The 72089-nt window shown below is 37.1% G+C and overlaps 3 protein-coding genes across 5 annotated transcripts in view; 1 reads left to right on the plus strand and 2 right to left on the minus strand.

The window, feature by feature from the left end:
* The window catches only part of LOC107077447 (tripartite motif-containing protein 54-like), a 3613-nt gene extending 2328 nt beyond the window's left edge, over nt 1-1285 (minus strand). The window contains exon 1 of the mRNA XM_015348109.2: nt 1045-1285. Within this exon, the coding sequence (XP_015203595.2) occupies nt 1045-1218 (174 nt within the window). The 5' untranslated portion in view covers nt 1219-1285. The remainder of the gene's footprint in view (nt 1-1044) is intronic.
* A 1477-nt stretch (nt 1286-2762) lies between these two features.
* Nucleotides 2763-21763, minus strand: ptpdc1a (protein tyrosine phosphatase domain containing 1a). 3 transcript variants are annotated; one of them, XM_015348359.2, is made up of 10 exons: nt 21534-21763; nt 11312-11407; nt 9340-9511; nt 8970-9050; nt 8264-8382; nt 7444-7581; nt 5928-7198; nt 4361-4546; nt 3974-4084; nt 2763-3474 (listed from the first exon to the last, which is right to left on the minus strand). In XM_015348359.2, exons 2-10 carry the CDS (start codon nt 11397-11399, stop codon nt 3340-3342), a joined length of 2301 nt encoding a protein of 766 aa, XP_015203845.2. In that variant the 5' UTR covers nt 11400-11407; nt 21534-21763; the 3' UTR covers nt 2763-3339. The 3 variants fall into 3 exon arrangements, with proteins under 3 accessions (XP_015203845.2, XP_015203844.2, XP_015203843.2); XM_015348358.2 differs by lacking the exon at nt 21534-21763 and adding an exon at nt 13762-14327; XM_015348357.2 differs by lacking the exons at nt 11312-11407; nt 21534-21763 and adding an exon at nt 10208-11187.
* A 7814-nt stretch (nt 21764-29577) lies between these two features.
* Nucleotides 29578-33861, plus strand: barx1 (BARX homeobox 1). The gene is made up of 4 exons (XM_006631043.3): nt 29578-30199; nt 31990-32281; nt 32831-32915; nt 33247-33861. The coding sequence occupies exons 1-4, from the start codon at nt 29998-30000 to the stop codon at nt 33412-33414; spliced, it is 747 nt and encodes a 248-aa protein (XP_006631106.1). The 5' UTR covers nt 29578-29997; the 3' UTR covers nt 33415-33861.
* Nucleotides 33862-72089: the final 38228 nt, after the last annotated feature.

The following is a 72089-nucleotide window of genomic DNA, read 5'->3' on the forward strand; positions in this document are numbered from 1 at the left end:
AATAGGCTTGCTCAAGTGAAGAAAACACATGTCAAAATTTGTGGTGTACGTGAAAGTTTCTAGTTTCAAAAATGTAAACATTTCTGATTTTAAGGGTACAATGATTCTGAAGACGTTTCTTTTTTTTTCTGCATGACTGCCAGACACAGGATGAAAGTAAATACATCTCCATCTGTACGTAGCACTATCATCCAGGTACCAGTTGGAGAAAACAAAAGTGTGTATCCCCGCGGAGGAGACGGTTTGGGGATTAAAATAGGTGAGATTATTATGCATTTGCTACTAGAAGAGTTTTGGATTGAGAACTACACATCCATTTCTGAGTATATAATAGTTAATACTTAATTACTTTATAAACCCCAGAATGCATCTGTGTGTGTGTCTGCACCCAGCCATAGACTGGAGAGCCAGTGGTGACAGACTGGTGTAGTACTGCCTTGTACCCTGTGCCTCTCCAGAGAGAGTGGTTACTGAAAACCAATGAGTGATGGTAATGGAGACAGACAACATCTGCTGGCTCTCTGTAGGAGTGTGACAAATATATTTTGACATTTCAAACATCGACAGTGTTTTAGTTCCAGGGGTGCACAATAAAGGTTCCAAAATTCTGATTCAGATAAAACAAATTGATATTTACCTGTGAAGACCTACATGCTCTTTGAAACTCCTTTGGTTACTCCTCTTTGAACTTTTTCCAAAGCATCAGCATTTGTTTTGTATTATTGTGCCCAATACTGGATCCATTATTGAAAATAATTTATGTCAACTTAGTAATTAACTGGTGTACTTAGTTACACCAATAACTAATAGGTAGTGGTAATAACATATTAGTAAGCAACACATTGTTAGTAATAACCCTAATTACTAACAAGTTTTCAAGTACTGTTGGTGTGAGTAAATGAGTAAGTTCTCAAGTAGGTGTGAACCACAGTTTACTGGGCTCTGTGCTTCTTCACACCACAATGCGTCCAATTACAGTTGAAACAACAGGTGATCATATTGACACTCGTCTACATTCAAAAGACATTTAAAGAGACCTCTCACCTTACGACACATCGGGCAGAAGAACTGACCGTTGACGTGTGTGCAGTTCTGAGAGATGAGAGTCTTTGTGATGCACTGTTTGCAGTAGTTGTGAGAACAAGGCAACTCCAGCACTGGAGGGGTGAACAGCTCCAGGCACACAGGGCAGGAAAGCTCCTTGTAGAGACCTTCCATGGCTACTGTAGTTGCTCTCAACAGCTGATGTCCTGAAACACCAGAAGGAGATGTTGAAGGAGCAGCTCAGTAGTTCTAGAACATCCCAAAGTGTTCCAGAACCTCTTTGTTGTGTTGGAATACACATGGTGGCTGTATGATGATTTTTTTTGGTGGTTCCCTAGCAACTACTGTTTGTTGACACCCTTTTTAGAAAAACAACTCTTGCAGCTAATTACTGTCCCTGGTGGTATAGTTAACGTCTTAAGGGAGGGGAATACGTGAGTGGTGAAACCATGTGCCAGGATAAAAAAAAAGTTGTCAAGTTGTTATGATGCCAAGGTTTAACAGACCACATGGTCTGTTAAAGACCCAGGAACAAGGCAGTTCAATGCACAAAACAGTTTGAAGACATCCATGCACTGAAGCAGGGCTGTTGATGAAACGCAAGAGAACTACCTAGTTTAACCTTTCATTTTTCATCTTATTTCATGATCAAGCGTCTGGGAGGAAAGGCGCTGAAATGCAGGGTCCCAGCCGCAGGTCCCTCGCCGTAGAGTTTGTGAACAGTTTCTGGAAGAAGCTGAGGCACTCACCCTCAGATGTCCTCCTCAGAGCTGTTCAGAGGCGACGCAGCTCGGCTGTCGAAATGCTCTCTTCTTCCCCGCGTCGGGTTATGTTGGCTGTGAGCATGACCGAGGCACAGGCAGACCCGAATGGAAGGAAACGTTAATGCCATGGGATGAAAGAGTGGGAGTTAATGGGAGGAAAGACCTGCAGCAGTATGTGGGCTACAAAGGAACATGCAAAGGGTTAATTCCGATCTGAAAAAAATGCTGAGCTGTTGTGTCTTCTTCAACACCTGAAGATGAAGATGGTTAAACAAGTAGCAACTTCTACTTTTCAGTGTGCGTTTAACCCTGGCTTGTTATTTAAGTTTCCATTTAAACGGCAGGACTCAGAGAAGACTTTTGATCATTTTGCAGTAGAATCTAAAGCTCATTTTACATAAATAAACTGTAAAGATTCACTACAGCTAAGGGCTGAAGACAGAAGGATTAACCTTCTACCTTTTATCTAGTGTCGCCATGAGATAGCAGATCACCCATCAACCCGTTAATTAAGTGAAGAATCAGAGTGATAAGATGTATATACAAAATAGGCGTGTGGAAATCAGTTAATTGTGTCCATTAGGAATACTAGTCAATACTGAGAGCATTTGACTTTCAATTATTTTTAGCAGTGTTCATTTTTCTTCTGCAAGTCATATGTGTCACAACAGGTCTTCAGACTCTCACATCGGAAATTGATCTTTAGAAACGGCCACACCCAGCTGTTTTCTGTTTAACTTCTGAATGTGTCAGAGTTCCAATGGTCTATTGCTGTCTGTTCTAGCAGTGCAATGGCCCTGTTTTCAATTCAAAATCTCCTGAATTTCTCACAATCTGCAGGGCAGATCCTTATACTGCATCACTTTTAAGTTTAAAATAAAAATCTGTTACTATCTGTTACTGTGTCTCGCCAACATACCCCTAGGTACGACTGGAAAAAAAAAACTTTACAACTTTCTACTTTTTAAATTAGTTTATTAAAACAACCATTATCTACTTTGTCTGAGATGCTGTAGCAAATGGTTTATTCATTTTTAACAAAAGTAATTCTAAATGTAACAAGCACTGTAATACAGAATTTAACTAAAGTTTGACACCCCAGAATTTCTAACAATCAGAAATTGCAGAAACCGAACAGTCGACATTGATGGTACACTTGGATACTGTAAATATAAGTTCACAATATTGATAAAAGACACATTTACACACTATTCACATACAGTGCATTCAAAATAACCTCTCAACATAGCATTGTGGCACTTAAATATTATGGCAGTACGGGGAGTTGAATACGAAACAAAATAAATAGTTGCAAACACAATCACATCTTGATGCTGAAAAACATTGCGTCTTTTTGAACCACATTTAAAAACTACAACAACAAAAAGATAAATAGCAGCAGACAACGTTTCTGCAGTGGACTCATTTTCAGCATCTGGGATTATTCACTTTTTAAGGTCCTGCCCCTTTCGGCACTGTTCTGCACTCCCTCCAGGGGGAGCCCAGCATGCTGATCGCCACCAGTGCAAGTTTAAGGAACATGAACACAGTAACAGGCATTCTCTGCCTCTTCCATTGCTTGTCTTCTCATCTCGTGCAAAACCGGTGTTAAGATTCTTCTCATGGTATTATAAATCACAGGCCCGTCATCAGAATCCAATCCAATCTGCAGAGAACAAAAGAACCTGTCATGCTCTATAGTAAATTTATAGTATTGCGATTACCTGCTGAGCACCTGTAGAACACCCCTGTTTGACATAAAGACCGCAAGGGAGATGAACGCAAACAATTAAATGGTTCTGAAAGCCTTGGGCACATAAATACAGTAGTGTGCTGTACTGAAGCTTCATTAGGATTGGGCAATGTGTGTCCCTTACACCCAACTGTAGTTCATCCCGTTTCATTGCATAAAAAACTACTTTTCTTTTATGTCACATCAGGTATATATTATCAGTGAATGGTTAATTAAATAAAATGCAAGTGCTACTTTAAATATTTTAACATTTGACTTTAATGTAATATGCCTGTCTTGGTATATCTACTGTAACTCTTTACTAAGTTCACATACATTTAAAATCTTTGTCAAATTTGGAGCTTTTTAAATTATATTTCAGTGAATAAAAAGGGGGAATTACCAAGCACATCACCACCTTGCCTTAACCTACCCTGGTAAAAGCTCTTATGGTACGCTGAAGAAAAGCCTGTTCCACTTCCTCTGGTATTGTCTGTACATGTGCTAAACAGTCTAGAATACAAATCAAGGTCTGATGAGGCCCCTAAGCAAGAAAAAAAAAAGTACATTCGTCAGGAAAGGAAGTTAAATAAATGGCACAAAAATCCAGCTCTGTCAAAATACAGAACAATTTGGTATTTTGATTATTTAAACTGCGGTTCTATAGCTTTAGGTCTTTGTTGTGCTTTCCAGTTCAAGGATTTACACTTCCACCCAGTCAGTTCCTAATCACAATTAAATACATACAAAAAGATCTTGGCAATGTATGAACTATGTACATGAGCTTGCAATCTGTGACAAAAACGTGGATGTCTCTGACCTTGTCCAGTGAGTACAGAGCACTATGGGGATCTATACTTTTATTTTCCAGTGCTTGCACATCTTCTTTGGTTATAACAGGCTCCTTCAGCTGCTCGAGCCAAGACCACATCAGACCAGAGAGTACAAAGGGGTCTCTCTCAGTGCATATCCTCTCCCAAGCACCCTCCTTGGAATTGAGCTCCTTCTGCAAAGCAAAGACAATCCTACATCACACCACTGTCTTGCAGAATACAATCCCTTATTCAGTACTTTAGTTGTGCAAAATAGAGCAACTACTGTATACTCTTCTGAGCCAGACTTTAAAAAAGTATTATTATTGACAACAGTGTATTGCTTCAGTCACTGTGGATTACGGATTATTCTTCTGGGATTCACATTCATTCACATTCACAAGTCCTGTAGAGCTGTAAGGCAGGTTTTAGAAATGCAGGTTTACAGCAACTGGAATATTAAATGTATGCAAAATGGATTGCTGTTTCCATCAAACTGCCCTAAATAGGACAACATGCTCTTGCAATTCCTAATCATCTTTATTACCCAGCCCTAGAGCAGATCCTCATCCCAAAGTAATGGATCGAACACTCTAACCCCTGTTGCTCTGAACAAAGTCTGCCAGAGGCAGCATGAGGAGACTTATTGAGGATAAAAAGAGTCAGGACAGCAAAGGCTTGTGAGATGGAGCTGGAATCGCGATGCTTTACAAACAATTCAACCCATTCCAGTGCACCTTCACCCTTCTCAAAAGGAAAAGAACCCTTCCATTGGCTTTTCTGGTTCGGTTGCATTATCAAACTAAGTGATCACGGCATCCGTCTCCAACTTTCCAGATTCTGGGATCTGAACCCAATTCTCTTGGAGTCATATAGGTAATACAAAATGTTGTAGTCATACAAAATAGCACAATACCTTAATGTCCTATGCCAAACTGAGGCCAGAGTTCAAATTTACTGGCTCACGCATAATCCTTGAACACAGAAAATGAGCAAGTTAACGCATCATATCTGTCCTGCATATACAAGTCTCAAAGCTGTGGGGACTTTGACTCCAGACGTTCCTAAAGGATACTGCTGCCAACAGCACGTTTCAGATCACTAAGGGAGCCTGGCGGGAACAGTTTCAGCTCCAGTTCTAAACCCCACAGGCTCTGCTACACCTGGGGGTCAGCGTCTCCTGAGCAGCAGCGGGATCAAGAGGCAACTGGTTGGGGAAACTGGAGCGTACTCCCGGGCTACGTACTTCTAGAACAAGTTATTGACACTCTCGCTCTGCAGCTTCTCCCGATGGGGCTTTAATTGGGGATTTATCATTATTTATCACATTTTCCAGCAGGTTTTGAGAAATACTCGAATGTCCTTGACCTCTGTTTTGGTCTGATAGAGTAGTACTGCCTGAACTCGTATTGTGAAACCACACAATAGCACCAGGGAGTGTTAAAACTACTCAAAACAATTTGACAATATTGTATGTCAAAGTGGCAAATTTCAAATCTTGGGGGCAAACGTTATATTACATATGAGGAAAGGACGGCATCATTTACATTATTCAAGAAGCACAAACTGGTGTACCTGCCAGTTCAGAACTTTATCTTTATAGTCTTCCTCCCCATCCATGTCCATGTCAGTTGCAAGCGCTCGAGCTACCAGCACTCTCCTGGATTCAAGAGTCAGCTCAGACTGCAGTGTAATGCACGGTATCTCTTCTGACCTGTCTGTGTCTTCATCCCAACACTGAAACACTGCGTCCGAGACTGCTGTTGATGCCTTGGAGCTGTCTTTTATCTGGAAGAGACAGGCATTTTTACCATCTGCGCTGCCGTCTTTCTGCTGGGTTTCTGCATCGAACTCCACACTGTGGACAGAAGCCAATGGGTTTCTATCAGCCAGTGACCGACCGGATTCCTGTTGCCTGCTCTTTTCACTGGACCCCAACGAGAAGGTTCTGCTGCGCTGTATTTCTTTGGGTTGCCTTCGCCTTTGGTAGAGGGGAGAACCTTTCTTTCGTTCAACGGAGCTGATGAGCTTCTTCTGGTCCCAAACGCTCGACGAGCAGAATAAAGGATCCAGCTTGCTGCTGCCGTTCTCTGACCTTGGCAAGGGCGCAAAGGGGGTCTCGGTAGAATCACAAGCTTGCGCTAGGTTGTTCTGAGACAGGTAGTGTTTACTCAGGGAGCTGAAGAAGGTCATGCTGGCAGGCAGGTGCAGAGGGCTCCCTCCTTGGTTAATGAAGGGTCCCAACCTCCTCAGGTCAGAGTCACTGTAGCAAAGGCGCTTCCGAAGGTAAGAGAGTGGCTGGAGGCGTTCATCGTTCTGGTGCTTCCAAAGGGGGTCGAATTCGTGCTCGCTACAAAGCACAGAATCATTGGGCATCTCTGGAGGCCCCTTCGACAGCCGTTTTGACGCCACAGTGATGCCTTTCCCAAGTAATTCTTTGTCGAGCTGTTGGATTGCCTGCTGAGAGACCGTTTTCTCGATCTCTGCAGAGAGGTCGGGAATCTCTAAAATCTCTTCTTCGATGACCTGGCGGTTTTCAGCCACGTCTAGCAGTAGCTTGCAGATCAGCTGAATAATTTTTGGCACGTTTTTGAGCTGGCGCGCCTCGTAGCCGTGTAACAGGTGACGCTGGCGTGTCAAGTACTGGGACAGGGTGACGGGATTTGCTCTTGGCTCTGCACAGGCAAAAATGTTTCTTAAGGGGATCAGGAACTGGGCAAACTCCCTGACACACAATAACTGTCCTCGGGTCTGAATTGAATTCGGTCTTTTAGCCCGCACAAACAGAATTGCTTGGTCCGCGCTCATTCTTGTCGTAAAAACTAAATAACAGGCTAACAGAACACCTGCAGGAAAAGAAATGCAGATCTGATTAGGAGATCTGATTTGCTTTTGCATGACAGTATGACAACAGGCAGTGCTCTTTTTAAAGTTTACCGTATATGGCTGTTTCTTAATTACCTTATGGTGGTGATGCAAGTGGACCTCACTTAAGACAGCTAAGCTTGATTACTTGGAATAAAGTGTCTTGGTTTTCTAAAAGAAAGGCTCTTTGATCTATACATCTGACATAGTTATTTAAAAATCTTACCTGTTCTCCCAAGCCCCGCATGACAGTGAATAGCCATTTTCCCTTCTTGGATTGCGAAAGACATGACTTTGACCATGTCCAGAATAGTGGTAAAAGAAGCCACACCATAATCTTTCCATCCAAAATTATAGAAATAAACTAAAAGAAAGAAAATGCATGTGTTGATTTAAATATACATACTATTTGCTTTAACAGTTTCTCAATACTAAAGAGAATTTTAATTACAGTACTTTTGCATTTTGCAGGTATGCATTATATATTATATTAACTTGTTTCACTGAAAGGCCCCATACCATTCGTGAAATGAACACGGATAGCTGAAGTTGTAATCTCATTGATGTATTAATTCTCTTCTGTACGAGAGTTAATGAACATCCATTCTGCTCCATTCCACAATTTTGATACAGCCAGCTCCTCAACTGCTTTATTGATTCTGCTATCAGCTGAATTTCAGGGAATTGGTTGTAATTAAATTCTGGAATTGATCTGATTGGTAGAACTATACATTTTAGTAGCGCTGTTATATACTTAACCACATACTTAAGTAGATCTAAAGGACAAAAACTATTCCAAATCTCCATTTGAGCCTTATTTTATTTGAGCATTGGTATTGTTTTAGGACAATACCCTTTTATCTTTTTATATCATACATATATGATATGATCATATTCATCTTTTTTAATGTAACTGAATATGCTTAGTGTGCTCTTTTAATTAATACCTTGCAAGCAGTAGATCATTAGGCTCGATCCTCAGTAGGCAGAAATCCATTAGTGACTGTGCTAGTGAACATTAGAAACAAGAGGACAAAGTGACTCACTTCCAGCTTCCATGAATGTCTCTGGCCGGTAAGTGAAACCACTATCTTGCTCTACTGGATTCCCACAGCTTGCGTGTTCTCCAGGGCGTTGCAGATTAATTATGGTCTTTACACCATATCTGAATCAGCAAAGGACCACAACAAGACAGTAATTACAATACTGACTTACACCACTGCTGGAAGGCCAGTACAGGCTTTTCCCATGTTACAGGTAACAACTACAGTACATCACATATCTCTGAAAGACTGTTAAAGAGTATATCACAGTCTGACAGAGAACTTTCTTACTTTTATTAGTTTATTAAAGGCTTCGCTTATCTGTGCCGGTCCACACTGTAAAGTGTATCTATTTTTAATAGAAATGACATATTCTATGACGGTCTGACGATGTTGGCAGAATTTATTTGGAGCTGCTTTTCCGTTTATGTAACATTTCTCCTTCATCTTGATGAGTTGACAAGTGTGTGCAATTACTCTTTAATTTGTTTACAATTTATCCAAATTAATGTTTTTAACAGTGGATAGGAAAACTTGTTTCCTCCATCTATCACTGCTGGACAATTTCATAAGCACATACCTCTAATTATTTGTCTTTATATTTTAATAGCAAGCTATAGACAAAAGCAGAAAATATGACCACATACAGTAATAAAATGGAAATAAAATGAACACTTCAAAATATTGCTAAAATTATCAAAAGCTGTACCTTTGAAACTGTTCAATAATGTTGTATTTTTCAATGATTTCTGTCGAAGGCCTAGCCATTGCCAGCAAGTTGTCCGTTATCCTGAAACCATGAGGGAAATACAATATTTACTTTTCACACTCACAGAGTGGACCAACAGTTGTGCTCGGAAGTGATTGTGATACCTCGTCCTAACAAAAATGACATTACTCCATCCTGGTGGGAAACATTAAAACCTCTAGCACTAGAAATGTTTCTCAGCAGCAAATGCCTTGTGCCCAAGTTAATCTCCACTTTAATAACCCATTGACGTTTGGGTATGTCATGATGTCTTCTCCTTTCTAAAGCTGTAGTGTATCGACAACGCGTGAGAATTAGAAATGTTGGTTACCATGAGGAATACAGGCCTTTGACTGCTTGTTCCTGGTCACTCCAGCGTGATGGGTTTTCATACTTGCAGGCACGGCCCCCACAGGTCATCGAACACTGCATGTGACCTGGGATGACATGTCGCAGCGTCTCTCCAACTTTGGTATATTTTGCAGTTGGGATTCTCGTGCTGGCTAAATAAAAAGGAAAAAGGTAAATCCGTTATTCTTTTCTGCGCACGTTTGTTTTGTACTGATTTCACATGGTTAAATATGTGAAGCAATACAGTTACTGTATTGTGTTTTTCTGCATGCTGTAGGCCTAGATATGTTCAGATCTCCTTTGCTCACATTACAGTCTGAGGAGTTGCAGTGCCCTCCGAGACTCATAGAGGAATGTTTTTGGAAACAGATGAATGAAAAGAGGTAAATTCCATGCTGAAAAATATTTAGCTCCCTTCAGGTGTGGAAGAAGACTCTGCACCTGAAACCTTTTTTCTTTCCACTTTTCAGTGTGGAACTAACCTTTACCTTTCCTCTGCAGCCCACACACTGACGCAGCTCTCCACTTGAGCTTACAAGCACAGCATTTAAGAGCACAAGGCTCAATGTGGTACACATTAACTCTACCGAAACGCTTGCTTTAAAAGAACAAAATCAATATGTCGATGATGACTCATCACTTCCATTATGCACCTTGCATGTACACTCAGTGATTCCACAGCGAACAAAACATTCAGGATTCATTTCCCATGAATTACAGTTTTACAGTGTGTATTTACGATACACAGTAGAAAAGCTAGTCATTGAAAAAACAACACGAAAAAACACAAAGCACAGTTATCTGCCTTTTTCCAAATAAGTCAAGCAAACCCATCCCATGGCATTTACTTTTCCTTCCATTCGGGTCTGCCTGTGCCTCGGTCATGCTCACAGCCAACATAACCCGACGCGAGGAAGAAGAGAGCATTTCGACAGCCGAGCTGCGTCGCCTCTGAACAGCTCTGAGGAGGACATCTGAGGCTGAGTGCCTCCGCTTCTTCCAGAAACTGTTCACAAACTCTACGGCGAGGGACTTGCGGCTGGGACCCTGCATTTCAGCGCCTTTCCTCCTCCACAGTCTGTATTCAAACTGACACCAAGAGTCAGAATGACTCTCCGCACACAGTGAATCATCTAAGTACAATAGCCCGTTGGTACAAAAGTGTTATGAAGGCCCAATACAATCTATCAGCTCATCACCAGTGCTTGAAACGTTTCCATGACGACCAACTCCTAAGCCACCAGTTAGAGGCAGTTTTGAGTCAAATTCTGCACACTTACACAGCTGGATAAAAAGTCTCTACTAGGTGAATCTGACAGTTTACTTGGAGTTTCTGCTATAATGCTCTCTGCTTAGTCTCTTAAAAATCAGCATTTTTTAGGCACGGTTAGAAAATAATTGATCTTCACTCCTGTAACAATAATTGTTAACTTCACCCTTGAATTTTTATCTTCTTTTGCTTTCATTCATGTCTGAACTTATTCAATTTTCCTTGCATTTTTCAAGATAAACTAAGAGTAATAGTTAAACATTGTGTGTAAGAAGCTTGTAATATAACTGAAGCTTATATGATCAGCACACATGAGAAAGACCAAAACAAAGGAGGCTAATTTCTATTTCTAAATGTTCACCTCAGTGCATATTGTTTACTAATTTTTCTAATAACGATTCAATTACAAAAAAAACAGTGCAGTCTTGCACTCTATGATAATAGCTGGCAAGGAAATAACGGTTGATAGATAAATTAAAATCCAAACGTTTCTGATATGTTTTAGGTTAAGAAGCATTATGTAACCAGCAGAATCAAAAACCCTGCAGAATTAAACATGGTGCAGTTAGGCCAACAATGGGAGTTCTATGCTGGACATGTAATTTGTATGTGACTTTCTTTTTCAGTGTTTTGACCTGTTAGATTCCAGTCCTCTACTACACCTTGTAAGCATTAAGCCCACCTGGTTCCATCTCTTGAAAATGATTTGCGCTTTTAACTTCAGCCATTGAGTTGGGCAGGTCATTCATCAGGGTGACACCTGCAGCCATTGCAGTTCCTGTGAAGGTGAGGAAACATCAGAAGAGTGATGAATGACAAGACAGGTAAAAAGCCATAGCCTTTGTAAATCAATTGTAATCAATGGCAGTCGATCAACAGTAAGAAGATTATATGACAGGAAAACGGTGAGCTTCTTCACATAAGCTTAAGACTAGCATTGTATGTTAAAACTTTTACCAATACTGCTGCAATTAGATCACAGTATTCATAATGTACAGTAGTGTGCCTCCTGTAAACAGTACTAGCATTAATCATTTATCAGGTATCCCTATCCCTCTGTGTTAAACAGCATATTAAAACTCTTATTCTTTAAACAACAGTCCTTAACCAACACCTTTGGTTTATACATGTCAAGGCAGAACCGGAGGATGGTGCATCTCAATGAACTGTACGGAGACCTGCTTAATAATAACCCCGTGTGTGGCTGTCCTTAATATCGCATTGCTGATGCTTTGAGTGTTAGTTACACTGCAGTAGGAGCACTGGCAGGATAGAAATGATCAAATACACACACCGTGTACACAGTGTGCACAGATTTTACTTTCCCTTATTATATGCAAGAGCAAAAAATACAAAATATCACCATTGCTGTTCAAACTCAAATACTGTGTGTTCCCCTTGGTCAGGTTTATTTTATTGATCAATTATCTCAGGTATTTTGCAATACCTCATGCTTGAAACAGATATCTGTAAAATCCATTTTAAAATAAAAAACACCTTAGCTATTTTTTAACACATTGACGTGTTATTTGTAATATGCAAAGCAGTATATAGTGCCTTCAGACTCCTAACAGGCTATAGGGATATTCAGAGTAATATCTGAGTTCCTGGAAAACAGTTTGATTGTGCTCTTCTTGATAAGATGCTGTTTAGCAGATCGCATTTGAGTTTATACTGTAAGCCCAAAATGTTATGCCTCAAACTCTCATATATATCTCATATTCTTATATGACAATGTTCAGGCAATTTTCCATTGTAAGGTGCAATTAATATAAACTAAAATTATCTACTAGTAACCAAACTCGCAAAACACTACCTAACCAAATTAGATGAGTCTCCACTCCTTGTGCAAAGTTTGTTTCTTATGACATGTTTATATGGTAATTCCATGTGGGATTCAAACTACATACATGTATGTCTGTAGTCGCCTTAAATATGCTAAAAATGATGTTAACGCCTGAGAGATATTTTTGTAATGTCTTGGTAGAAAATTACAGTAGATTGAAATATTGATGATGTCCTGCTGATAGGCTCATTTTCAAAACAATTCTGCTCTGAAAACCTGAGCTTTAAACTAAAGAAATTGCAGGAAAAAGCCAAATTTGAGAATTATCTTTGTTGCCCATCTCTGCATATTTAAGGGATCAGCTCATTCATAAAGCTGTAGAACTTCCAAACACTATCGGTGTGACATTAGGGTGCATATGTTCAGCAATAATGAACATATGCATTATTTGTATTTGTATTACATAAAAACACATTCAGTAAGGACATCAGAAGTGTATTCATTATTAATTAAAGTTCAGTACTGAAACAGGTTTTTAAGGAAAATCTCCAGTGTGGCAGACCAGTCACTAGCGGGCTATGAGAAACAATATGGGTCAAACAGAATTCAAAGTAGGTCGAAGATTTAGTAAATACCAGTGTGTGTGTGGAAGGATTAAATCAAGCATGTGTTATGCTGGCTGCCCACAACAGTTAACATTTCCAAACGGTATATATTTTTTGAACTAAAAGCTAGCTATTGCATCTGCTAATTCAGATTCTTCAGGCATCATGTGAAATTCTTTGCAAACAAAAAATAAAACTGCATCCACAAAAAAAACAGCTTCTAGTTTTGTTCTTGAAATTTGAATGTTTAGATGAAGTGAATCAGATGAAGCCATCTGAAGCCCATCGGTGACACAAAATAAACTTTATATATAATAGGGAGCATACTTGCAATGGCTTTTTATTTTTTCTCATAAAATTTGAAATTTACAGTTGATTTAAAGGTAAAATGTTGATCCTCAGTATATTATTATAGGATTAGTATTGCAAGTAGACTGTTGGTTCATATGCTGAAAATGAATGTAACGTTTCTAGTAAGTAAACAGCCTAGTACTGTACATCAAGGACCACCACAAAGAATCATTATGTGATTGCGATATTACTTTATATACTCATAAAATATTATAATAAAACTTAAATCTGGTCATTATTAAGCATCATACTTAATACAATTTAAAATCTTGATCTGTCAGAGAATTGCAACCACCACGCAGAAGATACTTGTCCAGCACCCAACTACCAGAGTAAACATTTTGTTTTTAAATTGTCTTTGAAGTCTTAAAATCACAAAATGTTCTTTACCTGTGACCCAAACAAAGGAATGACTTATAGTCATTGGCATCATCAGTGAGTACAATGTTAACCGCAGAAGACAATCCAAGCACAGAGAGGAAAATGTCCTTCAGAAGCCTGTTTTTTTCCCCCACAGCCTATATTCCCAGTCCACAGTCCAACCACTAGTTTTCCTGCTAGTCCACTTTTATTCCAAATTATCCCCGAAGAAGTCTTGTAAAAATGCATTGGAGATTCTAACAAACATCATCAATGGGTTTTATTACTTCTTTAAGCAACTCACATCTAATTTAGCTGATCATCTTCTGGTCACTGTGAGACATGAGAATTCTTACTTGCACATTAAAACAAAATACAAAAGGTTATCCTGTCTAAGAAACTAGGAAGTGATCTGGATACGTGACTGTACTGCTTAGCAAGTATACCACTTAAAGCATTACACGTGTGGCCTGGGAAAAAAGTAGATTACTATTTCTGACTCCTCCTAGATTAGTGACTAATCCAATTAGTACCCAAATAACTACAAAATCTAATTGGTTCAATAAGAAGTTAGCAAAAAGCATTTTTAAAATCAAGCTTATTTAAAAATCTTAACTTCTATAAATCCTGTGAAAGCAGTGAATAGGTAAATATTAAATCTACACTATCATACTGATATTAAGGGAAAATATACTTACCTCCATTTATTATTTTATTCCAAGCAAAATCAAAATTTAAATTTAAATTTTAAAAGGCTCAATTATGTGTTGTAAAATCTACATGGCAGTGCATAAGACCACACCATTAGACTAATATGAGCTGAAATAGTCCCTGTAATTTTTAAGAGGTAACATCTGCAGCCTACCTCTATTGTAACTATACTAGTTAAATGGAATTACATCTATACAATCATTTTAAAAGGGCGTGAATGTTAAAAACTATGAGTCTTAAATAAATGTTATGTTTCCATATTATCAGTAATGCCATGGAAACAGCAATCACTCTAAAAAAAAGAAAATGTTTAACTTCCCATTGTAATACAAAACCAAATATGGGTCTTAGGCTGCTACTGAGGAACAAATGATAGTGTAATCTTTACATAAAGCCAGCTGCTTATAAAGCGGTATTGATCTATTACTTCATGAAAGATTATTGGAAATGGGTGTTTGGGCTTGACTTTCATCTGTACAGAATGTTCTTTATTACTGACTCACATGTGATCAATAAAAGTTGAAAAATATTAGCAGCTATTTCATCAGTAATTTAACGTGCAATGAAAATTATAAAAAGTTGGGTTTTGAGTACTATATCAAAGTACAGACAAGCAAACTGAATACCAATGGCTTTAATCTTGACAGTTTAAAAAAAACTGCATTTCTTTTTTTTTTTCGTGCTTCAAATCAAACATCCAGCAGGAAGGCAGGGTAAATGTGAATAGACTGTATACTGTACACAAGACAGACACAGAATTACATCAGGGCATTTACCCAGAATAATGTGTTTTCACTGCTCAAGACGTGGGGCTGGATGCAGAGTTAGTGAGGCAGGACTGAGCTTGAGGAATACAGCTGCTTAACTTGGTGTTAATTTTTCTTTCTCCTTATAATAGCTCAAGTTAGCTTAAAGCCCACAGCAGATCTCCTTTAAGAAGGAAATAAGGTTGAATGCACATGACGCACTGCTCCACTCGGGGAAAGGCTGTGCAGTTTTTGGAAGCTGACACAGTAAGACGTCACTCCTCCAGCCTTAGCTGTTTTGAATAGGTGTCAAAGTGCAGCCTACAACTTAAAAATGACCTTTTTTACAAAAATTGTTTTGGAATTACGAGTTTCAATCAAATTAAGTTTGAAACACAAAATAGTCCTTTCAGAACTGTTTTCTAAGCAGCGTCTGATATCCTTGGAAATTTGAATCCCTCTTTGATTTTGGACCATAATATCTGATATTACATTGAACGTTTCTGCAATGTTATATTTGGTAGATTACAGAACTATAAATAATGGTAAAATAAGTTACTGTACTGTATTTCGGTTTTGTGAAGAATATATGCGGGCACCTGGAAGAGCAGGTCATCTCTGTTTATTATAAATCTGTTCGGATTTTAAAAATACTGGACACAGTTTGGACCTTTTTAATAGTTTCCTGCTCCTAAAATGCTGAACCTTTCGTGATACATATACTGTATTTATTTAGGGATACATTTAAAAGGTTTGGACCTTTTTAATAGTTTCCTGCTCCTAAAATGCTGAACCTTTCATGATACATACAGTATACTGTAAATACCTAAGAGATACATTTAAGAATGCCTATGGGTGAAAGCCCAAATATCTAATGACATTATTACTTAAATTTGGAATCTTGTGAAGTAATCAAGAGCTGGAATAAACCCAGCAGACACTGGGGTCAGGAGGACTTGGAATGGGAAGTCCTGATTTAGACACTTAAATCCCTATGGCTTCCTGAGGGGACTTAAGTATCTTAGAGTTTTGAACACGGGACCCTTGTGTAAAACCTTAATTGAGACTCAAAGAATGTGTCAAATATCAAGAATAATATAACTGGTGTGTACAGTACTGAAGGTGTACACTGCTAATGACATCATAGCTGATTCTCTCTCCTGTACAGAGAGGTCTGCTTCAGTGTCGTGATAAGAACTTAATTCTAGGCAGATAGGATCATCTGCTAACAAAGATGTTTATTTACACGTGCCAGTTTAATTGATGCAAACCATTCATTTCTTTAACATACAGTACGTATTCTAGTCTAAATACATACAAATGCAAACTGACATAACAGAGGGCATTTCTTTACCGACAGGGTTGCAAGACTATGGAACAAGATACCCAGTTATGCTGTTTGAAGACAATGCCCTGGTTTCTTTCAAGAAACAGCTGGAAAGGATCAATTAGCTCTTTTAAGTACCAAATGGGATGAATGGGCTGAATGGCTCCACTCAATTGGAACTGGTTTTATGTTCTTATAAAATTATTGGACTGACTTAAACCGATCTTGAACTGTAGCAGACCTTGCTATAACTGCTGTCTGATTTTTATTAAATCAAGGCCAAATCCTTACTGACTTCAGCAGCAGTATTCACATGACAAGCAAAATATATAAATTAATTTGGTACAGTAGTGCGACCATCATTAGTCATGGAAGTGAAATCAGATCCCTTTCTAAACTTGTGTACACTTTGATGATAAATTAGATATCTCAGGAAAACTCACAGTAATCTTTGAGGAACAGAAAATGCAGGTTGCATTTCTCTGTATTTTTGTTCTACAGGCTTGTATATAGGTTTTAAGTTGTATGTTACAGTGTACAAGAATACAGTATGTGCTTCAAGCAGGGTCTTAAGATGTTAAAAACTGTTACTTAAAATCACAGATGTGAGAACAATTTACTTCTTGTACAGAATATTTGCAGTCAGTCTGTCATCCAGTTTGTTTAATTGAAAGTATTTCACTATTATAATTCAGCTCAGTGGCTCAGTGCTGAGATTGTACATTCTCATCTACATGGCTAGATAACCCTTGAAAACAAGGCAAATTAATTATGCTCAGGATTGGCTATTATCACTTAGGCTTGTCCAGACTTGAGAAATGATGTCAACACACTGTCTGCCAATTAGCAGAATTGTAATAAGCACTAAATATCTCATCTGTGATGTTCCATTACGGATAACACGATGTTGCCAAGAAACAGTAGTGCTACAACCTTTGAAGGCCTTACAAAAATAAAGCCAGTGTCAATAAACCAAATGATCTACATAAATTATACCACTACACTTTATGTTTAAGGCATAGGCCACTCTTCCAAATTAATTAGAGAAGGAGATACAATTTTAATATGTGATTGTCACTGCCATTGCCCACCACCATGAATGAAATATGTAGACTATAAAATGGAATTACATGTTTGCTGTCCTATTTACCTTCCATTCAGACCATAGCTGGGGGGGAGATTATATTGCAATCGGCCACATAAATAAGTTTATGTTAAACTGCTTGTGCAGATGTCGTGCTTTTTGTCTGCAGCAACCTTTTAATTTGGAACTGAAAACAGTGGGCTGCAGTTGAGTAAAAAAAAAATGCCGTACTTGTGTCAGAAAGCTACAATATGAAATGATATGGAAAACAAAACGTTTGGTTACAGCTGCACTGCCAATCCAATACCTGCCTACCTCAAACCTTTTATCGTGTTTATTCTCAAAAACATTCAATTAGTCTTTGTTGCTCCTAGGACAAACCAACCCCCAAAAAAACACATTATTTTTTTGCACATGTTCATAACAGCAATGTGCCCTGACAGTAAGAGCCCTTGATTTAAAAAAAACAAATACCCAGGTAGAGTACAGTACTGGATGCTGATCTACTCAAATGTTCTACTGATATTCAAAGAATGGTCTACAGAGAGAATATTAGCCTATTCCTTGGTGCCTTAAAAACTGCAGTACCACATGCTGTATTCTCTGAGGATACAGGCCTACTCTTCAAGTTAATTGGCAACTGGCAAGCCAGGAGATTTGTGAGTTTTGAAACGTAAGCCCATAAAGCCTGAATTTCTCTGTGAAATATCAATAGGAACTGCAACGGGGAAGGTCCAGAAGAGGTAACAGAGCAGAGAAGACAAGCTGTTCAAAGCCTTGGACTGACACATTTACATTGAGGAGGACTCATTTTTACTGAAATAACAAATATAGTAAAGGTATATGTGGAGTAAGCTCTGTCTTGCTTAAGTAAAAGGAAATACGTCGGGACAAATCACAGATCCTCTTCTTTACTGAAATATGAATAATTTGATTGGTGAAAATGTTTCCTCACTCTGTCAAATAAAAATAAGCTGTCGCTGCACCAAGCTGTTGTCTAAGCTGCTCTACTATTCACAGTAACATGCTAACCCACCAAGTCATGAATGTTACACGATGGACCAGTCTTCATTGCACTGGCACTGACATACTTAATGAATTGGAAACAGTCTCTTAATAAATTATTGAATAAAAAATCAGCTCCAAGCTGAGAGGCTAATGAGATAAGACAATGAGATGATCAAAAGAATGTTTCATTATTTATAACTTGAAAATATAAACAAGTAACAAGGCAGATTCTATTGTTTGATTGTCTCGATGAGAGCTCAGGTTTAAGAGCCTTCTCAGATTAGATGTGATCAGGTTGAGTGTGATCTCGTGTTGGTACAGATATTTTACAGGCTGCTAATGTTACTCTACACGAGCACTGCAAATTAAACTGATGGAAAAGCACAGGGGGTAACTGTCTTTTACTACAGACATGTGTTATACCAGTTACACCTAGCACAATACTGCCAATGAAGGGATGATTGTTAATGAATTCAAGTGATACAATATTTTACAAGGAATTCTGCTTCATTAGACTCAGATGCACAGATCCCTCTCAAAGAGCACGTGTGTACTACATCAAGGTTAGATCTATTTAAATCTGGACTGCTGAAACAAAAAGTCAAGTTCTGAAATGACTGCTTATAGCCAAAAAGTAATTGCTTTTCAGAGGCAATAAGCACAGTACAATTTTATTTTTAGGGAAAATATTTGCATGGTTTTGAAGTACAGTGCTGCTTACCAGCTGCATTTGTTGTGTGTGTTTTACACAGCTGCGGATTGGTATTTATAAGGTTACCTGGTTTCTAATGTCTAAACAATTCAGAAAGGGAGGTGTTACATCCATCAAACACAAGACTGTCACCAGAAAATCTCTAGGAACCTGGGATCCTATTGTAATCCCATTAGTGAGTGTCGGCACTGAATAAAACAATCCTGTGCAGTGCTGCTGGAGTTCTAATGAGTCTCAGACTATAAAAGCATGCTTTGGAGAATAGGTTGTTGGCCGTAATACAGGAAGAAACTAAACAGATGCCAAGGATCGGAAAGAGCACCTGCTTATTCTGTAAAGAGGAGATTCAAGTTCAGTGCCACCCTTCTCCTGACGGGAGGCAGCAGTGTACTTGGGTTGACAAGGGTAACGTTTCTGCTTAATGGGATTGCAGCCTGTTCCCAGCTCTGTGTGAGGGTGTCCAGGGAATGTGGTTTACCGTGCCTTTCTCGAGGACGCAAGCTTAACAGAGCTGGTGTTGTCTGACTGGCCGGGCTATGGATGTTACAGGACTCTGGTTTTGTGTGGGGTGTCCCATTAGAGCCTCTGAGGGGTCACAGCTAGTACTCCACAACAAGGAACTGCAGATTGGACTGTCTCACACAATAAGATTCTCCCCAGAGACATTAGTGCCTGTATCTGCTGTTGCTCACAGTGTCAGTGCAATACAAAGACAGGGTATCACAAGCCTGCGTACAACAAGCACAATCACTTGAGTTGAACCATATTGAACAATGTCAGCTATTCTGGTTTCAGCAGCGTGAAAGTGGTAGTAGTAATAATCATAATAATACACTACTTTAAATAATAGCTTTAAGAAAGTGTCCCTCTAAACCCATTTTTCCACAGTTATAAATATTGACAGCAAGGAATAGTAATTCTGCTTTATGTAGACGTAATCAATAATGTAATGAGCACTGTAGATACAAAGCTTTCAGGAGAGCAAATATCAGCCACTAAGCCAAACTGCTGTAGGTCATATTTAGCACTGTAAGGTATCTGATGCCATAGGTCCAAAGTCTTTCAATGGGCTAGTACAGCTGTATAAACAGTCTCATGTAAACAATTAGGTGACAGGTTGACAAATGTATTGTGTTTGTATTCATACAATTAAAAAAAAACTGTTAAGCAGATTTAATTCAGTCTTAGGCAAAAACAAAATGTGTTGCGTTCTGTTTGCATCATTCACTAGGGCTTGTAGGCTGTGACTCAGAAACACATTTCTATTGCATTGTTCAATGAGCCACATTCAAAAGGAAATAACCATCTTATAGATCTCAGTTTCAAACATGGTTTTAGCTTCATAAAGATGCGCAGTGTCTTGTCTTGTCTTGCATTAATAAAGAGTGAAGGATGTGTTGTTGATATAAATGAAGAGGGAAATCCTAGATTAAAAACATCAAAGAATTCCTTTCAACCCATCTAGCAGGCACTGAAACTGCCCTATCTTCTACAGTGCACAGCTTTTATATATTTATATAGTCCTCTGAATTCTCATTAGATCTTTCAAACAGCAAATCGGATAAGCTTTTGATGTGTGAAGAAACGTTCTGAAATGAGTTCCCTCAAAAACAGTGGAGGTCACAGAGCCGTTTAAATACACCTGTTAGCACATAGCTTAACTTTGTGAGTTATAATGTGATTATTTACATAACAATCTGAATATTTACCTGATATCTAACGTGACCAGAATAAAACGCAACCAACCTTACAACACGAATGCATAAAATGTTGGAATTCCACAATAAGGATTAGTTCTCCTATTTACTTTTGAAACGTAACAGAACTTGAATTCAGAGGACTCTCTTTTTTCAAAAAAATGAATATGCAATAATTATTTCTGAAGATAGTTCCTCAGTCCTGTAATAATCCACACTAGTCCGCCGGGTGTTAAAATTACATTTATAAACACCGTATCCTGAACCATTTCTATTTCTTTACTGTAAATGCAATTAAAACAACACAGTGCTGTGCAACGTATACGCTTACAAAATCTGAGTCCACAAGATTATCGACCGTTACCTTTTCGTAACCTGTTTACGCTTTCTAAAAGAGCATTTCTAAACTGTTTGGGGGCATACAAATGATGCTGTAAAGCCACTGTACATTAGGTATTGTTGCAACCATCTCTTGTCTTGTCTCTCGCAGGACGACAGTTAAGTAATTGTACAGTACCTCGTCTTTCCTCGAATCTCTAAAAGCCTGGATCGGATTCTTTCGTTCCATAGCGACCCGAAATCTAAAAAAAAATAATAAAAAAATTAAAACAGGAACACGGCTCTAACGTGAACCCCTCTCTGAGGGCACCCAACTGATTCAATTTCAACTGAGCGTTGTGCGTTGCGGCTGGATTGTCATGTTACCGCACGCGGTGACATGTTGCCAGCTCGGGAGCTGCGCCTCCCCATTCGCTGCTCCCCTAGCACGTGACCAGGGCACTTCCCGGCGGCGCGCCCCCGGCGCAATGCGCGGCCCCGCCGAGCCCCCCCCCGGTCTTTGCGCCTGGCGCCCGTGTCGGCAGGTGCCTGCGCTGCCCGTGAGTGTCTGGGACGGCCCGGAGCTGGCTTTGTGTGCATGCCTTCGGGGGCTGTGCTCCGGCTCCAGTCAGAGCTTCATCATCAGCCCCATCGTAACCGCAGCCCATGACCTAATAGATGTTTTTTCCCCCCTCCCCGTTTTGCACATTTTTCCATTCCATTTTTTTGGGGGGAAAACGTGAGATTACACGTAGGAAGCCGTCGGGCACGAGTTTTACAGACCTTTATTATTGCTAAATATGCCATCGCTAAGCACAGCGAGGACTTCACGTTTTTAGCTTCAGCGCTGAAATTAATCGTCATTATAAACCAAAACATGACAGTGCCTGATGGCAAAAAATGTGATTGCCTTAAAAGACTGTTAAAAGATTAAACTTTATGGAGGAATTGATTATCGTTTTCTGCTTTGGGGGGTATTTATTATTATTTTAATTTATTATTCTTTCTAGAGCATTATTTTTTTGTGATTTTGTATCGCATGAATCAGTTGTACTACGGCTCTCACTTTTACCAAAAGGAAAGATGCCATCTAGCGTTTAACCCTTAGAATAGCCAAATGAGTACATGTGTAGGATTCACGCATTACGAATGTTACGTTTCCCATTTGCTGAATACTCTCCATTATTTCAGTATTTTTCTACATTAATTATCCTTTCGATTCATGGAACCACGTAAATAATTCTATAAGCGTCCAAACCTTTGAAAAACATAGGACTGTATTTTATTTACTTTAGAAAATAACAAAAAGTAGTGCGAATGAGAAGCAGAGAATCTGCTAACACAGTAATTTACTGTAACACTTAATTTTCTGCACAATTGTTATCACTAAGTGAACATATTAAACTAAATGCAAAGCATGGCTTCTTTCTTGTCAGGTAAACTTTTGGACAGATTCATGCTGCATTACCAGAATTTAACTGCTCTCCGCTTTATTTTTTGTTTAAAACTATAATTGTCTTCCATTTTAATGAGAAACGAGGCTGATTTTTTTTAATGATGTTTGCTCTTCGCAGTGGTGCTTCAGACTTCATTCAAACTCAACAAACCCAGCAAACATGGTAGCCAGTAGCTACCTCACAACTCTTGGGCCGGGGTTTGAAGTCCAGCAACAGGTGCCTTCTGCCTGGAGTCTGCTTGCTCTCTCTGACCATGTGGGTTTTGGCTGGCGGCTCTGGTGTCTTTCCACATTCCAAAGACACGGGCAGGCGGTGTCTGTTTATTAAAATTGTTCCCCCATGCATGCGTGTGGACTGCCATCCTGTCCAGAGTGTATCTGCCTTGTGCCCATTGGGTGTAAAAACACCAAACTCCATCTCGCTCCAGCCCTCTGCTGGACTACGCTGGTTATTGAAGGTGGATAATGGACTTTATTTTTACGGCTGTTCAAGTAGGTGGCTGCGTCAGCATCCGTAGGCTGCAAAGGAACAAGTCAAGGTTTATTCCATGCGGAAAAGAGAAGAAAAGAAACACGATGTTTTGGCTGTGGAGCCTTCTTCGGGTGTGGAATTCGGCTGTACGTGCTGAAAGAGTGGCATGCTTTGTCTGCGCTTTGTAAACTGCCTTTTTGAGTTTCATTTGAGTTGATATGTTGAAATGTGTGTGTTAATAGCAGGTACATAATATTTATATATAGATGTTAATACACATGCACGCTGTTTAAAACTTTTACTTGGTGAATTGGTGCTTTGAGTGCTTCAAATCCTTTTTGGTTGTTTTCTGGTGACAGCACAAAACAAAGACGGTTTGTGTTGGCTTTTGTAAGGATTATGTTGCTTTCTGTAATTAAATGTGAGATTATACAGTAGTTTGATCTACAGGTACAGATTTGATATGCTGTACAAGGCTGCAAATTAGGGTAGTGTAACTGTACCAGTAAATTTCACACACCAGGAGACATTTCTAAATAAGCTTTTTTCTTTCCTTTGAGGTCACTGGGGCATTATGATGTTTTTTGCCATTGCTTGTGAACTGCTACACTCCCCTCCTGCTTATTAGCAGCAACGTTTGTATATTAAAAGTAGAAACCTGTTTTTAAAGCAGCCTTGTTCAAAAGGGTATAAATTCAACTCTGTTACCTATTGAATCTATGCTCACTAGTTCTAAAGCCTTTGGTAACATGTTTCCATGTATTTAAAATATTATAATTTAAAGCTACTTTAATGTTTTCTTTTCTGCAAAATATACAGTCTAAACGTTTTATGTCCTATACATATGTACATGTGCACACCTTTGTATTAGTGTGTTTATACACTTAAATAATTACAGCATATATGTGTATACAGTACATTAACATTCCCAAGTGTAGCCATGAGATTCAAGTTAATAAAACTACATACATGCACAATACAAATGCAGTTCAATATCTCACCAGGTGTACATATAATGTTATTTAGAAAAAATAATGATGAGAAAATTGGCTTGTGATTGAATAGTATTCTTCCTTGAGATAACAAAATACTGGGCTCGAGTCATTTAATTTAATAAAAAAAAACACCAGGCAGTTAATTAGGTATTAGGGTTAATATAAAATTGTCAAAATTATTTATGAATCTGTATTAATTGCCATGCAGAGCGACATGAATTTAAAGAATGCAAGAACAGCAAAAGATACGACCATGACCGGCTTTAATAATGAAGATCACCGGGTTGCTGTTTTTGTGGTCGAAAGTGGCCTGTTTCTGACAGAAACTGTCCAGAAAATGAAATGTTCTTCTTCAACAGCTAGCAGACTAGTCCAGAGAAACAGGGAAATCGAGTCTCAGAGACACAGGCCACGTTCTGAAAGACCAAGAGTGACAACACCCAGGACCACCACGTCCATCTGATCCATGTTTGGAATAACTGTCCGGGGAGGCTGAGAGATGATATAGCAGTCTTCTGTGATGTGATCGCAGCAGAGAGAGTGTTAGAGTGTTTAATTCACTGATGAATGCCTGATTGCCTTTGACAGACCTGACAGAAGCAAAGAGTTCCGATGGTGTACTCAGCACTCTGCTGACTGTTGTGATTATTCAAGGCGTAGTAGTGGAGTAGTGGAATTGTGATACTGTAGGGAACACAAATCATTGATACAGACAGAGAGGAGCTTCAGTACTCAGCAATAAATTGACAAAGTCCTTGAGCCAACAGTTTTTCCATTCTTGGGAGCCAATCCAGAAGTGTCAATTTCCCATCAGGACAATGCAGAACCGCACAGTACTAGGATTACACTGGCACGATTTCAAGAAAGCGAAACTCGAGGTCTTGTTGAGGCTTGATTTTTCCTGACTTGATTACAATTGAAATTGAACATCCTTCAGTAAACTATCCAGAAGCTGATCAGATCTATATGTTAAAGTTACCAGAATTGTGTTTCTGCCAAGGGATGTAATACATGATCTGATTTTTGAATGTTTTTATTTTGACAGCATGTCATGTTTTATAGCGAACGAATCTCGTAATTCTTTGATCTTTCTTTTTATTGGCGTTTTCTCTGATTTTATTTGATATCAATGTTGAAAATATTTGTCTAAATCTCATAGACCCCAGTGAGCATTTCTTTTATGCATTTCTGTTTTGTCTTTTGAAATAGGTATGCAGAGAGAATACACGTATACAGTGTCTTGCTTTTCCATACAGTGTACATGTCAGGTTACGAGTGTTTTTTCAGAGCCGGTGAAATGATTTAAAAATGGAGAAGTATTAGTCTGAAAGGTCAACTTACATAAAGAGAATCCCTGAACTGAAACTAATTGAAAGAAAGGGGAGTTGAAAATGGTCGGATAATGTAGTCTTGTGACTTACAAAGTGCTAAACTTTCTAAGCAGTTTAACACCAAATTTTAAACAATTTGCACCACTGACTGTAGACGTTATTAACAGAAACCTTGGGGTTATGTGGAGCCGGTGACCTGCTGGAACATACCAAGAAATTGCACTGCCTGACAGCAATACTTAACGTGCTCTGTTAAATTAAAAGTGTGATGTCACGTTTTTCCTTAAATTACGGCAGTGGTTGAGTTTCCTGAATATCAAATACCATTAGAAAGTAAATTAGGGGTTATAGTGACTAATTTCCCAGTTCATATGCCCTTAAGGGTCTGGTGTTTTCTTGAGTGGCAAGAAGGTCTGAACCAATTACAACCATATGCACATGGGATAGTGAACTGCAAAGAAAAGACCTGCATGCCACCCACATACCTGCACAATGCAGCATTTAGGAACTCTAACTGCTTTCCAGGCTGCAAACAGGCTATAAATAATGACAGGTTACTATTTTTACTTGCATATGTGTTTCATTAGGCTCTACTTAATAGTTCCTGACAGATCTCTGCATACACATTAAATGATACATGGAAAAATGTATTATAGTGCGTGTAAAAATGAAGGTCTAGTTTCCTGGTAATATGTTAGAATCCAAATTAATGACAAAGAGCATCTTGGATAGTCATAAGAGAGATAATAGCACAGTGCCACACACAATCAAAGAGCTGGAGAAGGAAATTACTTTGATGTCCATGAACTTCAATAGCTTTATGGTTGCAAACACTTTAAAAAACCACAGGGTTTAACATGCAAATGTTATACATACATTTGCTTAAAACTGGTATACTAGCTGTCATTCCTACATGAAAGACTGTCAAATTGTTACTGCCAGACGTACATATTTTCCCTTATATCAGTGTTTAAATTTTTGCTCTGTTTAAAATAATGAGACAATACAAGCAGATACTGAAGCACAGCAGCAAATCCACAATATCTGTATGTATGGCACAGTTCTCATGTTTAACCTTAACTTTTCAAACTTGTGTGGTGTGGTAATTGCACAGCAGAATGAACCTATTGTTCACTTATAAATTATGCTCTTAAGGGCAGATTTTGAAAAAATTTGACATAATTTATTTTTGGGAAAGCGTTCTATCAATGGTATTGTCGCCAAAATGCTTCCTTGCCCTGATTGCAACACACGGAGCTATTCTCAAAATCCATTTACTTGTTTAAATATCATTGATTTACTTAACTTTTTCGTTAGTTTTATAACGTGTTACATTATATTCCCCTAAAATGGAATATTAAAATACAAAAAATATAAACAGCACAGTTTATATAATGCAAATATATTATATAATTGTGAATACAGATTATATATTTTTGTTACATAAGCGTTACCGCACGAAGCTCATTAGCACTCGGGAATGACTCTTTTAAAGCGGTGTTTTATAGTTTTTTGCTTCAGTTGTATATTTTAATATTATATTGCAAAATATTCCTACTATCTGAACCGCCTACCTACAATTCTGTATAAATAATTTCTTAATCTAAGGCATATGCACGTCACATTAGTTGAAATATGTGGTGCTCTTACGCTTAAGCTCCCCCTAGTGGAGGTTAACGCTATTACATGATGCTAGCAGGGTCACCACAAACACCAATGACTGTATTAATAACAATCTTTTATTTAACCAAATAAATATCTCATTTGCATTGATGGCCTGGCCAAGAATTTCCCACTATTGCTGCACGGAAGACAACGCAGTGAATGAAAGAAAATAATAATTTAAAATGAATTAACCTAACAGGACTAAATAATTAAATTCCAGCATCTTGAGTTACGGATTTCAGGTAGAACATAATACATATTCGTTTTTAATAAATCATATAAAATTACTCTTTGCTGTTTTCCCATGTTTTTGATAAACAATGATTTTCAGCGAACAAAAATACATACATTAATAAGTGCCCTTTGAAAAGTAGGTAGGCCACGGGTGTCTTTTATTATAAGCATTAGCTGTAAACTCTTATCAAGTTTTCGTTTATCTGCTGGGTCTATATATGTTGTATTATATTTACTTATATGATTGGACATCAGCAAAGTGTCGATTAAAACATAAATTGAAGCTACACAGCAAACCTTTTGGAAAACTGTAGTAGTCAGCCGGAGTACGAACGTCTTTTTCTCTCACCACCAAAAAGTATTTGAACTTGAACCGGCATCTTTGTTTTAATATTTGAAGAAGTCATTCCTCAATTGCATATAAAGGGACGACAATGTAGAATTATGGGGAGAGAAAACTGCGTCTTCAAATGCGCTTTTCCGAACGAGTACAGTATTTACTGTATATCGGTAGCCCCAGTACTAACCTTGACCTAATTAACTTACTGTACAAAATGAAATGTACTAGCTGCAAAATTAAATTGGAAAGGGTACCATACAATATTTCCATATATCCAATTAACTGATGAAACAGTTAAATAAATCGTATCGGAAATATACTAGAAAGTAAAATAATAGCTTTTCTAATACCCTTTGTTGTATTTGTAATATGTTATTATTTAACCACTAGTAGTAGTATTGTAATTACTATTCAAATAAAATCCACTCTTTGAATTTGCATTTAAAATCGCGTGAAAACATTTGTTTTACAAAAGCGCTTTGATTTTGTGTAATGGAAATATTAAATTCGAAATTAATATGCGGTTGATCATTTCAACATTTTCCAAATGTACATTATTATCATCAGCTCGGTATTGATCTAAGATAAATATATTTTTGTCAATATTAAACTGTTTGTTAATATTAGGCTATAAAACAGGTTTCAATTTTCGTTATGTTCCGTAAGTGTTTTGTGAACTTGCGCTAGTGTTTTGTGAACTTATCGGTATAGAATATTATCCGTAATTCCTTACCTCGCAGTCTGCAAGCAAAACATTTTTGCACGACCTCAGGACATTTCATACCATAGTTCGATACCTGCTTTAACCTATTTTATCAAGCTTCCAAAAACATCAGTTGCTCTCCCAAAATGAAAAAAAAAGTGTGGCTCTAAATAACTATTTCAAAAGGTTTATTTGTTGTCGCTCCTTTAAAAGTCTTCAATGTTTTTCTTTAATTTTTTGGAGGCATTTGTACTTCTGTTAGTACATCATCGTAATAATCTGTGTTTTTGAAAATTTAAAAATCAATGCAGTACACTCCTACTTTCAGTATCATTAAACTTGGGTTGCTGAGCGTGCTGTTAATGTTGTAGTACGCGGTAATACTGAAACGTTCGAGCTGCGCGTTAAACGCTATTTTCATCATGATTCTAAGACTTTCGTATTTGTTTTATTTTAACTTCATTTTTCAAAAACAAAAAAGTCGGTTATCCTACGTATTCCAAGGGGGAATTAATGTTTTGCAGCGTGTACTACGTGTTACTACACAGAACAAAAAGATATCCGATTCAGACTCGAACCCAACACCTGCTCAATAGAACCCAGCAATCGATTTGCCCTTTGTGATTTCTAATATGTGCAGGTTTGCATATAACGATTTAGTTATACAAGGCCTTTTGGCAGGCGCAAGACTCCGTTCCGAATATGCAATAAGTAGATTTTAAAAATCAAGCGTCAATGCACATTTACGGTCCGGAATATTTTTTTTATTCGTATAATCATTATATTACTGTCGGTGCGTTATGTATTTACGGATTGGTCCGATTATTTTTAAAGCACCTTATGCTGCACAGTTCTTGCCACTGTTTTGGGGGGTAACCAAACTTATTTTTTTCAAGTCTGTTGCGTTTGGAGTCTTAAAAGACTGCCGTTAGAAAAATAGGGGTGGCACCGTTCATTAAAATCAGTAAGCCTAAAGCACAAGTTCCTGTTAACGTCTTCTCTTTATTCATAGGTAAGACCGTTTCTGCTAGGAAACAGCAATAGGCTGCTTTGCTTTGGACTGGGCGGGGATAGAAACTTTCTCATATGACAAGTCTTTTGGAAGGAGTTGTAATACTTGTTAGTCCCACTTCTGCTCAGAGCAGGCTTTGCATATGCTCAATTTAGGAGAAAACAGCGAGGAAAGAGACCCAGGAACGGATATAACCCCGGTAGTCGGGCTTCCTTATAGTTTTATTTTGCTTTCCTGACTGTCTGAAGATGCCTTCGCCTGACCGCCTATAAATCCCATGTGGGAAGAGAATGACGCGTTTGCTTTGCGAACTGTAAATGGCATCTCCGAAGAAATCCGCCTGCCTATTTGAGAAGACTGGGTTTTCCCTACCAAGCCTGCGTGTTTTCGCGAACTGAAATCTTGGTCTTCGTGTGTCTATTTGGAATACTGTCTGGAGCCCATTTCACTGAAGAATGCAGCATCACTTGGAACTAGGTGCACATTACTATCCTCCTGACCTGCACCCTGACCACAGATCCCATCGATACAGGAGTTTTATGATCGAAGAGATCCTGACTGACCATCCAGACCACAAAGTTTCCGCCCCAACAGGAGAGCTGCTCAAGTTCGGAGTGCAAGCTCTGTTATCAGCAAGACCTTACCACAATCATTTAGGTAAGTCTGACTAGCGTGTAAATCCGGAATGCAAATGTACAGCTGCCTATCAGGCATGTAAATGATAACACACTATAGTCATTGTGGATCTTTAAATAGACTGCCGCGAACTGAGTACAGCGTATCCCCAGATGTGTTGCGTACAAGCAAGAATTTTAAAAAAAAGATTAAGTGAAACCTATAATTGTCTTTTTGTAATCAATTATTGCCACATAAATCTTAACATAAAAAATAATTACACACAAGGCCGTTTTAAAATGCATTCATTTAAAGCCATTTCTTTGTCTAAATATAGAGTGATTTGCTCATTAGGTTTATGAAAATACAAGCTGAGAAATTTATAAATTGAGTTATAAATTATTTCATTAACTGTACCTAGATTATTTTATATTTTGACACAGGAAGTTTCCAGTTGTTAGGACAAGTTTAAAGTGTTCACTAATCCAGGCAAATGCATCATTTGTTATTATTTACTGAATGATGTAAGTTCGGTTTAAGGGTGTATAATGGAAGTGTAGTGTTTTAAGGTATGTTGTTTTCATAAACTAAAAGGATAAATTGTAAAAAAAATATATATTTAATTGAAAACAAGATTTTGGTGATTACATAATTCCATCACCAAGAAAACGGAATTAATTACAAGCAGAAATACATCTAGTTTTCTTAAGGAAAACAAATGACAAATTACTGGAATGCAGTCCACAGCCCATGCATGCGTATTCAAAGCACGAACATTTAATAAAGATGTTAAAACAGGTTAAAACAATCCATTCCTGGCATTTGTTTCTATAATGTTAAGTGTTCAGTACTTCTAATGCCTGCGGCCTGTACTTATGTGTACTTTTGAGAACTTGATCTTATGTATTTTGGAAATTTGAAGAACTTCACTTTTAAGCCTAATATCTCAGAAATCAATTTAATCAATTTCCCTACGGGGTCAATAAAGTCTTATCTATCTCAAATATAATCACTTTTGTCAAGTAAGCGAGCGTTGCAGCTTTTGGTTTAGTGTCATCAGCTCCATAAATATAAGGAAAACATTTTGTATTAATAAAAACGTTTTAATTAATCTTGTGTGGTCGGGTAGATCATGCACTGTCCACGCATAAAAATAACATGAGAGGATTTTGTATTAAAGTGTCGTGAGTAGGAAAATTTAATTTAGAATTCGTTCATTTTCTATTTCCCAGCAAGGTAGATTTAACTTAGCACACAGACCAATTTTTCAGTCTGTGCAGTAAAAATCAAAATAGAGCAAATACATACAGTAGTTATTTTTAAATGTCAACATTTCACCCGGGTAAACGACACGCAGTGGTTTCCGTTTAACCCTCGATGTGGGTTTCTCTTAAAATATATCAGCTCGTATTATGGACCGAATACCCCCCATTAAAACTGAAATATGAGTGAAATTTAAAAGTTAGTTGTAAAATATAAATATTTAAAAAGTAATTTAGGCGCCCATATTAACAAGGTGCAACCGAGATGTAGCTAAATCTACCAGATATTATTATTATTTAATGGCTTTCATTTTATCGATTAAAATTAATGTCTCCATCTCAGCGTGTTATAATGGTTTTTTGAAATTATGTTTTATATATATATACTAGTTAGCTGTCGCGCCCCTAACTGAAACAAACATCGTTTTCAAATAGGCTTGCGCATCGTATTAGAAACAATTTGCGTCATAAATAATTTCAGACGTGTTTTCCGGAGTTGTTATTTTTGTATTGGGTCACATGTCCCGTGGATGATTTTTCTGTTATTGTCATATTTTTTTTTATCACTAGTTTTGAAGGCGGACCAGACGAGTGTTTTTAAATTCCCCATGCCTCCGCTATCCTGCTCCCTCGGCGCCCCGCTGGGGTCAGCGCTGCTGTCCGGAGGATCCGGCCTGTCAGCCGGGCAAGGTTCGCACCACCTGCCGCTGGATCTCCACCTCCGGAGTAAACTCGACCCGGTGTCGGATGCAGGGAGCAAGACGAAAAAGGGCAGACGGAGTCGGACCGTCTTTACTGAACTGCAGCTCATGGGGTTGGAAAAAAGGTTCGAGAAGCAAAAATATCTCTCCACACCAGACAGGTACGTCCTGGGATTCCTGAACTGCACATATGCCTTTTATATATACATAGTTTAACTGTCTACAAATGTCCGGCTGATCTGATGTGATGCGCGGTGGGGCGGCTGGCATCATCCAGGTGGGGGGCTGTGTTTCAGGAGGGCTGAAGCGCATCACCTTACACGTGAAACGTTTCGGGGTCTTTGAGAGTGGAAAGCCCTGCACAAATGCAAGCAGTTCAATAAGTGATTATTAGAAAGCAGACTGGACTAGTGCTGCTACAGTTAGGCCTGTTGTTTCCAGTCGTGCTATACAGATATACAGATATATATATACGTGCTATATATATAAAAATAATGATCAACATCATAGCTCACAGACAGTTCTGTACAGCCTGTGTAGACGTTTTGACTGTAAGTCAGTGGGGGGTTAAACAAATCCCACAGTCACGCTTTAAATGTGTCAGAATGAATGATTGAATTACCAGTATGAAAATACAAGTTTGTTTCTGGAGCGACACACACCTCACCGTGCGAACCGCAGGCCGAATAATCTTCTATTTAATTCCACAGAATAGACCTGGCAGAGTCACTGGGTCTTAGTCAGCTGCAAGTAAAAACGTGGTATCAAAACAGAAGAATGAAGTGGAAGAAAATTGTGAGTATCATTTTCTAATTTTTGTGCACGACGTTGACCTGAACGTGTCTATTCCCGTGACACTACTCGACCAAGCGCGCAATTCTTTCTCATGCGGGGAGACGAGGCAGATTTTTTCTGAATCATGTCCAACCTCCACCTTGACCCTCGGCACCCCCCTCGGCCTAGAAATATGAATGGACTGTAACATAAGTCTGGGGCAACAACAACAACAACAAAAAAAAAGAACTGCTATAGGTGTCAGTTAAAATGACCTACTCACTCCACACACTTCACATAGGGTGTTACCGTGTGCCGCAGCGTAACTCATAAGGACTGGCTTCATTTTCAGGTTTTGCAAGGCGGAGGCCTAGAATCACCCACCAAGCCCAAAGGGCGCCCGAAGAAGAACTCGATTCCCAGCAGTGAGCAGCTTTCGGAGCAGGAAAGGTCCCGGGACGCAGACCGCCAATCCGACGGCTCTTCCTCGGCACAGTGTGACGTCAGCCAGGAGGAGTAGAACGGGCTGGGTGTTGATGCGCATGGACTTATGGCACCGAGCACTGAGCAGCCGGGCGCTCGTTTTTTTGGGATGTACCCTCGACCGTCGCTAGCTTGGCACTAATGACTGATGTACCATATGTGGTAGTCTTTTCCATATTTTATTTTTCGTTTTCAAATAAAAAAAAAAAAGTTTAGGTTTTCAGCAAGTAAGGACTCTTCTAATTTTATTCTGTATCTTTAGCGGGGATGAACTGATGTGCCTCAGTCATCTTCTAAAAGAGGAATCGGAAGCGATATTTCAGTGGTCAGTAGGTCAGCACTGACTTTGGTATTTAAGGACAATATTGACTTGCACGTAAAATACAGGCCCTGTTCTGTTACGTTCCCTGTTCTTCTTCCAAGAATGCATTTATTTTTATAAAGAAACACAACGGATTTATCCATTAAAACCTGTTTCATACTTTGCTCTGTGAGTTCTTAGTTCCTGTGGCGATTTTCAATCACGAGAACGATTTGTTTTTTTTTTTGGAAGGTTCCTCACTTGTCGGCGTGTGCGTGTGTTGGGAAGGAGTGAAGGTCACCGGGCTGTGACCCCAATGAAGTTATTTTAAAAAAACGAGCTTCATTTTCTGAAGTTACGCAAGGACTGAATCCTAAACGTTATATTATATAAGCTGTCCCTCTTCCCCGGGGCTATCATTCCTACTGGGAACCACCTATATTTTAACACCTATGAATAAAACACCTATTAAAATAAAACTTTGCAGAATTTTAAAAAGATGATCTGACACGTTGTTTGCTTCTCTTCTGCTGGTTTGCTATATTTAAGTGCGGAACATATGTCATAATGTTCTTGTCTTCCTATAGGAATTAATTCTGGGTATAGTAAATTCGATTTCAATCATTGAAAAATAGCCACCTTTCCATTTCCGCACTTTTCACTGGTATAATATTATTATTATTATTATTATTATTATTATTATTATTATTATTATTATTATTATTATTATTCATAATGATAATGTCTGGGCCTGCCCTTTAAAACACTCAGGCCTACAGAATTGTTTATTTTATGTTTTATTAAGTTGTGTTGCACAAGTGTTAACCTTTCCCAAAATGTACAGTGTTACAGTATTACGTCGACGGACAGGAGTTTGAAACATGATTTCACTTAGATTTTCTGGCCTGGAACTCGAGCGAAACAAGAGCCAAAAAAACAATGTTCAGAAAAGGATAGAGCAATTTTCATGGTGTTTTCTTACTGTCAGGATATGTTGTTTTTACACGCGTTTGTGTCCATAAAAGCTTCCATGTCAATTTAACTCATTCTTGCGATCACGCTGTACCGCTGCCACGTTAGTCCGTTTGACAGAGGCTCCAACTAGCATAATTATAGTCGAATTTCTTACAATAGTGACATTAAGTTTATGCTGTTTAAATTCTCAGCAGTTGGCGCTTTATTTTGTCCGGAATCTATTTCAGAGCATTGCTTTAAAACGCGTTTTTGACACACAGTATAATACATTTAGGTTTTTTTAAGTGCCACACAGAAATCAGGAGAGCAGACAGACTTTGCCTCTTGCTTTTCGTTAGTAAATGGGACATTTGAAATCATTAAAACATCCCCGAAAAGCAGATTAAAGCAGTTTTTTTCTTGTAAAAACTGTCGAAGCTGCTTTGCAACAGATGGATATTGTGTTACATACTACAGCGGAAAAGAACATAATTACGTCAGTACAGCTGGATCGTTGCAATAACTTGTATTAGTGGCCGGGGGCATTAATTAGACATTAATAACAGCAGATCTGGACGAAACTGCCACGGGCTCTTCTGTTTTTAGATTCGGCAAGGTTACCTTCAAAAGGGGTGAACTCAGCACCTCATCGCGGGCGTTTGGCGCAGCTCAAAATAATTACTGTTTAAGACCTTGCTTTCGTCACACGCTTTCAGCAACACCTTAAAACTGTTTCCACTCACAAAAAAGAGATTATTGCCTTTTAGCAGTCAAAGGGTAAAGGTGTGAAGGTGCGAAAAATGAAATTCAATAGGTGAGTAAACAAGACACGAACACACCAGCCTCAATACTACTACTACTAACAATAATAATACAACTAATAAACCGTACCCAAGTGGTGTGATATACTGTATATGCAAGATGTCACCATTTTCCTCTTCACAAAGTGGTTCAAAAACGGTTAAAAATGTAAAAAATGTATTGAGCCTGTTCAAAATGCTGTTTACCCGTTTCATATTACATGAATTCGGTGCGGTGTGAAATTATACGCCTGTTGTGCATTCGTGTTCCGTTGGTCGTGCTGAGGCCAATAAAATCTGTTGCAGAAGCAGGGTTTTTCTTTTAGGCCCAATTGTTTCATTCACGGCGGTGTTGTCAGAAACAGCAACGTCTCGTTAAGAAATTGCGTTGTAATGTTGGATTGGAAAGGGTTCCCATATTGCTCCTGTAGAATGTCCTAAAGCACTAAATGCCTTTTCTGCAGAACTTCTTAATAGTGTGAGCGAACCATGGTGCGGTTTATACAGCATCCGACGTGCAGGTAACATAGAATAGGTTTACATTTCACGCCACAGTTTATGATAATTTTGATTAAAAAAATACTTTCATCGCAGTTAGGAAAGAACACCCACAGAGTGTTAGAATTAGGGAAAAAACAAAGCCTGAATATGATAGGTAGGTATACGGTACGTTGTAGGCTGCGCTTTTCATCAGATACGCCTTTTCTGAAGCTGCCACGACTGTGCCATTTAAATCGCTACATAACCTATTGGAAATGAAGTGAGATCTTTAATTTGAAAATTAAAGAAAAAAAAGGTAATTTAATTTTTTCTCAATCAGGGGAACTCTTGTCTGTTATTCCACAGTGTTATTTTATAACACTGCATGCAAGACCTGTTGACCAGAGACTGAGGAGTGAATGAATCAACTTTTGCGGTCCAATTTTCAGTTGCTTCTGCCTCTGATGTATTCTTTACAGAATGCTGTTAAACGGTGCGGGGTTGTTGTGTTTTTGTAATGTTTTTTACATCTTGAATTCCGGGCCTGGATGCATATCTTCAAAGAGGTTCGTAAGAAAAAAAAAAACAGTAGTAGTTGTGCATTTTTAGAAACTTTTAAGAATTTCGTTTTAATAAATATGAAGAAATTCAATAGAATCAGACCTATATCGTTGTTAAAATGTCAGTTATTTCACATGCAGTGGATGTTGAGCAGTAGAATTTACTTTGAAACTATTTGAGCTTGCCAAATACTGTATGCTCGACTCTGATTTCTGAAGTCTGAGGTCTGGTGGCGCAGGCAATAAATCTAGTTAGAGCTATTTTACCCCTCTGAGGTCAACTAGATACATTAAATATTATTTTACAGCTCCAGCAGAAAAGCCAAAATGGCGACATTTTCCAGGCATTTCATACAGGACATCTTTTTTCTTGATTAAAAACAATTGTAATATAAGGCTACTTATACTACTCTCCAGTATAAATGTTCATGAAAAGACTGGTTGACGATCTAGAAGATTCAGGCTCGCCAATAGACCTTTCCTGAAAAAGCTGCCGTGTTTACACAAACACAATATCTGCTTTCTGGTTATAACCTCTTCCATACAATAAGTTATTTTTGTTAGGTCTTATAGCTGCGTTTTAATTAATTTATTTAATTTGTTGATGTTAAAAACTTAATCTGAATGGTGTTTTTTTTATTGTGTCAGGTTCCTATACTGTATATTTGAAATTGTAACGTGTGAAAGAAGTGAAAAGTTTTTTCCCTCTTATTGTAACAGTACCACGACATAATGCATGGATTTAAAAATACACAACACTTCTCTTCATGTCTTCAGATTCATTTTTCATTGGCATTCTTATCTGAGGTAGGATGTGTCACAAGTTTTAATTTTTACAGAAGTTCTTGTTTATAGTCTCAGAAAATATAAGTTATATGTAACCTTTAACCACTTTACATAAATTGACTTTTAAGATCTTTAATTTGGGGCAGAAGTGTTTAGAATTAGATTTAACTACTTGGCTGAGGGAGATCTTTACAGAATGCCAATTTTCATTAAAACTTGAATTCAGGGAGAACTTGTTTACTCTGTAGTGTAAATATGTGGTATGTGCCATTGAATAACACAACATTTTCAGAACTTTGAACCGAGTTATTTATTCTAGCAGAAATATTTACAGAAATCTTTTTAATCACATAAATTGGCTTCAATGGCGTGGCTGTTGAGGATTTGCATAAAGGAGGAATACCAGGGGAAATGAGTTTACAGTAATTACCAAGTGCTTGCTGAACTCCCGCCTACATAACACCGAGCTGAATGATGACTTGTTAGACACGGTATTAAGCTGTACAGGCAGCAGGAGAGACAGTATTCAGAAATATTATTTTTTAACAGCATTTTCTATGACCAAAAAAAACAAAAGAGAAAGTCGTGCTTAACATCCTCTTGATCATGGGCAGAGGCGATGTTTTTTTATGTTTCAGATTAAATTTGACTTTTGTTCTTCTCTAAAAAAAACTGTTCAGGTACAGCGCATCTTTTGAGGTGTAAAATATCAGCATTTAATAATTCACTTTAAAAATTGTGCACACATACAGTATGTATATTCTATTCTATTTGTATATGTAAAGTATGTACAGTGAAATGCCTATATGTATTGATAGGGTTTTTGTTCTTGAGCTCATTAAAAAAATACATCTACTTTTAGAATTTATTTTTCTGAGACTATGAAGATTAATTTTACTCTGTTACTTTTTTCTTTACTCATTACAGAACTCCATCCTGCAACAAGTTAACATGGGCCTCTGAAGATGCCTAATGAGAGGCGATGGGTTACAGAAGTTATTTAAGGTATAGTTTGCATTATTTCAATAAAACACATGCCAAATAAACATCTGAATTGGTCTCCCTTTCCTTCCAAACTCTTACTCCACTTTTTTCACAGTCACTTACAAATAGCTTCATTGAAATAATTGTCCATAACTCACAGACCTCCTCAGCAATTTCAGATGCCTGCCTGTAGTGTTTCTAATTTAATGGTTGGTGTTCCAGTAATTGAACATAATTGGATTAAATATCACGTTTCACAATATGTTTCGATGTTTCACTTCAGGATACGTTAATAAACTGTCAATAGTATTTTATACTGTTGGCTCAGTTTATACTTTTTGTGACGGCGATGCACGATAATCACGTCTTTGAAGTGTTTTCAAGCAAATGACCTGTCTGAAATCTCAAATACACTACAAAATTCGCCATTCGGGATTTCACACATCGATCTTTATCATTTGTCGGCTGTTTGCGATGTATTATATTTAAGATGGTCATTTTAAGAGAGCGTTCATATCAAAATAATTTGTTTTTAAAGAATTTGAAAGTAAGTGTGTGCTTCTGTATATATGTCCATGTGTGTTAAGAGAGGATTTACCGATATGCAGTAAGCCTACTCTAAGATCCAGTTCACAAAACGCTGTGTGCCTTGCGCATTCCTTACGTTTGTATAGGAAACATTTAAGATTATTATAGTTTGTTTGATCATATATTAAAATAAATTATTCCTTTCTATGTCCTATATGAGTGTAAAATATAACAAATACCTGTGCTCATTTTAAAAAAAAATTGAGCTATATGAAAGCGAAACGAAAGTAGTTGTTCATTGGTCACTTGCGATGGTAACAATCAAATACTGATTGATCTGACCAGAGGGTTCCCTGGGATCACTTAGAAACAAATGTACGAGCGAACACGTGGCTTCATTCCTCTTGTGATCTGGTGTGATCTGTGGGGAGTGCACGTGCTGTTCATTTCAACCAGAAGTCTTCACGTTTGAAAGCAGATCTACAGATCTACACAAGCCTATATTATCATCAATAGCAAGACAAATTGTGATTTGTCACACACACTTGTCAGTTTCCTTTAAATACATGAGATATTAGCACGTGGCCTCTTTGAAACAACGTGACTTTTAATCGGAAAAAAATATAAGTAGGGTATTTATTTTAAAATCCGTAATATCTATAGGCTCCTTACCCGAGAGTCTTCTCTATAATGGATTAAAGCGTTTTTCTGGGCTTCGTAGGATTTCAGAAATCTGGTCAATCAATCAAATCGACACAAAAATTGATGTAACAGAATAAAAAGCAATGCGTGATATATGATACAGAAGTTAATTTAAATCAATATCTGCACTGAGGTATATGTTCTTCGAATAATTAAACCACGTGCCAAGATTCAGATGTTTTTATTTAAAATATGTATTACATACAATTTGCCTGCTGGTATTACTTTATGAATTACGCATTTAACTTGAAGTTTAAACGGGATTTAAAAGGTCATTTTCAGATGGTAATTTTTTCACAAGGATTAGAAATACAAATGCGTGCTGCATGCAAATTAAAGGACTTAAGGTCATTACAGTGTATTTTGATCAAACCTATCTCGCGGTGTTTAAGCCACTATAATTAGAAGTAAAGAGTATTTCATGAAGGTATTATCAGCCATTGAATCATTTACGTAATAAATGAAACCTAAATCATATTTTTTAAGAATATAGTACATTTCACGTACACATTAAGTCATTGTAGTTTATGGTTCATAAACAATAAAAGAATGTGTTAATATTTCAAAATACACGGGCGGATTAAAAAATTCTCCCACTTCTCAAAATGCAGATAACTAAAATGTTACTTTTTAATATAATGTGGGGGGTATTATATAGAGGTTTTATCCTAAGGTTCTCTTTGAACTCTTTTTTTTCGGTGACCGATTTATTGATTATTGCCGACAACACTGATGTTACTCCGAAAAGAAAACAACACCACATATTTAACAATTTCTGTGTTAAAATCATAAGATGAAAACACGATGAAGTGTTGTAGTAAACGTCCCTTTTTAAAGCTAGAAAAACCTCAGCAGTTTGTAACACGCGGTATGTTTTCCTCATCGATAATAACTGTTTCCAAGACTTTTATTTCAGTACAGGGTTGTTTTTCACGTAATTCTGTAGAATACCAAAATATCAATTTCCATCATTACTTCCAATTCGACTGCATCTAAATGATATGATTAACAGCCCACTTGAAGACCGGAATGTTTTGGCAATGTTTTTTTTATATAAATATCAGTAGAAATTTCACTGATCACAGGTTGGAAACTAGACGGGTATTAAACCATATTTCACTGATGAGGGATAGGAGAGGTTTATTATGATCACTGAATATTGCGTTTCTACCCAGGTATGGAAACTTGTTAAATGTATACTTCATACCTTTTAAACACACACAGAACTTATCTAAACAGAACTCTGCCTTGATTAAAACATACTTGTTTTAAGCCACATGCAGCATCCCAACGTTGATTTATAGTATTGAAAGGAATGCAATTTCCTGTTTACACCAGTGTAAAGAAAACGATCGCTTCATTTTTTTTAAGCGCTGAGATAAATTCCCAAATAATTTTAGGACAGGCCCTGCAGTATTCGAACAACAGGTGAAAGTCCCAAACCTATGTTTGCTTTTACTGAAAAACAACGAAAGAATTGTGGACATATAATGTACATAAATGCGTTATCTAAATTGTCTTAATTCATTCGTTCGTTAGCCAACCGTATCTAGACAGTACCGTAAATTGAACTGATGCATTTGATGTTTTCGCTGCTTCTCCGACTAGCATTTTTAAATAAAAGAAGTAATATCCTTCATCTTTTAACAACAACATTCATATGGCGCTTTAATTTAGGTTATATTTGATTGTATTCATCCATTTTCTAGCCGCTTTATCCAATATAGGGTCACAGGGTATCCTGAGTTTATCCCGGCAATTACATTGTATTTCTCTGTTAATGTGCGTCAGTTTTGCGAGACAGTGAAAGTATAACTTGGTTTTAATCCACGAGGTTGAACGCGTTGTTTTGGAATTAGTTTTAACAATGTGGGCTACATTCTGACAAGTAGAATATAGTGTATCATTCTAATTGTCATATTGGGAACGTGATACACATATCTCTTTTTTTATATATATAATGTTGGGAACTAAAGATCAAGCCATGATTATTGGAGACCTGGGCTTTAATCCCAAATGATATATATGAATCAATCTCATCCTGCTTAAAAATACAAATTAAAAGGGTGAAAAAATAAATAGGTTGCCAGTCAATAGCGGCAGTTTGAGACCATATGTGCAGATTTCTGCACATGGGGTGACTAGGTTAACCGGACAATTAACCTCTTCATTTCGGTGAACAGCACAATCTTCTGCAGTGTCGGGCAAGAATTAAACTGTTGTAACTATATGTTTTCAGTTTCAGTATACATAATTGTATTAACTATATATGCATTATTATAGATAAATACCTAACACAAAAGTACATTTTCATACAGCTAACATTTTCTTCTATGTATAATATGTGAATAGGCCTATTTATTTTTATGTTTGAACTCTACTCAACTCCTTAATGTATCATTTTAGGCTCATAGAACATTCAACCAGGACATGTTTTGAGATACCCTCCCTTTTACTGACCCATTCTAAGCAACTTTCCAAAAAGATACGACTGTTCTACATTGTGACTCGTGTTTCAGATATTTCTGCGCACGGTGCAGTGGAAGACTGCGCTACACATTACACGTCTGAAGGTTTACAACAGGTGTAACATTTAAGGATGAAAAGCCACGGAAACCGATCGTGTCTATAGCACCTTGACCGGAAATACGTGTTTGTGTGTGTGTGTGAGAGTTAACTACAACACGGTCAAACAATAATTCACTCATTCATGCTCTAGAATTCTGATTCTAATCCACGGTACATATCATTAATCGCACAAATTAATAATTTAGCCGTGTAGCGTCTGTAAACTATTAGAATTAGTACTTAATCATACATTTAGTAATTATATGATATACAGTATTGTACGTGAAAGTAAGTTTGGACCAGGAGATCCACTGAATTAAATACAACGATGGAATTGCACTAAATAGCAGTTTTTTTACGCAGGTTTTACACTTGAGAAGTATAAGAAACAAAAAAATCCAAATATTTTACCATAATAATTCCAAATTATTCTGCACTGTCCAAAATGTGGACAGTGACATTTTTAAATTAGATGTACAGTACACGGCTCAAGTTTTCCTATATTTTTCTGTCATAGGAGATATGATGGGAAATAAAAGCGACACATTTTCTCTAGTTTTCTTTATTACTCTAGTAAACCCAGATTGTATAACCAACTGAATGGAAACTTAAATAAGATTAGTTGAATTATCTGTTGTAAATATCTTATGGCCTTTACTTCTCTCGGTTTTTTTTTTTTAAATTTTGAGCTGCAGACAACGGAAAAGAAGGAACCTATTTTCCTAAAAAAAAAAGTGAAAATACAGTGTTCTTCAAGAACCTATGTTTTCCGACCTTAATCGATTATATATATATATATCACTTTATTTAAATATATTTCCGTTACTATGTCTGCTAGTGAATTACAATAGGTTTACGAAGTTGAGAAAATCAGTAAAACGGTACAGAGTTTCATATGAGGCTCACTTCTAACTTCTTTACATAATTCAGTGGGAATGATCGATTTGGAGGAATCGGATGTTATATACAGTGTAATCGGATGAATTATATAACTCAAGCTTACTTTAGAACGTGTTATGATCACAAATTGAAAGACACCGGTTCATTGTGGATTCTCAGAAAAACTAAACAGGCTGCGCTTTCGACTAACTTTGATTAAACCCTCTCCCCCCTGCAAGAACTCTGTGACCAATAATTCTAATTATTAAACTTGGTGTTAGCTGTTAATTTTTTTAAATTAACTTTGGAATAACAACATCTTCTCTGCTATTTTAGTCTTAATAATTTTAGTGCAGGCCTACACCTAGATGCACATTTTGATGAATTGTCGGAATTCCATCTTATGAAATTGAAGCAGCCAATGAGATGATGGATGTCCACGTTTTTTCCCTCCCAAACGTCTTTGAATACCGGCAATAATGTTGAACCGAGCCTTCATCCAGAACTTTTTCGCCTTTCGATTGACGAGATGGTCTCGGCTTTAACTAACCTGTGCATATGCACCTGTTGTAGCAAAGCCGCTAAAGCCTTTTCATTGCTGGATGTTCAATAAGAGCTGGGTGCAGTTTATATTGGGAGACTTTTATTCTCCTTTTCCTTGTTTTGCAACGCTGCCAAATGCAACCAATAGAAGCGACCACCAGGTCACGTGCTGGCCTGAAGTTTAATGCATTTGCACACTTGTTTAGGACTGGAATAGGGGGATTAGGTTTAAAGACAAAACATGAGTTCAAGACAAATATAGTTGACGCGTAAAAAATGAATGAAAAAAAATAATAGAAAACCGATGATAGAGAGTTAACATTTGGCGCTTGTAGGCTGTGTGTGTGTGTTTTGTGCAAGAAGAAACGACCGCGCTCTCTTTTGAACAAAATATAATTATTCCGGTTCATTCATCGCGTACCATTCACTTATGGTCTCCGGAAGCTGGCAACGCAGATACAGACAGCAACTGTGAAGATGCAGTATTTATCTGGTCCTTATTATTCACCACTGTAAGATATTTAAGAGGACTACTATTAAATTGTTTCGAATGGAATGCGATGCTTTTGACTGCAAAGTTTCGCAAATTTAACTTCCCCTGTATATTCTAATTATAAACCGAACAAATGGACAATTTACCTTTGCCACCACAATACATGAATATAAATTAATATAAGGTGAATTTAAAAAGCTTAAGATCTGATTCATATAATTTAATTTAATTAAGGCCTCTTATGATGGTAGTATATGTTTTACTATACAATGTAAACGTCTGTAAATCTACCCTTTTAAATGGACTTAAATAACTTTACTTTTCCCTAAATATTGACACTTAATTAGGGTAAATACTAAGGATTAAGAAGAGTGATTCTAAACCGTGTTATCTGGAGTTATTTAATTATAGCCGACTAGAATTCACACTTCTAATGTTTCATAGAATCCACGAAGTATTCTCTCCCGTCTCTTTATTTTAATCAAACATTGTCAAGTTCTTAACTGGCGATTTCATTTTCTGTTTGTGGGGGGATTAATTACTCGCGTGAAGGAGCTTGCTTTTGGGTAAGTAGCCCTCAATTAATTATCACTATAGTGTTAATAATTTCACAAAGCCGGCTCCTGAGTAAATTGTGGAAAAAGGTACCGATGGTGCAACACGCCTTTTCAACGTGTAACGGACGTACTGCATCTTTAATGCTGCATCTCTGCTACAGTATAAACGCTTTTCTGGTACTGTAGGTCGTGGTCTCAATTCAGTTTTAACACAGGAATCACCGAAGGGAGGTAAATAATACTTCTGGATGGTACCATAAATGAATGTGCTTGATTTTAATGGAGCTTGCCCAAGCAAGGTAAAGGAAGCCACGGCGACTTCCTGGTTATTTTGTTGTTGTTTTTGGTGGTTAAGGCCTAAGGAAACCAGTTTAAATCTGAGTTCAATAATGTTATCTCGTACGTCTCTGCACTGCATCGCTTTTTTAAGCTTTAACCCACACGCGTCTGTCTAAATCCAAGATAAAACTGTTTCTCTTGGCATTGACGTGATGGAACTGGCTAAGCACTTGGTTCCTCAGAGCCAGACCTAAAACGTAAGAATTCGATTTAATATGAATTTAGAGAAAATTATTCTAGTGATTTGGTTTAAACATTTAAAAAAATATATCTTCATTTAACAAAACAAACTTGTTAACAGTCTCATACGTACCGAAGTCTTTGTTTTGGTATTGTAAAGATCAGAATTTGAGTCTTGTAAGTCCTCGTGTGACAAATGTAACAGAACGCAGTTGAAATCCTTAGTAATCTCTTTCATTTGTGACATTGTTTTGTGATAGACAGGAATGTTACTTAATATAAAACTTTGTCTCCCGGTGTCCTTTACCATGATCCTTGTAATACATACAATGAAAACGCAGTTGGTCACTGCACTAATACTTTATAAAGAGACTAAGTATGCGAATCTAGTTAAAACGTTTAAACGGAAAAGAGCTAGCATTCTCCACAAATGCTAAGCACTAAGTAAAATCAGCTGTATGCTGATTATGCACTTATTGTTTTATTACTCTTACATAAACACACAAGAAACATACACCCATCATAAGGTTTGTTTTATGTGATATACGCTTTAATAATGGAGTCTCAGTGTAACTCAGTTTTAGTTGTTAGAGGCCAACTCAGGCCCTGTATTTCAGAGCTTTTTGAAAATGTATTTCTCTGCACTTAATCACTCTTTGTTTCTCTGAACCAGGATCTTTTCCTTTCTTTTATGTGACAGAGTATGGCACACTGCAGATATGGTTCCAAACCTGGACAGTATGCAAGTCTTTCAACTCTATATAATAAAAGCTTAATTACTTCCTCCTGTTAATTCACAATGCTGGGGTGAAAAAATATATGATGTAATCTGCTACATTAGAGTGTTAATTTCCCCAGAGAAGCAGCAGATTATATTTTGTTAATAAAACTAGGAAATTTGTTTTTAGCAATGGACGCAAATTATTTCAATGTAAACAGGAAAATGGTGATTGACAAGGAAATTGATGGCATTTAAGCAAAATTAAAACTTTTTGGTAAGTTCCATGTCAGCAAAACACAAAAGAACTTCACTTAAAAGAAGAAATGCGCTGTTTGACTTCATTAAACTACACATACATTTCACAAGAAGGAGTAGCACTAAAACTATTTTTTCAAATTAAGCGAAACGTAGGTTGGTTTTTAGTTTGGAGTTCTGCATTTGCGCAGCACTTTTTAGCTGATGATTTTTTTTAACGTGAAAGAAATAAATACCAGAAGCAAAATAAATATTATTTTATATGTTGAGCGGCATTTTTTCAAACATCTTGGTTGTGTTTACCACTTTTGTTGTCCAAGAAACTGACTGTGATACCGGCTGGGCAGAATGAAACCCATATACTGTAGAACTGGGTGAAATGGAAAATGTAGGATGACTTAGCACTATAAATATGTTCAACTTTAAAAATGTAGGATTATTGTACTACATAGGGTAATCTGTAATATAATATCAGAGCATTCCAACAACTGAAAAAAAAATCAGATACAAGATTAATCGAGATTAAGATTAATCGGCCAGTTTTGAGTTTTATCATATGTCATGGTACTTCAATTCATACGTTCAACAGACATACCCATTATTTTTTTCAAATTTGCATTTCAACTCCAGATGAAACATTTCCAATCCAGAAACATACTGTAGCACAACACTATCAGATATTTCTAGTTAGCCATCATGTTTAAAAATTAGAGTTCATAGTGAAGATAAATATTCAAGGCGACATGAAAACCTCCAAATTGTGTAGAATGTCCGATGGTTTAACTGTTGTTTTGTATGCATTCATATGTATATTATGCGGATTATTATCCCTGAATACCAATAAGATCCTTCTTTCAGTGCACGTGGGTAGTCCCTTTGTTGACAGTCAATAACATATTGTGAAACATTGAGGAACTGAGAAAAAAGAGAGAGCAGGTGAAGATCCTTTCAGTTAATGTGTTTGTATTTCAAGACACTTCATTCCATTAGGGTGCAAAAACAACATTCAAAGAAAGGGGAAACACATTAGGATGACTTAATCTACCACCTACAGAGTATGTGGGAAAGAGTTAGAAATGAGTTGTGAACAATTCAAGCCACTGTGTACAAATACGAAACCTTTTTACTTATAGATTCCAACTGACATGTTTGGTCCTTATAACATTGAGTGTTGTACTTACGGTATATCACATCTTTCCTTAACATATTTCAGAAAACAATGACATAATGTTTTTCATCATAGTAATCTTAAGACTCTGCGTGTATATATATAAATATTTATTTTACTTAATGATATGATATGAACCACAAAAGTGTGTGTAACCAGGCAGATGTAGTAAATGCGGGTTATTAGATTATTATCAGCTATTATTTGTCTCCTCAGAAGTGAGCCCCTCTTTTTAATTTAGTCATTTAAAGGGTTATGTCTCCTTGTCAGTATCTTAAAATAAACAAAATAATAATCCAGCCTATTTTCTGAATATATAACATATATTAAGATTTTTTAAATTAAAAAATAGTTTAGAAATGTTACAGCATCTGTGGAAAGGAAAATTGTGAAAGACGTTACAACATTTCCATTCTTTACTTCGCTCTCTGATAACCCTTTTTTGTTAAAAAGGGGGGATTTTGTAATCCCTCTCAGTAATCCAACCAGCATTTAGAGTCACAGGGGGCTTTCAAGTAGGTTTTAGGCACAGGTGCTGAAATTTGCACTCAGTAGACACAATGCTGTGTTTCTGCTGTAATTTGTTTAAGAAACCTGCAAAGCCTTTGGAAATAGATTCCATAGGTTTCTGGAGACACAGCCTTATACAAACCTGAAATAATATATTAGCATGCTTCAGGTTCTTGAAAGTTAATGAGCACAAGCTTATTTTTTTCAAACACACAGCTATGTAGCTCAAAGAGGACAAGGCTGCTTGTGTCTGGGCTTAAGATGAAATGTGAAAGAATCTTCAGTTGCTGTAAACTAATGACAAGAGCAATTTACAATTTGTGTAAACAGTTTAATGGATCGCTGAATGGATTAAAGGAAGTCTCACTCAGTCTGATTAAAACTGTATGGACTTTTAACATTATCTTTAAGAAAAACATCAGTTAACCATTCAATCATCTAATGGATAAGTATTCAGTCTTTCTACAACAGCTGAATTCACATTCTCTTTGAATGCTTAATAAGAGACTGATCAGGCTAATGCTTCCTAATGCTGTCACTGTGCTTTATATGTTATATAAAACCATAAGCTGAATGAAAGCACATTTTAACATTCATACAGAGGGTTGTGTAGAAAAAGCACTGGAAAAAAAGTGAAATATTTGCGATGTTAATTAAACCAAGCAGTACATTTTTATTGGTATTGAACTAGAATGTTAAATTTATACCACCGTGATATCATCCAATTATATACAATAATACTGCACAGTTCAATACAATAATACAAACCAGTTCAGTGAAAATTTAGAAAGTTGGATACCCTATAAATATTGTAAGATTTGTACGTAAGTAAATATTGTAAGTTTATACATTTATACTGTCTGCCTTTTAGAACATCATTCGAAAAAGATTTGGCTAAAAATGCATATTTTCAGGCATAAGAAGTATTTTAAAGAAACATTTGATAAACCAGTTATTTCTAAAAATCTGTATAATGAATTACGTGCAAGACATTAAAAAAACAACTGTTAGAAAGATTTGGTGCTGCCCATTTGTTGATCTGACTACTGGCTGTAAATGGTCTTGTCGTACCTACAGTATATGCTTTCTGGTAACACCTCTGCTTGTTCATTTAACTGGGTATCTTCATTAAGCTCTTAAGTGCTAATTGTCTCTGGAGCTAAAAGTGACCTGAGCATTATGCTCCCTGTTTGGAAATGGCAGTCTTCCTGTTGTCATAAGGTGACCTTTTAGTTTGTCTTGGTGTCTAAACAGACTGGAATCTAGCTGGACATGGCTAAAGTGAAACTTTGTTTGGTATGTTCACCCTAGATAAACAGCATTATATAAGAGATTTAAAGCATCACTTAATGTAAATAGCTTTGGATATTAATGGATTTCAGTGTCTATTTGATCCAGAAAAAAACTAAAGCTGATTGCTGCTTGTGCCTACTAAACTCCAGAGACTAAAATACTCTTGTTTTTCTTGTTTTCATGGTGAGGTATCAGCAATAGCTTGAAAAGGATTAACAGACTGATGTCTACCACTGTATTCTCTGCAGACCTAAATCCTTACCTGAAAACTAAATTTGGCTTTGTGCGGAAGAATTGTCTGGTGCATTTGAAAAAGTCTTCTTTGAACTCCATAATGTAGAATATTACAATCCATATGGTTTGCAAATCAAAGGTTTTTTTTCTGTGGACAATTGCATAGCTTATTTTACCACATCAAGGCAGAACGCATTAGACTTAATTGCAGATATTAGGTGCTCTGTTCTGAAAAGGTACCAGTTTTTCAATATTTCTACATCATACACAATAAGAGGATTAAAACCTGTCATGGCAAATATTTGGAAAGGCTCACACTCACTCTGTGCCCCTCAAAGTTGCAATAATGCAGCAATCCTCAAGGTGGCCATCTGTGTTGGAATTAACTCAATATTTCCAATCCTTAGAGAAGCCCTTAAGGTCATATAACTACCAGGAGTATAAAATGTTATTGCTGATTGCGGAAATCCAGCTGTTTGATCTCCAGCATAAAGATGATACTCAAACATTTTATTGAAATCTATCAAACACTGCTCAAACCACTATAATGGAAAACAAAGGAATATGCTTTGGATGAATAGTAACTGTTTTCAATCATATTCATTAGGATACCAGGAATCTGGTGGAAAAAGGCCATTCAGACAAATCTGAGAATGCATTCTTCCTGTTTCCAAAAGTTTATTTACAGCCTCAGTGGAAAACGCACAAGTCGATTTGTATGAGTTTCTCTTTGTGTGCAAAATCCACAAAGACTCTGATATGTTACATTTTTATAATACGCCTCTTTCATTTCAATCACCTAGGGGTTTCATCTTGAAACATGAAAATGTAAACTTTGATACTAGTCATGCACAAATATCGTCCCCTTGAAATATACTTGCAGCAAAACTTGGGCGTTGGTGGTCCTGTGTTCTAGTTCTAAGGTTCATGAAAAGCCTTTCCCTAGATATTTGCTGACCCTCCTCCAAGCAAATTATTTAATCATCCCTCAGTGCTCACTTAGCATGTCTAGCTCGTGCCTCGGAGTAATCAAATGCAGATTAAAGACAGGTCCACAGAAATATCTGATTCTTAGATGGTGGGTCACTCCCTCAAAACAGAGATGTATTTCCACAGCAGTGCAGTGCAATGACCACACCACCTTCAAATAGTGACATGCAACACCATTACATAATGACGATGGGTGTTTTTCCAACTAGTACTGAAAACCCATTAGTTCTTTGCAATTTTCTGGGAGGATGAGAGTGGCATCATCTACAGGTTCATTCCCTGGGGTCCTTCATACAGCAAGGATTGGACAACCATAGCTTCCGACATAAATTACAATCAGGAGGAAGAGTCAGCCTTTAGGAATCTGGTCATCTTGAACTTCCATATGAGATGCAATTTAATCATTAAGGAGCCTTTGTGGAGGCACGATACCGTGCCTTCATCGGGGGAAGGTGACCCCAATTTTCTAAGCGGGTGTTTGTGAAGTCAAAAGGTGGACACTTAAACAGAGTAAGAATCGAGGCCAACTGCGGACTCTCCTCTCAAGCACACATAGGAGAAATTATCCACGATTAAAGCATTTCTGATTAATATAACTTATGTGCCAGAACTGCACATGCAGCGTATGATCTCAATTAGAATGAAACCTAATTCTACCCAGGCTAAGCTCCAGATCCATCCTGTAATTTCTCCTTTTGTTTTACTTGGACTTTTGTTGACAACAGGATCCTTTTTTTTTTGGTTTGAACTGTTATAAATGGATCTTTTAGTGAGAATTTCTAAATGATGGCACAGCAATTAAAAGAATCAAAGAAAAAAGCTTTAGAATTCATACCATTTAATGAAATTCAGGAGGTCTAAAGGAAGAGTAACTATTTTCTGTCAAAAAAAAAGAAAATAGAAAGTCTAAGGGTAATAACTAGAAAGAGTAGGCCGTGCCAAAGAAAACTGTTTTAAAGTGCAATGGTATATAAATGTATAATCACGCCACTGTCATTACCTCTGATATTAAGAAAGTAGGAAATGTCAAAGGCTTGGAAGGAAAATAAGGCCAAGTCTAATGAATCCACTGGAGAGGAATTATCAACATTAATCACTCAGGCTGAAAAACACATGGAGGTGGCAACTTAAGCTTCCTTAAGCTTTTTACATGAAAGGCTGTGAGTATGCTGATTTTGGAAGGGCTATTCCCAAACAGGTTTTGATTAAATAAGGACGCCAAAGGGTAAAAGCATGGGGATGAAACATCATCGCACAACAATGTCTTTTTGATGAGTGGAAGTTGTGGGATATTTGTTTCCAGCTTAAGGGTTTATGGTCTTTGCTAACACAAGGCCAGTTAGCTATTTGCTTTAGACAGTCATCAGTCTCCAACAGTCAAAAACATGGACAGGGTTTGTAGCTGAGAAGCACTGAAGGTGTCGAAGCGATTCTGGAATAAGGTCTCCTGTGTTCTCCCTGCTCACAGATATCCATGCCAGCACACGGGCAACCTCCCAAAGCTGCATTTCAAAGTAAACATCATTTGTATATGTCCCAAGGTTTCAGAGTTATACTTTTTAATATATAATGACCAAAATGTGTATTCTACTTGGCATTTCCATCCAGTGCAGGTTATTTTCTTTTCAAATTACAGCATTTTATAAAAATACACCCTAGAGTGAAAGAACTCCCTAAACCTCAAGCTCGGCCAACATTTTTAGATTTCTACATTTTAATGGAGGAATAAAAAAAGAGCTTGATTAAGTTATGCAAACAGGTTTAGCAAATTATATTGTTTATGCATGTCATGAGTAGCAGTGAAACATGCTGGCTGATACTCTTGAAATGGAACCACAGCCACTTGCAGAATGCAGAACATGCACCTCCGGCAGATATAAAATAATGCAATGCTCTAAAAATAATTTTACATATACATTAATTGTTATTCTACTCTTGTTTGTCCAGTTTTCTTATACAGGAAATCATATCTCATCCTTATCATCACAAAATATTTTTTAATTTGGATTTTGATACTGGTCGTGATCATTTTATTCTTTTGGGTTTTTCAATAAAACTGTTTTATTGGTTAAAGACTAGACTGTATTTGGCTGCAGTTATCAAAAGAACAATGATTGATACTTCACATTCTAAATTTGTTTAGGGTCCAGCCTGTCTTTGCCATTTTGTACAGTAGTCATTATTGTTCAGAGGTACTCCATCACGTCTGGGTAAAACAAGAATTAAATGTTTCATTTATGTTACAGACATGGACCTGAACTGAATTTCTTTGCATGCGCCTATTTACTGTTTTACGCTAAGAGGCCTGTCGTGTTTTTTTTTTCAGCTCTTATCCTTTAACTGAAATTCCCACTGAAAAAAAGGAAACCAAAATCATAAGGTCTGTGGATAAGATGTCATTCTGATGAAGCGAATTAGATGGGAAACATTTGGCGGACTTTGGTTACTTTACACTGCCCAGCGAGACTCTAAGCATGCCTTTTCGAATGCTTTTAGTTGAGTAAAATCATTAATCCTAGATTTAAGGCATTTCCTCTTTTAATAGACTTCAATTTAACCCACTAAGTCTTAATGCAAGTGTCAGGTGTTTTTCGACAGCACTGTAAATGACTGTCCGAAGTCATAACACTAATGAGGGAAGGCATTAAAGCTTAGGTTTGGCAATAAAGCCAAATATAAACAAGAACACATAATTCCATCTGCTTTACTGGCAATCTGAAGTTCCTTTTTTAGGATTTCTTTTCTCCGTTTGTCTTACGGACAAAGTTTGCAGGAAATGTCAGGCATTGTGATTGATAGCATGAGACTGGCGATTCACTGACTTCATACTTCTATAAAGCAAGACAGCTGTTGGGAGAAATAAAATTCCTTCAGGAGCTGGAAAGACTTATATTTTCCATCTCTTTGACTGAGCAATTGGCTTTTACCAGACGAGTAAATAAAAAAAGATGGCCAAGATGTACCAGTAGGTCACCAAAACCCTCATTAAATAGCAATTACACAACAAAACCCTTTCCATTCAAAATTTGGTTTGAAAGTCAATTCTTTTTCTTTTCTTTCGCGGGCTGTTTAAGAACAAATATATAAGAAAGTAATTCCCAGGTCCCAAGGAGATGACATGTCTTCCAAAAATATGAAGGATGCAGGGGCCAATGTTTTTTAATAAAGTGCTACTTTCTAGAATGCATTGAAGACTAATTTCCTGAGCAAGGAATAAAACAGGTATTAATGATCAGTTTATTTCTCTCTTCTTTCCAGGCTTTCTAAGGTTTGTTAAGATGTAATTGCAGCATCTTGTAAGCGCTATTGTAAAAAACATCTCCGCCATCCATGCATTGCATTTCAAAACCAAACTGACATAAAGAAGTACATCCCTTTAAATTGATCGATCATTTTTTTTGATCATCCAAATTGTTAGAAATGAAGACAAATGCTGAATGTTACTGTAGGGGAGAATGTTAATAAGATTTTTGCACATGCATATTTTTGAGTTACCACTTTTGTCTAGATTGTTTCTAATGTTTGATTTGGCTTATAATTACAAATGTTCACCTGTGAATAAAATTTGCAATTGAAAGTAAAATCTACATTATTGATTTTGATAAATACACAAACTGTCTGAATGATATACACAATTTTTGGTACCACTAAATTGATAGAAATTAATACTTTAATGCCAGAGAAACACCTGACTAAACCAAATATATGTTTAAGAGAAAGCAAAAATGTCCTCCTATAACAGACATGTGATGAAAAAACAATAGGAACAGAATTTAAAATCTTTGTATTCTGGATTCACTAGTATTCTAAATTTGTGAAGGGTTTTAAACACAAATTAAAAAGTATGTAATGAGCATAATGTTATTTATTTGTTTCAGTTCCTAATAGCCAATTGTAAAGATGAAACCTTCATTGAAACTACACCCTTATTCTGATATGAACAACATTTTATGATCTGGCAGTATTTCTGGAGGAGATATAAATATTCTTTGTGAAAGCAGTGAAGATCAGCAAATTGCTATTTTACAGTATATAGCTACATATATACAGTGTACATGTTATAATCATTGTTTCACTGCTTGAACATTAACAATAATGGAAGAAAATTTAGAATGTGGCTAAAACACCACCTTTATTTGTAATTGTATTTTCTTCCTGCACAATGTTCAGTATATTTGCTTATAATTAATGTTTCAATTAATTTTGTAGTACAACAGTAGTTCCAGGGAATTTTGTGATCAGCTCTATTTATTGTCTTTAGTGGTATAGTTACTGAGCATCTATTTCCATATACAGTATGTTAATAACAAAGTGTACAATAGTCTAAGAATTTCAGAAACATCCTAACTGTACAATGGATCTTAGAAAATTATACATTTTACAAAACTAATTATCGCAATTATATAACTGTGAGATGTCAAAATACTAAGGTGTTTCAAATCCCTGTCATGTACATAACCGCAAAACACAGAGCACTTTGTTGTTTTGCAAATACTCAAATGTTATTTTTCTTCACTACTGGTCGGTTTACTACTTACATGCCTAGTTATATCAGTTCAGAATGAAAATATGTATTTAATTTGTGTAGAAAATTGGTGCTAGTGAAATGTAAAGCTTCATGATGGTTGCTGCTGTGGTTACACTGTGTGCTGCTCTTTTATGCACGAGCTAAATGTTAACACAAAAAATGAAATGCAAGTTTTTTTCAGGTACAGTAAATGAATGCAATGGATATGCACAACCGTTAAAAATCTTTTGAAGTAAATAGGAGAGGCAAAGGTTAAATAATATGACAAAAACTCTGATTTTCTTAAACATACTGGAATAAACAGCATTTTATCATACATAAAACATGGTCATAAATAAATAGCATGTATGTATAAATGCATATACTGTATATGTGTCATTAATCCTGTCAAAACTGTGAATTATAATACTATTTCTAATTTTAATAAACCAAAGTGGGTTACATGTTTTCCTGCTGGGTTTGTTTAAATAGGCACCTGACCAGAACTGTCACTGACAAGCCAAGACTCGGGCCCTGAGCTAGTTCTGGTTGACAGATTTTGCATGCTGAAGCCAGTGAGAAGTACTGTACCAATGTTTGGCCTTTGTACACATATACTAGAATAATACTGTGGGATCATCTGTTTCTCATGGTCTGTAGTATTGCGATACAAATAAAATGTTCTGATTTTTGTAAGAAGGCAGGATGGCTTTTGCTTTTGACACAACCTTTCATATTTCACCTAACAGCCTGGTTGGTGCACAGAGAACTCCAGGCCTCGTCCTACCCCTAGGAATTGTTCTTAGCAAGATCCCTGGTCGTTCTTAATGTGTGTGTGTGTGTCAGGGCCACGTAACCCCCAGCATAAAACTCTGAATGTACTTTAAGTAAGAAAACTGGACTGGTGACAGCCAGTAGGAAATAATTGTTTTTCAAATCCATTCATTGGAAAGACTGTGTCACATTCAGGTGGATCATGCCAGTAATCCCACAAACAACTGCTTTCTTCATGTCGGACGGTTCATGAAAATAGCACATGTGCATACAAGTTTAAACTGTCCGTGTCTCCATTAAGATCAGTGCCTTGTGTCCCCCCCCCCATTAAAAACCTTTCCCACAAGAGAGAGCAGGAGGGCTGACTGTGGCTCTGGGTTTGTTTGTGAAGTTCAGCATCAATCATCGGACGTTTTTGGTGGCAAGGAGTTTGATCAACATACACCCACTTGTCTGCTAACCAATTGCGAACCAAGATGTTAAAAACTTAAGGAAAGACAAAAACCTTTGGTTTCTTTTTTTTCCGCTCAGCATTCTTTCTTTGTTTAACCACAGGACATTTAAAGAAAAACTAGAAAAAGTAGAGGTCATTTAAGGCTTGTGTAAATATTTAATAATAAAAACAACATTCCTTCTATTTTTTTCTCCTTTAATATATGGTTCTGTACCTTTGCTAAGTCCTTTGTGAAAGACCCCTTTTTATATATACGCAGGAAGTTGGATTAACAAATGTCTTTGCGTTTCTGTATTGTTGCTAGTGTTTCATAGGAATGAAAGTTATTCCAAATGTACATCTTGTTTGGTGTCATAGAGAGGTTACTGGGCTTCCAAGTGGTTCAGTTAGACCAGGATTCCCCAAGAGGTGGCACTAATAGGGTTGCAAGTGTTGGTCAGGGGGTCTCCCATATCTTGGAGCTAGAGACTGCTCTCACTCAGATTCAGTGATGTCAGAAATTCAACCAGAAATTAATTAGAACCGTGTACATTTCTTCTCTGAAATACACAAATCAAGATGCTGAAGGTCTGTCCAGGACACCTCAAAACACTCCACTTGAAGACTAAGCATCTTGCAGGAAAAAAGAGACAAGCTGTGTGTGCTAAACTGAGGCTGGGGGGCATTTCCCAAGCAACCAGGCCTACTTTGTGCCAGCACCATTGAGTGAGTGACTCTCCAGAATCTGGCCTGAAAGAGACAAGATTCATTTCAGAAAGCAGGCTTTAGTCATTGAGTGTGTCCAGCTGATGCAACATGTGGCTCAGAGTCTCTGGAGAAAGGTAAAGTCGGTATAATTCCGTTTGTGTTCTTGGTGATGTGATGTCTGGCAGTGACATCAGTCTCTGGCATGAAGGACTTTAGGATACAATGCTAACAATCACCTTTAAACAACTGGGAAGGTATACAACAGAAAAAACAACTTCATCTTTAAATAATAATAAGAGTGACATCAAAATATAGGTGAGTTTGGAGATTGTGAGTAGGAATGATGCTTTAATCTGAGCTCTTGCATGCAATCAGAAGTTCTCAGTGTTGAAAATGCGCAAGACATGAAGAAAATCAGTTTTAAAATCAATATTGTAAATCTAGTTATCTTCTAATCTTTTTATATACTGCAAATGTTGAGAGATTTTTTGGTAGTTCACTGAAAAGAAATCCATAATAGGCCTTATTAAAAACATGCCTTTGTAGAGTAATGTGATAAGTAAACAGGAAATCATGGCTTTCAGTCCTTACAACCATGAGATTTTATTGTTTTGCAGTTCATAATTATATAATGTGGTGTAGCACATGACTTTGTGGTTTCAGTATGAAGAATTCCAGTCATTAGTGGCCCAGTAATGAACAATAATAAATTCATTGTTTTCTTCTTCAGCGGCTTGTTTATTTAGATGATATCTCACATCCTTCAATTACATGTATGTTTCCTTCCCTTTTTCGTCCATGAATGCTTAACTAGTAATGATGTGGAAAGGAGCTGTGAATTTGGTTTTAATGCATTCTTAATGTCTCATTAATCAAACACATTTAAAATAAACACTGCAAGATCATTTACCGTGGGATTGTAATTTGTTTCGGGGGCATTGTCCGAATACTCTCCCTTTAAGAGACTCTTGAGACCTAGGCTCTATGATGGCATGGAAAATATTCAATTGAAAAGTGTATCGTTAGTGTGGACATAAGCAGTATGTATGACTTTTATATTTTTTGTAATTGAAAGCACCAAGAAAAAAATATGGCTGACGATGTTTCCTGTAAATCAGGTTAATTAAATATTACATTCTGTAGAATTCTCCGTGACAGGTTGTGATTGGATGGACATGAAACAGCTACTCTTCTTCTTCTTTGCCTTCATTTCATTAAATTGTTTTCGATCTGCCAAATTTTCTGCACACGTCCAGGCATTTACTATTTAATTGGTCACAGGCCTACACAAATGGCTTTTAATCAAGATGTTAAGTTTTCTTCTTTTTTTTTTTCTGATAAGTTCAAAGGTCTGTGTCAGGGGACACGTTTTGTGAGCGGGTAGAAAATCTGCATGTCCCTAGCATGGTATTTATAATAACACATTTAAAGAATGGCATGCATCACGTCTTAGTGTTTACTGCCCACATAAATACAAGAGTATTCACATGCTTCACGTGACCATATCCTTCAACCTGAGTATCAGATACACACATTTTCTTTTCTAAAAAGATTTAAGCAAATAAACGGAGCACATATGCCAGCCAATTGGTAGTTGGACTTTCTCCATGTCCTATTTTTAAAAAAAGACCCACTTTTCTGGGCTCATTCCAAGAGGATTTCAGTACAGCACACATAAGCTGTCCAATTCCCATTTACATGGAACTGTAAGAGTTTAACTGTGACATCAGCAGGGAGCTAACCAGTCCAAGATAGAGAGCTGATTTTCCATTTAACTTTGCTCAGTGGAAGACATTGACAGCTATATTACCTTTTCTATTTGCATTGTGTTTGTTTTATAGGTATTTAAGTGCAGGTTGCAGAATACTGTATGTGTCTCATTGATTGAGCTCAGTCTCTCATTGAGTTGGACACATTTCTGTCTAAAACACTAGTACAATGCACCTAGTTAGTGCCAAACTAGAACAAAAATAAAGTTCTTATTATAACCAATTAAATAATAAAAATATTTCAAGCATGTTGACTTAACATTTAGATTTTGCTTTTGGATGCTTAAAACCAGCAGATTAAGATTTAAGATTAAGACTTTAGCACAGATGCAAATGTAAAATTGCATTGTAGCATTAAATTAAGAAAACACAAGACAAATTGGAATAACATGATATAACTTACAGGTGTTCTGTATCAGTAGATTATGTTTTTAAGTTTCTCTGCTTGCAATGTGAAGCAGCATAATGCACAGTACTTAGGTTCTGAACACAGGTAAGCGCTCAGAAGCAAAAACAAAGAAAACACAAAGCTAATTGCATTCGATTCCTGTCTTAATACACGTTAACATTCACTAGAGCTTAATGTATTAATAAAAGAATGTAGGAAGCCTGAATTTGTTATGCCAAAAAGCTAACCCATCTTTCATGACCAACCAGGAAAATGGAAAAGTGTTCCGCAGATTGAAAAAAGGTAATATCCAATTTTTTCCAACAGGCCACCCAGAGAAAAACGCCACATTTAGGGTCTTTCAGTCGCTTTAAGAGTTATTTAAAGACGGGTAATTGGGCATTAATGTGCCAAAAAAATCTAAACGAAATAACATGGAATTTGCCAAGAACATCTCAAGGAACACGCCCCCATTTAACAACAAAGCATTGTTGAAAAATGCTGCTTAAGCTGCCAAAAGATTTATGACATGTTGACACAACTGATGGGAGAGAAGTTGGCCAAGGCAGCCGACCGAAAATGAGAACATCTGCATTAAGGAGCTAACTCTCTTAAACAGGCTGATCAAAATATTAATGCTACATGTAAACACAAGTGCTTTATCTGACAGTGATTTACGTTAAGAAAGACCTTAATCCAAGTGTGCACCATAGCCTTGTTCATTAGCAGCAGTCTTTACTTAACACTCCAGGGCGGTTCACACAGGTGGACAGTCTACTCGGAGTGACTATTGTGTTTATGTTATTTTTTTCGTAAGCTCTGTTTGAAATTTGTCAAACTGCATCATTGTTTAACTATGTGCCAGTCAAAGGCAAAATTGCCAGATGGAGTGCCTTTCTGTAACCTTGCTCCAGGCACTACAATTACACATAGAGCACAGTCTTCTGTCAGTCCTCTCCCTTCTCGTACTCTCTTTCCGATTCAACAAGCAGTGCCCGATGAATAGGTATGACTGCGCACATTGACAAAACCTTGCTTTCTCGAGCTGCTAATTTTACATGAAAACTTATGCTGGTGGTAAATAATACTTCATGTCTTTGATGTTCGCTGTTAACGAGGTGCTCATAATTTATGTATTTAAGGGTGGCCCATCAACCATCGAGATTAAACAGTAAACCATGTTATATAGGTGTTAGTGTTTATAGGAACTGTAAATAAATGTCAAACAAAAAAATCAGGTTTCAGAAAAATGCTCAAACCTAAGTCATTTATCATTGTTCTGACTGGCAAATCAGTGTGGCCACAACTGCGAAATCAAGTCGTTTTTGTGTTTTCAAATTGCAGTGTTTTCCTGGTGTATTTGAAACCATTGGATTCTGGGGCTGGATGGCTGGACAAAATAGAAAACATCTGATAGGAAATGAAATGTGACAATGGCAGAGTCAGACCAGTTTAATTTCTTTTTATTTTCTGAAAGAGAAAAATCGCTGTGAAAATACAGTATATATATTTAGCGTTTGACAAAACCAAATACCAAAAACCAAACCAGCTCAGGTATTTGTATACTTCTTTAAACAGTATCATTCTTTCCTCAAGAAATCCACACCTTAATTGTGTAAATGAGATTGTTTAAAGAAAAGTTTTAGAATTTTTTTAACAACTTGAAATTTTATGTCTGGTGAAGTACATAAAAATGTATTGTTTTTGGTATGCTCTTTATGCCATTAATACTTAGAAAACTGTATTTTATATGACTAAAATACTGTTTTGTTTAAATATGTACTACTAACAAATATTTTATAAATTATGTTCACATTGAAGCATTTATTAATTAAAGTTAAAATAATATACAAGTGAAACCTATTTATTCAGATTGCATTAATAATCCTGCAGAAAATACAATATATTGATAGATTATAGAGTCAATTAAGCAAATAGTTTCTTTTGGTGTTCTTTGGTGTGACAAGTTTATCATTTAAAAAAAAAAAAAACTTCACCCTAACAAATATTGGAGTTAAGATTATAGGTGAGCTGGTTAGTCCACAGCCTGGTCAAATCACTTCTATGATAAATTTCTAACTGTGCTCAATAAATCTATAATCAGTTTTTTCTATAAAAAAAGTTCAGTCTTGATTGTTACTTTAATTATATTCTGATCCTTAAAGCTGTGTAGCTTTTTTTAAAATTATTGCAATAATATCTTTTTTTTGTTTTAAGAAAATAAAATATGAAAAAATTATAACTAAAAATAATTAAATAACCTATTCTGCAGCAAAGTGACATTTGTTTTACATGCAGCTCTACCAAACAACCCTATATATTATTAGGAACAAGTACTGTAATAGGTTTATTCCATGCTGAAAAGAGAAGAAAGCCTTCTTCAGGTGTCACCCACCTGAACTATATATTATAATATAAGAATATATTATTTACATATACATGTACAGATTACAAATCTGTTAAACCTATTTTATCAATTTTTTCTACATTGTACTCAAAATATTTAAGCAATACTACATCACAGTAAGTTTATATTTTTAAGTTTAAGTTTATATTTTTATAAAGATTAAATTAAAGTTGCCTCATAAAGCAAGATAAGGAAATATTTAATCAGTGATGTCTTTGTACAGCATTAGTTGAACTGCTATAACTTTATGTGCTAAAAATATGAACACCTGGGTTTGACATTCGTAAGTTACAAGTCTAGTCTTTTCTTTTATATTAATACTTTTTAAAAAGTATCACAAAAAACATATGTTTTATGTGTTCTAAAACAATTAAAGCTGGTAAATATGTTGTTGCCAAAACAGATCATTCACTGTTGAAACTTTGGAGGAAAATGACTACAAACGAATGCTAATTTTGCAGATGTTTGTTGAGTAACATTGTTGAGTTTTACTCTGGTCTAAACAATCAACCAAAGATTAAGAATGTTAATGGCAGTCCTGGGGCTCTGTTTTGCTAACTTGAAATATTATTCAAAAATAATATTTACACAAGACAAGCATTTTCACACTAGATGATGGTTGGGCCCTCTAAGTGTTGTGCATTAGTTTTTCCAACTCATGTTTAATTCTTTTTTTTTCACGCTCACAATCATAATGTTATAAATTACATTTCATTTCATACATTTTTAGGCCCTGTACTGTCTTGTTATTGTCTGCTCCTCAAACTAATGAGTGAAGCCCAGCTGGTGATATCAGTGCTTCAGGCTGAAATCTAAACACCCTGATGTACTGCAGGTGTTCACAACCTCTTTTGGCACCTTTGGAAAACATTAGGCTCAAGCAGAACTTCCTCTCTCGGTTTTAAATGAAGCCACGGGTCAGGCCCTTACTTCAGCAGGCCCTATCAATACTCTGACCCCAGCAATGAGCCCTGAAGCCCTGTAATGTACTGAGAAGTTCAGCCTGAAGGAATAACTGATAACACAACAGCTTTGGTTGTTTGCTTCAGCTCTGATCACCATTATCTGCCGAGAACATATTTATTTAATCACGTGTGAAACAGCTCTCGTGGGGTTGTTTGTATATCCGAGGGTAGCCATTTGTTTCTCTTCAGAGAGAGCCCCAGACTAGCTTCTGCCTACAAGGTGCCCCTGTTGGTGGGCTTTTCTCCTCAACTGGGAGGTTCAGAAATAGCAAACGCATGTAGCGAGGTGCAGAAAGCATCAACCCCCCACCTTCAGTCCCACCCCCAGCTCCTGCTGCCACATTGAAATGAATGACCGTTGATTTATATTTAATGCTCAATTTCCTCTCCATTATTATGGACTGAGCAGTGCAGGCTTGATTTCAGACAATTCACGTGAGAGCTCTGTCTATCCGGTCCCACATCTGTCTGAAGCCCTGTGTAAGACAAATTAAATTATCGCATGCAACGGATACATTTTCAAATTGAGCCCTATTAAGGCTGTTGTTTAAGGCTTGAATGTGAGGGGACCTCCTGTGTGTGATCGTGCCCCTCAGTAGAACTTGCTGATGAGTTCATCCTTCAGGTCTAATAAGGTCCACAGGCATAAGACTTGTGATTACACTGGGGAAGTGTACTTCTCAGAGTTAATATCACTGGAGAATAAAGATTTCAGCGCATTCCGAATACCATGGGAATGGTTTTGACTACTTCCTTCAGCTGACATTCCAAACAACGACAGCTGGGGCTCTCATCCAGCAGTGCTTTCGTCCTAGATGGGACGAGCTCAGTACATTTCTACAAGAGGGCCAGGGCATAGTAGGATTATTGTAGAAGTCAAGGTCAATATGCATAATTTATCTTTTGATTCCAATGAAGAAGATATATGATAAATAGCTTGAAATTGCAGCGGGGCTTGAAAAGTCAGTAATCCATTGGACATAGTGAAGGCTGTCTTCAATGCTCATACTGTATGTTTAAGACCTTCTTTAAGGTACTGTCAGGTCTTCTGTAAGACCTGTAAGCTCCGCCCCCCCCAAAAAAACACTCAGTTATTGTTTGAGAAGAAAATAATGATCAGAGTCAAAGAAATGAATTAATTCGAAATATGTAACAATTATCATTATTGGAAAGGAACAAGTAATAGGTGTATTCCATGCTTTAAAAAAAAGAAGAAAGAAAACACAACGTTTGGGCCGTGGAGCCTTCTTCAGGTGCGACACCATGCTTATGAAATAATATCTGGAAATGATCATTCCCAAAACCATGGATGATTGTATGTTATGGGAATTTTATAACTGTAATATCCTTACATATATTATATATATGTAATATATATATTATATATTCAGACCTGAAGAAGGCTCCACGGCTGAAACGTTGTGTTTTCTTTCTTCTTTTTTTCAGCATGGAATAAACCTATTACTTTTTCCTTTGCAGCCTACGCATATTGACGCACCTGACTCATTATTGGAATCCTTTTTAGCTGCAGTTATTATATTGTGTGGACAGTATACATAGTGTAGAATGGGCGGCGCTGTGGCGCAGTGGTTAGCCTTACTGCACTGCCACGCTGGGGCCCTGGGTTCGATTCTTGGGTGCTATCTGTGTGGAGTTTGTACATTCCCCCTGAGTTCACGTGGGTTTCCTCCTGATGCTCCAGTATCCTCCCGCAGTCCAGGGATATTGGTATTAGCTGGTTAATTAGCTTCTGAAAGATCTGGCCAGAGTGTGAGTGTGTGCAGTTTTGTGTCTGAGTGTGTCCAGTGATGGTCCTGACCAGGGTGTATCCCGCCTGTCCTGGGGAAGGGATTTCATAAAGTGGTTAGAAAATGGATGGATGTAGCACAGAATAAGATTAACTGGAGTGCTACAGTAGAAACCGGGGAAGCTACTGTTTTATTTTCCAAAATTTTATAAAAAATGGAAACAACAATAGCCTGGAATCCGGGCTAGTTATTCATCAGAGCTTTCAGAAAATGGAAAGCTGGAGATCAAAGAATGAAGACATTTCTGGATTGTCAAGAACTCTAATAGCTTTTCGAAGAGAGGAGAGAGTATAGTTGGAATGGAGCCTTTTCTGAACGTTTCCCGAAAATAAGAAGTGCTTGATTATGGGCAGTGGGATGGAAAAACAGTACCACAGAAAACTAGGAATATTCCGATTGAAATTTAAAGCTGAAATGAAATTTTAATATACTGTATCAAGGTGCAAAATACCTAGTTAATCTGATCTCATTGTGTACAGAAATGGTGTTGTTCTGATCCGTGAATTCCACAGACCTAGCCAATATTTATACAAGATAGGTTAATATTGTTTCCTACACTAGCGTACACCTATTCAAGTTTTGCTATGCATCATCGACTTTAGGCTATGTTTCCTTTATTGCCATTCATCAAAATTCATATCCTTCAGTAAAGCATTTGTCATAATTTATCAATGTCAAGTAGCAAATGTTTTCCAAGAAATATTGATTTTTTTTTCCGCTGCTTTGCGAAATCGATTAAGATGAAAGACAGCACAGGCACACAATGACAAGTAATGCATGAATTTCTAGTTCCACACATTCTGTATGAAGCCACACAATCCACAAAGTATTTTCCTTGATTTGCCCACTTACATTTCGTATTACTTTTACTTTCCCAGTTGCCTAAACAGGACAGCCTTAAATGTCATTTGTGTCATGTCTTATTATATTTTCAACATTCTACATTTTGTAAAAGCTGAAACATTTAAGTTTATTGCTTTTTTTATTTTTTTGTCCAGAGCCCGTGTCAGGGCTTCATGATAGCTAGCACTTCTGCCTGATCCTGGGTTCGATTGCGGTTTTGAGCACCACTCTGTGGTGATTCCCCTGTCTTCCCTCTGGCTTCATGTGGAGTTTCTCTGCTGCTCTGGTTTCGTCATGTTTCCCAAAGGTGTAGAAGATGGGTTTTATGACTTTAAATGGCTTCAGTTCATTTTCCAGTCCTGGTGTGGGGAGAAACTGGGCACCACACCTCATTACTCATATCGGGAGTGACTCCAGTTCACATTTTGTAACTGTATGTACTGTTGTTTTGGATGGATCTTCATATAACAGGCGGGTGTTTTGATCCAAAAAATAAGTACAACTTAAAAGTGACTAACAGCAATCATTACTTGCATTCACATTGTCCATTTAGTTTAATAATAATGGATTGCATTTGTATAGAACTTGCATTCCAGAGCTTCCCCATGTGCTTTGCATACTGTACAGCTTTGTCCAGAGCCCGATTCATCCAGAAGTGGAGAAGTGGGAAATTTCTTCACCACCTCAATGAAGGGGGAAAATTTACTTTTGAAAGACCAAGTTCTTTAACCTCAGAGGGCAGTTTGTCCAGATTGCCAGGGTTAACACTACTCTTTCAGAGCATGCCAGAGCATCTTTTCTGACGAAGCGGTCAGGACGTCCTTTAACGTCTCATCAGAAGGATGGTACCTCCTTCCAGCACATCGTCCCAGGTTACCATAATAAGAAAATCGAAATTCTTGTCGGGAGAAGAGACCTAGTGGGCCACCAGTACTACCAACTTGTTTTTTTCTTGGAGGTTTCCCTCCTTGGTAATGACCATGCCTTCAGAAGTCTTACTTACTTTCTGAGACCTGATAAGATAAGGCAGAAGAATAAGAAGACTATCTCAGACACAGGGTGTTGAGCACACATTAAACAGTTCATTAGGTAGCTCCAGACCACAAGTCTAGGGGTCATGATCTTATTTCATAAGCTGCTTTGTGTGAATTGTAATTGTTGCACGCCATTTCAATTCACATAAAACAGCTTATGAAATAATATCTGGAAATGATCATTCCCAAAACCATGGATGATTGTATGTTATGGGAATTTTATAACTGTAATATCCTTACATATATAATATATATGTAATATATTTTATATATTCAGACCTGAAGAAGGCTCCACGGCTGAAACGTTGTGTTTTCTTTCTTCTTTTTTTCAGTATGGAATAAATCTATTACTTGTTCCTTTGCAGCCTACGCATGCTGACGCAGCTACCCACCTGAACTATATTAAATGCTTACACATACAGTAGGCATCACCGTATTACAATACTTGCTTTCTGTAGTTCTGACTGTCTGTGTACTGTACTCCTCTGGGTTCCGTATATGATAACAAGGATGGTTTGTTGAAAGGCATGAATCATATTGTGCCCTTCACAGCAGCCTAGGTTAAGTTCAAGCCTCCGCAGGATTATTTTCTAATTCAAAGTGAACAAGGAAATCTGTGTTTTTCTTTATTCATTGTGTTTTCAACCGATTAGCAGCTGCCAATAAGTAATGTTATTTTCATCACAGCATAGCAACAGGCACCACACAAGGTAGATCCTTCAGATTTGTATAAAGTGCTCTGCCAAGCTTAGTTTTCCTTCAACAGCTGGAAATGCTATCAAGCCACAATTAAGACTTGGAGGTATGTCTTGAGGCTATTATGTTGACACAAGAGCAATGCTGGAATGATTTTAACTACAATCAAATGTTATTGCGAAATACCTATGTAAATATGTATTTCATATAGAGGAAAAGCTAATTAAAAGATTTAATGACCTTGCTTTGCTTTTTGTATTTTGTCTAGATTGTTTTTACTAACTTCAGATATTTTACATACTTTTAAATTCAGAGGAAAATTACAAAAGCAGCAAATACACTCTCACCTATTGTCCGTTTTCATGCATGCAACAGCTTACTCTTGACAGTCCATTAAGTCCCCTCATATATGAAAGAGAAAAAAAAATATTTTGATGTGATGTGTTTTGGAATGTTGGTTAATTAGTAATGCATTTTGGTAGGTTATCCCAAGTAATTCTTTCTTCAAAACAAACCTCAATTCCCTTCAGAACAGCTTGAGCCAAATGATTAATTTCATTATGATTCAGTAATCACAGTACCTGTTTCTTCATCCTTTCCTTTGATAATTTTCCCCGTGAGTTTCAAGGCATGTTAAGTGAATGACACACTAACAGCATGGCAGGCGTGATTTGTGACCCCAGAAATCCCACAAATTCTATCTCAGTTATACTTGTGAAAACATGTATCATTAACTTCAGAAATTAGCCATTTAACTATGGCACACTTATTGACCGTGGTTCTGAAGACATACTTCTATTATTATACAAAGCACCTTTTATGGTCCATCATTTCAGGCACAATAGGACTGGGCAAATGCAAATACTATGGACGGGAGTAGATGAATATGAATACAGAAGATGAAACTGAATTAAAAGTGCATTCATGTTTTAACACAGGGTTTGGGAACGATGACTGGCTTGGGATATGGACTGGATGATCGTCCACAGCCCCGGACCAACAGAACAGAAAGCCCCAGGGTCCGGGACCGCAGTGTTCTGAAGGCCTGCTCTTGCCAACTCATTTTTTGCTCCCTGGATTTTTCTCTTTCTTTGCTGCATTCCATCGTGGCAGGCTGAAGATAAGGCTTTGCAAATCACAGCTTGTCATATCTCTCCCTTATTGGAGGCTTCACCTGCTGTAATAACACTGGCCTCATCCCTTATGACAAAACAGTCCCGAATGTTATGACTGACTTGTTTGGTTAAGGCTGCTGTGAGAATTTAAGGAATATATATTATTGAAAGCTGACAAATTAAGATGGCGATGCTCCTGGCATAGGGAATCAAGCTGTACTCCATTACCTGTTCCTCACAAAATAAAAAGTCAACAAGCTTCTCAATTGTAAATAACTTATTGTAAGTTGAGTCATCAGTGCAGAGATAGCATTATTTCCAATTCAAATTTTGCTATTAGTCTGGCCTATGATGCCATTAGAAAAGAGAACTGCATAATTATTTTATATAATTGTCATACAGGTGCAATATACATCATTCTTTATGTACTGTATACTTCAGCACAGAGCTCCAGCAAAGATAATTGTCCTTCCCAGAGCCTACCCGCATGTGCTGAATGACCTGGTGTTCTCAGTGTCTCTACAGAATTATAATTAGCAGCTCAAACCTCCTCTGCACTTTTAACCCCCTCAGTGCGTTTGTGCTGCTACAGAAGAGACCTCGCTTGCGAAGAAAAAGAACAATATTTTCTCTTATTTTACGGAAGCGCATTAATCTGTGTTTGCACCACATCTCCTCATAAAAGAAGCCTTTAAGAAGGGTGGGCTGTGTTACTGTGTTTGCTGCGCTTTTGCTAATCCACTCTTATCCTTTAGCTCAGTTGCCTCTTGTCTGTTTGTTTCCAACAAATACATCATCATGTCCTGGGTGTAATTCCGTCTCACTTTTCAGACTGAGACAGTGTCAGTGCTTGTCAGCATCTGGACATCTGTGAGGGAGAAAATGTCAATCCCGGTATTGTTTAAAATGTTGTTTAAAATTTCTTCTGAGCACAGACTGAGCTCCGTGATCTGGACTTGACCACTTCGTGCTCTGTTCACCCGTCACCCATGACATTAATCGTCAAGTGTGCAATGCACTGTGGTCAGAGAGCAGTACCCCATACCAGCACTAGGCAGCAGATGTCAGTGAGAGACAGCTTGCTCCACCATGTTTTTCTCAATGGAAGTGCTGCTAGCATTAAAAAAACTGTGTCCACAAGAAAATGAATCAGCCATTGTGAGACAGTGTTAGTTTTGATGCAAGCAAAGCATCCAGCTTTTTCTAAGGGAAAAGTGCCTTGAATCACGTCCCATAATCCAGATTTAGGATTTTGACTGTTAAATTCATGTGGCAAGTCTTTAAACAAGAAAGGGTGGATAATCTCTACAGGTGTATCTACACAGAAACTGTATGGTGGTTAGGGTTGTTAAACAAATATGGACAGCAGTGTTACTTAGTATGGACATCCCTGCTTTTACTGGATCATGCCATTTCCTTTCATCTTTCTTGTGCAAAATCTGTATCCAGTCAGGCCACAAGTAAAACATGATCAGTTGCATATACCCCCAGTGTGCAGTTGTCAGCATTGTAAATCCACAGCACATTGAAATAATTCAGTAGTCACGCTTGGCTGGTGCCCAAGACTGCAAAGTTAAAGCTAATAAAGAAAAGAAACTTTATATTGTAGCAATATAATACTGTACATAAGATAATATTTTTAGTTTTAGATTTACAGTAAAAAATGTGTTACACCTAAATGCTGACCCGATTACTTGAATTTTATTTTTTAGTACTTTCAGTACTATAGATGGCTGTTTGAAATGGGGAGAGGATTGAATTGCACTCAGAGAGCTCAGACAGAAACCTCTTATTGTATGCATTGCTACAGTATGTTGCCTGACTGTGACTTCTTTTGTTGTAATAGACTTTTTATAGGTAATTCATTTGGACTAATTGAGAGAACTTCCAAAGCCCTTATGTTCTTGCACGTTTGAAACCAGTATATCCCAACATTTTGTTTGCCTGATGGAACACAGATTTGCACCCAGGAAACAAGGATGCCTTGTTTCTAAATCTAAACAGAGGCACAGGTTTTCTTCAAAGGATAAGAGTCTGTCAAGATGCATTTTAAGACAACAAAAAGGATCAAGGGTTCAAACTGTCACCTTGGGATGGGACCAAATTAGGAGGCAGGGCAACCAGAAACTGTAATAATTACACATTATCCTCTTGACTAAATTCGATCTCTTGTTTCTATTTTTGTTTTGGACTGTTGTGCAAGTATCATAGCAATGAAGGATTATTTCGCTGTCTTTGGGTGTGTCAGGAGAGTTATTTTAACCCTCTGGGAACTGCCACATTTTCACCTTATCACCTTTTCCCAAAAGGTAGATAATGACTAAAGAATCACCTGTGTACACAGTTTCTGTGCTCTTCACCTCTCAGCGTTTGGTCTGACACAGCAATGTTTTCACAGTGTCCAAATACATTAGTGATGGCACAATAGGTGTGCTACGGGCCTTATGAGGCCTGTCTGTGCTAATGTGAAGTATTTACTATGTATACTTTATTCCAATGTATACATTTATAGTTTAAATTTTGTGATTATACAGTTGTACAACTTACATTCAAAAACTAATAAAAAAGTTAATATTCAGACACCTTTGAAACATTACGTGTACTGTAGCTGTAGCATTGAAGGATTTTGCCTTTTGATATCCACAAATACACTTTTATAGTTTTTTTTAATGCCAATAACATAATAATTCAGGAAACTTCTGAAACATAACCTACAGAACTACATTTTGTCTTTCAATTTAAACGATCTTTTTCTTGGAAGCATTGTATAAATTAATAAGATTAATTTAACATTTAACATTAATTAACTATATTTTGCTCTCTTACTGTAATCTAGTACCCATATTTCTACCTGAATGAGTTACCCACAGAATATTCGAACATTCCTCCTAATATCCTTTTGTGCTTGAGCCGAATTATGAACAAATATTGTCATTCATGGTTAGAAAAAGTAATGGTAAACTTGCGCACCATTAAAGAAAACTGAAGTTTATATCTGAAAATATGCTGCAGTCAATGTATACCTGCATAGCCATAGGCTGAAACTAACGGTGTGTAGTATTTATAGGTTTTTAATCATGTTAAAGCATGTGAATTCATGTAATTATGGAAACCTTGTTTAAGACTGTTTGATGCCAATAACACTTGTTTTGCAGTGCAGTTTAATTTGGAAAAAGATGTCATACTAAATTAAAATCTTCCTGTTTTTGTAATGAAGGGCAATGTCAAAATTTGGCACTGCCTCCAGACATCCCAGGGAATCTGATTATAACCAATAGATCAATTTAATCAATTTCCCTACGGGATTAATAAAGTATTATCTATCTAGATCAAGACTTCATTCTTTATGCGCATTTCAAGAACATCTTGAGGTTAATGAAATGTTGACTGTGCTTTCATTTAAGATTAGATTCCCAGAATTCCCGAATCTCAGAAGCCTCAGAATGCAGGAGGCTGTAACAGTTGTAAAGCACATTGGTGTGTGTAATAATTCAGGAAGTGTGCTCTTCTTGGTGCTTCCAGGCTCTGGAAATTACAAATCCAGAGGTTCAGCTATATACTGTACATTCTATATTTCTCAGGATAGAAAGCCCTGACATCACTACCATATTTCCCAGTTTCTCTAGGATTTCAGTGTTTGAATTCTGAACATTGCTGGATTTTCCCTTGTATCTTCAATTTCATTTTCTTTGGTGACGGATAGACCTGTCTGATGTTGTGTTGTCTGAGCTGGATGCTGTTCCTAACCCTAATCCTAAAAGCACATTTTAGTCACTCAGGCTGGATCAAACAAAGCATCATTTCAGCAAAGTGAACCGCTCATACGTTATACTGTCAGTGTTACTAGAAGCAGACAGCACTTCAAAAGATTTTTAACTCCAGAGGATGTGCAGAAACTTAAATTAGTATTCTAGAAGAGCAGCTGTCTAATTTGTGTTGTTGCTTAAAGTGAGAAAATATTTGCAACACTTATTGAATCCTTTTCCTAGCGCCATTCCCATTTTCCTAAGATTTCCTTTTGCTAAGAAAAACATCATTTAGGTTTGCTATAATTGGCATAAACTTACAGTGGCTACAAATATTATTTGAACAGCAGTGCCCAGGGAAATAATTAGTGTCAGCTTAATTTAATTATGTGCAACTTATGTCAATGCTAGGTTCTGCATTTCTGTGAGATTACTAATAGTTAATTTGAACACAGCGTAAATTCAGGATACAAGGCTACCCTTCATTTTACATACAGTGAGTCCTTATTAAAGGGTGTGAAGTAGAAGAAAAACATGTTTTAACAGAACTTAATGGTTTTGATCAGTGTCCTGATTATTTATCCCATTCCCTGTTAATTGTACTATTGAACCCAGTAGTGTGCAACTGGCATTTCATATCATGAGAAACATGCAATTGTTCCATTTCTTTCCCTTGGTACTTACATTTAAGCGT

Source organism: Lepisosteus oculatus, chromosome 4 (assembly GCF_040954835.1).
Source record: "Lepisosteus oculatus isolate fLepOcu1 chromosome 4, fLepOcu1.hap2, whole genome shotgun sequence".
NCBI classification, from domain to species: domain Eukaryota; kingdom Metazoa; phylum Chordata; class Actinopteri; order Semionotiformes; family Lepisosteidae; genus Lepisosteus; species Lepisosteus oculatus.

Bases quoted from the DNA above. Each gene is read 5' to 3' on its own strand.
- barx1 (XM_006631043.3), top strand. From the start codon at position 29,998: ATGCAGCATCACTTGGAACTAGGTGCACATTACTATCCTCCTGACCTG. The intron at 30,200-31,989 runs GTAAGTCTGACT...TTTTATCACTAG, and splicing joins ACCTTACCACAATCATTTAG to TTTTGAAGGCGGACCAGACG. The intron at 32,916-33,246 runs GTGAGTATCATT...CTTCATTTTCAG, and splicing joins GAATGAAGTGGAAGAAAATT to GTTTTGCAAGGCGGAGGCCT.
- ptpdc1a (XM_015348357.2), bottom strand. From the start codon at position 10,412: ATGCAGGGTCCCAGCCGCAAGTCCCTCGCCGTAGAGTTTGTGAACAGT. The intron at 4,085-4,360 runs GTCAGAGACATC...TTTCTTGCTTAG, and splicing joins CTCTGTACTCACTGGACAAG to GGGCCTCATCAGACCTTGAT. The intron at 3,475-3,973 runs GTAGGTTAAGGC...TGTTCTCTGCAG, and splicing joins CCATAAGAGCTTTTACCAGG to ATTGGATTGGATTCTGATGA.